Genomic DNA, 72,089 nt, shown 5'->3' on the forward strand with positions numbered 1-72,089 from the left:
TATATTAGACTGGATTCCTAACGATTTAATAATTAAAGATTTGTGTGGCCTTGCTATTGAACAGTGTATTTATAGAATATGTTCAGCGTTGCTTATTTATGTAGTGGTGTACACATTTGTCTTGTGATGGTTTGGTATGTGCCTCAAACATACCCCTATTAAATAAACTTTTTTTTTTACAACATTTTCCCGTGATAATAAATAGTTTCTTTTAAATAAGGTTTTAGAGTTTTGAATTTTCTATTACTTTCTTAAAGGGATTCTCCGGTGCCAGGAAAACATATTGGTTTTCCTGGCACTGCATTACCCTGTAGTTCCCCTCTCTCTCCCACCCCCATCCCAACTTGCTGAAGGGGTTAAAACCCCTTCAGTGACTTACCGCAGTCAAGCGCCGATGCCCGCGTCGTTATAACACACTTTTTGTGTTCTATGAACACGGAAGTCTCTCTAGTAGCTGTCTAATAGACAGCCACTAAAGGAGGACTTAACCCTGCAAGGTAAATATTGCAGTTTATGAAAACTGCAATAATTACACTTGCAGGATTAGGGTAGTGGGGGATGGCACCCAGACTACTCCATTGGGAAGAAAAGGGTATGGGTGCCTGGAGTATCCCTTTAAGTGTATCATCTATGACCTTACTGGCAACATGTTCTCAAGTATCTAAATGAAAAATGTCTGTTCTCTCAGTTTCTTGTGATTCATAACCATGATTTGAGCTCAGGTGTGTACTGCAGGTTGTCAGGGGAGGATTTAAAAAATAAATAAAATACTGGGCATGCTAATTTGCCCAATTAATTATATATGCTTTGCATCATAGGGCATGACATCATCTAATGTTACTGCGCAGGTAGTGAGATATGAGAGAAAAAAATTGGATTGGAAAATTCCCTAATTGTATATAGCAGTGTGTATACTGTGTGTATACTATGTCTGAATACATGTCATTATGTGTATTCTGTGTATAGCAGAGTGTGCCTTTGAGTGTATATTGTCTGAAGATGTGTATTTCAGTTTCTGTGTACTGTGTTGGAGTGTGTGTGTGCAGTGTCACATTGTGTATACCTTTCCTAGATTTGTTTTGCAGTTTGTACCATTGTGTATCCTGTGTGTGTCATTCTGTATACACTGTGTTTGACTGGCTGTATGTGTGTCATTGTGTGTACAGCAAAGTACGTATCGGCTGTCTATAATAGAGGTAGATATTACGGGTCTCTATTTCTCTCACCCCTCTCCTACGTCTAGTCAGATAATCAGAGAAAAATACCAGTCTCTTCATTTCAATACCAGTCAAGTGGCATTCCTAAGGGAGGAAATATTAAAAAAACTTCTGCTGTGCATATGTTGAAAACGGATAATAAAAATAAAATACATGTATCTGTTTTTTTCTCTATTCTCCTGTGCATGACAATAGGAATCTTATTTTATTGACGCTCTAGTCATTCATGTAACGGGGTATATCCCCTGCCCCATCTCAGGTGAAGTGCATTATGTTTTCTGTTTGTGGTGAACCAAATTGCAAACTTCAGGCTAAAACAAATATCTATTTCTGAGTCCCTGATATTTGTAAGTCCCTGACTTCACTCATACTTTGCTTATCACACTCCCACTTTCCTACTCCACCCCCTTCAATAAACACCCACAAAATATGAATTTGCACACATAGAGAACGAAAGAAACAAAAAAAAATCCTCCTTCCCTAATAATGCTACAAAAGACTCCTCAAATCCTGAAATAGAACTACAAGGAACAAAAGCTGCAAGTAAAGCGAACATACAAAATTCAAGGGCAATTTGGGTATATAACATGAACAAAAGGGAACTAAGATGCACCGTCAAAAGAAAAAGAGAATAAATGAATGTCCCCACCCTCCCATGTGGATTCTCCAGGAGCAAGATGTCTTCTAAATAAGTAACCCATAGAGCAGAAGTAAGAAAAATAGCCACAATAGTGTAATACTGTAAAAAGCATACATTAAAAACAACACTCACAATAATATGAGCTAAAAAGGCATAACAGACCAAATACTAGAAGATATGGCTCTCAGCCCCCTGCCCCTCCATAACTGCAAACAGCCGGAGTTCAGGTCCCTGAAAGCCAACTTTTTCTCCCCATCGTGTCGAAATGCCTATATAAAACACAATTACAAACAATACAATTATGTCCTGAAGGGTCTATGTGTTTTGTTTGCCTTAGTAGACTTCCATTGTTGTCACACCTGTTGCACAACATTTTCCCGTTAGTCTTCTTACTATTTCTCTCATCAATTGCATTTTTAGACGCACTCTACATTTGGTGATTTTTACTATTAGTGTTTATTAAAACGTTTGAGGGAATTCCAGAGAACATTTTATTCTATAGACCCGGAGCACACACAGTTACAGCACTCTTAGGGCAAGATTGGTCAAAGCGTCATGTTCTGAATAGTGGCGCAAAGTTCTGACACTATGGTAATCCAGCGGCATTAATGGTCAATTTATTGGTGATTTTTTCTTTTTTTACAAATTTTGAAAACCTTTTTAGAAGATAACACTCTTCTTTGTACTTTATCGGTATAGTTAACAGTTATGTTAATTAAACCTTTCAGCCACTAGGTGCCGCTATTGTATAGGGTAAAAAAATATTAGAGAAATTAAAAACAAAAATAAAATACAAAAATGGAAATATTACTTCACTTTAAGAGAACTTTAGATTAATCAACAGACTATAAAAGACCACAACAGTTAAAGGAATACTCAACTGACTTTTTTTTTTATTTTTTTTTTATATATGTTAGTAAATATATATATTGCATTTTTTTTTCTTTTCAAATGTTTATTGCATTATTTCCCTGGGATTACAGGAAAAACAGCTTGGAAAAGATGCAGATATGAAGTCTGTCACATGTGCTATCCTTCCCCTCTTTCCCCGAATGTCCATTTGTAAATACATCAGTGAGAGGCTTCTCATTGTGAGTGTCCAGAATCCCTCCTGCTTTCTTAACTTCGATGGAGCTGATGGGGCTGTAGGTGGTTTGATTGGCAGACAGGGAGGTCTCTGCCCCCAGTTATAACAGTATAGAATTCTATTAAAATATGAACTTTTATAAGCTGCTAAATATAAAAAAAATTACAAACTCTAGGTACATAAAGTGCTTTCTAAATCTGGAGCGTTTTAATTAATAATTTTAGTCTGGTTCTGAAAAGTAGTGTAATTAATGGAACTAATATTTTATGTTGTGTTCAAAAATGTACTGTGTACTTGAATTTATTTGCATACTATAATTCACTGGGAGAATGTCAAATTAAAAAATTGTAAACCTCATCCACTCACTTCAGTTACGGAAGTTGGTGAATTTTCGAGGACCACCTTTCGGGCATTGAAGGATGCATAAAAACTAAAAAGCAGTAAAAATTGTTATATCATTATTACAATATTAGAGAAATGATCTAAGTCTTAAAAGTCTTCTATAGATTATAAGGAGCAGTCTTTGCGCCTTAACTACTACAGAGTACAGTGATGCTTGGGTTTCATTAGATATAATAATAGATCTAAATGTCAATTTGATGGCTTGGGATGCTTGCTGCGAAAATTAAAGTACTGGAAGAAAATGACCTTTAAAAAAAAATTGAAGTTCCATATTACCGGCTTTCCAATCTCAGAACATCTCAGCAAACACGTATAAATCAACTAATAAAACAGATTGGAGGCCCTAACCAAAACCGAAAATGTTTTTTTGGCTTTTATATCTGAGTTATGGAATAATAAACAGCAGAAGATGCATTATGGGCTTTCAATTCCCAGGCAGACTGGATTACAAGATTCTTGAGGGCTGTGCTACAGAACATTTAGTTCTGGAAACCTTTCTAGATATAAATCTTCTCCTCTCGTTTTATGACCCATTGCTGAAGATATTCTTCGGGATGATCATAACCCCATTTGAAAACTTTACATTATTTCTTACATGATGAGAGAGAAGCATGAACCAAGATTCACTACATTTTTAACATAGCAGAGAGTCTTACTTTAGGTCAGATGTTAAAAGGTAGTAGTGGTATTGATGACTCATTTTTAGTCAACTCACCGTTGGTTTCCAACACGCACAGAACTAGCAATACATTATTTGTGATTCTATCTTTACAATATCTTCTGAGTTTTGATCAAGCAATGCATATAGAACCTTTTTTTTTTTATAAACATTTTAAATATATTAGAGAAGCAAGTTTTGGTAGTTGGTAAAAGTCCATTAGTGTTATATATTGATGAAGGGAATTCAATGTAATAGAATGGTTGAATCCCTTCTGGTTTCTACACTAGAGATGCTATATCTTTATCAGCTAATCAACGGTAACAGGTTTAGAAACAATAAATACAATAACGATAGAGTTAATATACACAATATAAAGGATTTGTCCATATCTATAGAGATGAATCTTCTATCCTAAATCAATCCCTTTAGGCCAAGTGTAGAGGTATAAACATACCAAGGCGTGAGCGCACAGTGTAAGACAACAAAAATATAAATACATACACACACAAAGTAGGAAACATGATTCAGAGCCACCACTAGGCTTTATATTTACAGCATAAGGGTTCCCTTATAGGGTAGAGTGAAGATGTAGATCCAGAGGAATAATGTGAATAAAAGCTTAAATTAATTGATAACAAAATATATTAAATTAAAATAGGTCACATAAAGCATTGATTAGGAACTCCCAGAACTCAAAAGCAACCAGGCACTGCAGAAACGCCTAAGCAGAGGTATCATCTCTGGAAGGCTGCCCACTCTCCCCTCCCCACACCACCGACCCCATGGTCATTACCACACTAATAGATAGTACAGATCAGCTGTTTTTTTAAAACACACCAATCGAGTCACTAAACCTCTCCTCACCCGAAATCCCTCTGTTAACAAACTGCATCCTTAACCATGGTTTAAACACTCATAGGTATATATGTATGTATGTATGTATGTGTGTGTGGGTATATATATATTTGATTATATATGTGTATATATGTATAATTTTCATATCTATACAACAAAACACATTTTATCTAAATGATGTTCTCCCTTCTATTTTTCACTTTCACACTAACTTCTCTCATTACTAAAATATCCCTATCCTTCTGCTCACCTGTCCCTGGTAACCATCTTCATTGCTCCCACTTTACTCCCCTCCCCTCTCTATTCATCCGATGCACTCTACGTATATCTTTCCCACCTATTTCCACCAACTCCTCCCAAATCCTCTATATACATACCCTCCTACAAAACTTTAAAGTCCTACTCCCACCTTCACTTCCTTTCTATTCTTCTGCTCCTAGCAGCTGGTGATGTCTCTCCAAACCCTGGTCCCACCTCAGCAAACCCACCATGTACTAACTCAAGGAACCACACCAATCTCATACCATTCTTATGTTACTCTTCCGCTAAATCCTTCTTCAATACTGCCCTCTGAAATGCATGCTCTGTTTGCAATATTACAAAATCCACTGCTGTCCACGACCTCTTCATCTCTCGTTCCCTAGACTTCCTAGCCTTAACAGAAACATGGCTCTCCCCATCTGATACTGCTACCCCTGCTTCTTCATCTTTTGGTGGCCTTCAACTTACCTACAACCCAAGACACTATGAATGCAAAGGAGTGGGTTTCTATTCTCATCTCACTGCTCCTTCAAACCTCTACCCATCCCCCCTCTTTCTCATCATTTGAAATCCATACGATTCACATTTTCAAACTTCTTCTCTGCTAACATTGACATTATTTATCACCCCCCTGGTTCCCCTCTCCTCTTCCTTGACCACTTTGCTGCCTACCCTACTTCCTCCCCTCTCATCCCTAATTCTCGGGGACTTCAATATTCCAATTGACCCACCCCTGACCTCAGCAGCCTCTAAACTAATTAAGTGTTCTTGCATAGCAAGACCACTTAATGTTATCTCACATATATATTATTATAGCCAAATTTGCTACCCTAACTCCTCCCACAGTTTTTACACTACATAGACAAAAATATACCAAAACGTGCAGTTTGTTCCCGATCGGATTGCTATTACTTTGTGGAACGTTTCGCCGAATGGTTCTCGGAATATCGTCGTTCTTGTGGCAAAATTTGTCCCATAGGAATGAATGGCAAAGCTAGAGTGGGAGCTGGCAAAAGCTGAAAAATCAGGACAAGATTTCTAAACTGCCACCACTCCCTCATTTTCAGGCCCACCTACTCAAATCTTATATCAAAACGTTCAGCTATCCCTGCTGCCACTAAAAATGTCCACAGCTAAGCCATAGTCCTTATAGTTTTCACAATATGATCATTTGTTTGCAACTCACGCAGTCCATTGACATTCATTGAAACTCCACTCTGCAAAGCTCACATTTGAAGGGCAATGTCTAAACTGCGACTGTGCCTTCATTGTTAATATCTCAGAGACATACTATACATCAAAATGTATGTCTGGGTCTTGTGATTCTCACAATATAAAGCTCTTCACTGTAGGATTTATAGTTTTTAAAATACGACCGTTTGAAGATGGCAACCGCAAAAATACTCTGACCTGTGCCAGGCTGCAGCAGCAAGTGATGTCATAGACAGGGCCTTTTGCACCTGCTAATGTTTTTATAACTGTATGTTTTAATGTAACTGTGAAGCACTTTGGGCAACAATGTTGCAATTAAATGTGCTATATAAATAAATAATAACAGTTACTCCGCCCACTCCAGTTGTAGACTACTGGTGGAGGCAAGAACACTTCACACAATTTCCCCAGAAATTGAAGCTTTTCTTATTCTTATTATAGCCAAATTTGCCACCCTAACTCCTCCCACAGTTTTTACACTACATAGACAAAAATATACCAAAACGTGCAGATTGTTCCCGATCGGATTGCTATTACTTTGTGGAACGTTTGGCCGAATGGTTCTCGGAATATCGTCGTTCTTGTGGCGAGATTTGTCCCATAGGAATGAATGGCAAAGCTAGAGTGGGAGCTGGCAAAAGCTGAAAAATCAGGACATGATTTCTAAACTGCCACCAGTCCCTCATTTTCAGGCCCACCTACACAAATCTTATATCAAAACGTTCAGCTATCCCTGCTGCCATTAAAAATGTCCACAGCTAAGCCATAGTCCTGATAGTTTTCACAATATGACCATTTGTTTGCAACGCACGTCGTCCATTGACATTCATTGAAACTCCACTCTGCAAAGCTCACATTTGAAGGGCAATTTCTAAACTGCGACTGTGCCTTCATTGTTAATATTGCAGACACATACTATGCATCGAAATGTAGGTCTGGGTCTTGTGATTCTCACAATATAAACCTCTTCACTGTAGGATTTATAGTTTTTAAAATACGACCGTTTGAAGATGGCAACCGCCAAAATACTCTGACCTGTGCCAGGCTGCAGCAGCAAGTGATGTCATAGACAAAGCCTTTTGTACACCTGCTAGTGTTTTTATAAATGTATGGTTTAATGTAACTGTGCAACAACATTGCAATTAAATGTGCTATATAAATGATAACAGTTACTCCGCCCACTCCAGTTGTAGACTACTGGTGGAGGCAAGTACACTTCACACAATTTCCCCAGAAATTGTAGCTTTTCTAGTTTCAATTACTTCTTCGCTTGGGCTATCACAGTGGGCCAATTCTCCCATCCATATAGCTGGTAATACCCTCAACCTCATTTTCTCTTATGCATGTACAGTGTCTAAAATCTCCAACACTCCATTTCCCCTCTCTTACCACCACCTCTTATCATTTGCTCTTGAATACCCCCTCACCCAACAACCTCAGCCTAAACCCCCTCAACTCAGGAGGAACCCTAATTCTATTGACCTCTATCAGCTTTCATCTGATATTGATTTACAACTTCTATCCATCCCTTTCCTCTCCTGTCCCTCACTGGCCATCTCCACATATATAACACTCACCTCTGCCTTGAATACAACAGCCCAGCTCCAAACATGCACCTCTAGGAGGACACGCCCCTAACCGTGGCAAACTAAATCAACACGCTACCTTAAAAGACTCTCACCCAGTCAAATGGCAATAATAATATTAATAATAAATAATAATGGAGAAGTAACCAAATATTTATAAGTCCTTTCCTTGCTGGCTTGATCCTTCATACAACATCTTTCAACAATCTCGTCTTCCTCAGGTGTGATATCTTGTTGAAGTACTTCAACGTTATACAGGTATTCTTACTTCACTTCAGGTGTGCCATTCAGGATGTTATATTCCTCAAGCATCATCATATCTCAACATTCCCATCATGTCCACAACCAGATGTAGATGTGTCGTCATCTTAGTGCACATCAAAGTCTCTATATCCAGGAAACACTGGAACATAGAAAATTGCCAATATGAAAAATCTGGGTAATCATAATTGCAGAATGCAATGGAAACCCACTGTAGAGATGATTTCCAGCATGAATATCTAACTAATTTCTGACTTACTGAGATGTCCATGGAGGTCATCCCCACTCCAATGTTTCTTAATGTGCTCGATACCCACAAAGTGCAAATATTTTGAAAAGTTTCCCATCATGTTTATATGAATCATGATTCTCTACGGGTACAATGGCAGGTCCTACTGGCAACAGCCGGAGGTTCCGAATTCTGTGCTCTGTTTACAAATGCAGCGGGGTCTGTGGGGTTTGGTGCCATACTAGGTACACATTGGTGTACGGAGTCCAGGCCGGAATTGGGGCATTCGTCAGGCCTGACTAGGAACCTAGCATTCCTGGAGCTCTTCCAAATTGTAGTGGCAGTTCATCTGTAGGGGTTCTTCCTTTGGAATCAGTGGTGTTACAAAACTGTTACAAACATGGATTATGTTGACTCTTTTGTGATACTATGGCTTCGGTACTAAAATTCTGCACCCTCTCCCGAATGGATTATATATACACCGGTTCGTTAAACGAACAACCGACCACCCGGCTCCTGGCGTGTGCCGCCACTTAACCCCGATAGCCTCTCAAACTACCGAATGGTCGACCACCCGGCGGAGAGCGTGTGCCACCAATTGATCACCCAGGGAGTTGCGGTTTGCGGTTAACCGCAGGCTAATTGAAAGCCCCAGTATATATCCGTTCGTGCCTTTATCTACCGATGGTTAAACTACCGAAAGGGTCACGAAGGGAGACCACCTTCAATCTGGCGTGTGGCCTCAATTAGAATGTAGAATGTTGCGGTTAACCGTAGGTAAAGTGCCCCTTCACGGTGGGCTAACTTCGTATCACGAACAGCGATAACATCCAGCCAGAGAGCGGGGATTCGGGCACAACTCTGGCCGTTATTAGTTCCACAAGTTGCCGCCGATGTCCCGCTGCCTATTGTTGCACCTAAAAACATGGCCGCCATTTCCAGCCTGCGACCAAAGACACGAACAGACTTTATCAAGACGAAATACAGCAGAGGGTTCGTGAGTTTGAGTCGCTATTCGGTGAACTAGTACACACAGACCAGAGCTACAAAAAGAATGGTGAAAGTACCGAAGTATATATTAAAATGCTAGAGTTATGTATTTTTTATCTGTTTTCTGTGTTTAAAATAAACGTGGGTTTTGGGCGCTTGGAGATAATTGTATTACTCTAACCATTGGATGTATTATCTCCAAGCTGGGTGGTAGCAAATTCAAATGATACAATGTATTCTTATTGGCTGATTCCTTGTGTTATCCATGTATCCCATCAGGTCCAGAGGGGGCTGTCCCTGGACCTGAGATTTTGCATAAATACCGATCCCTGTGTGCCATTAAAACCAGTTCTTGTTTGACCTTCAAATCGCAGCCTCGACTCGTTTTGTGGGGAAAGAGTATCCTAGCTGTAAAATAGCTAGTGGGATTGTTCTACACTTACAGGATCCTTCTGGATATCGAGCTAAAGCGGCTTCTCTCTCTCTCTAAACTGGGATCCAGACTATCCAAGCGGTCCAGCTTCCAGCTAGCCTGGGAGTAACCGTGACAGGTGGGTCATATTCTACTGCTACATCCTGGGTGTGGTCTTGGCCATTAACAGCTTGATGACTTCCTCCCCTCCGGTGGTACGGCTGTTGAGGCATCTGGTGTTGCGCTGCTTGTCCTTAAATGTTACTTGTCGAGCTGTGCACATTCCAGGTGGGAAGAATATAACAGCGGATGCTCTTTCTCGTTCACACTGGCAGGCTTTGTGGACTGCTGCGCCAGGAGTGGACGCGGAGGGTTCCCCCTGCCCAGCGGAACTATGGTCCCTTGGCCTGAGCGTGTGAATTTGGTCTTCAGTATCGGAAGCCACGTGGACCTGGTATTGTAAGGCAGTAGCTCTTCAGTGTGATCAGATCAGGTAGGCTAACCTTTGCTCCCCACGTGCATCAAAGAGCCATGGGCCCCCTTGACCTTGGCTTGGGTTAACCAATTGACCTTCCTTGCACCACTTTTGCTAGGTACTAACTACTGCATGCTGGAACACCCCACAGGACGCCACAATTTTGCAGCAGCCTACAGTTTTGGAGATGCTCTGACCCAGTCGTCTAGCCAAAACTATTTGGCCTTTGTCAATGTCACAGATCTTATAGCTTGCCCATTTATCCTACTTCCAACATAAAACTGACAGTTCACTTGTTGCCTAATATATACCACCCCTTGACAGGTGCCATTATAATGATATAATCAATGTTATTCACTTCACCTGATCAGTGTATATGAGTATTGGTTTATATTTTTTACCTCAAATTTGAAATTCACTTTTAATTCTTATTTTAGTAAATAAGCCTGTTTATATTTAATAAAATCCCAAGCAAGGGAAGCAGTAAAAAAAGAAATCTAATAAAAAGAGAAAAAAATAATTCACCCTATGAATGGAATTGACTTAGAATGGGACCTTATTTCTAAATTTTAACACAACTGGATTTCCATAATTTAAATCCAGGAGCAATATTCTCTTTTTCTCTATATCTTGCAATATAGTTTCCTTGCTCAATGATCATGAAGCATTGCTCTTGTAATTATAAAATATATAATTGCTGCCATTTTTTTTGCAGTGTTGTAGCTATTACATTTAGAATTATGGCAGCATCACACAACATTTCTAAAATAAAAAGACAGTTATGATTCAACTAAATGAAAGCTTCATAATTTTTTTTTTTAGTTTGCACTAGTCTTTGTCCAATTGTAACAGTATAATTATATCACATTAAGTTTCGTAGCTTAGATGTCTAAATACTCATTAGTTTTTCTGCTTTGTCAGATAACTATTGTACAGTTGTGCTCAAAAGTTTGCATACCCTTGGAGAATTGGTAATAAATGTAAAATTTTTAAAGAAAATATAGGTGAGCAGGCAAAACACATTTCTTTTATTTCTTATGGGATTCATATTCAACTGTAGGTTATAACCGAATGACACAATCATAAAACAAAACATGGCAAAAAAGCAAAAAATGAAATGACCCCTGTTCAAAAGTCTGCATACCCTTAGATCTTAATATTGTGTATTGCCCCCTTTAGCATCATTGACAGCGTGCAGTCTTTTGTAATAGTTGTCTATGAGGCCCCTAATACTTGTAGGTGGTATAGCTGCCCATTCGTCTTGGAAAAATGCCTCCAGGTTATGCAAAGTCTTTGGAAGTCTTGCATGAACCGCACATTTGAGATCTCCCCGAGTGGCTCAATGATATTAAGGTCAGGAGACTGTGATGGCCACTCCAGAACCTTTGCCTTTTTCTGCTGTAACCACTGGAGGGTCAACTTGGCCTTGTTCTTAGGGTCATTGTCATGCTGGAAAGTCCAAGAGCGTCCTTCGTGCAGAAGAATGCAAATTGTCTGCCAGTATTTTCTGATAACATGCATTCATCACGCCATCAATTTTTACAAGATTCCCCGTACCTTTAGAGCCTCCTCAGTGCATCCACGTGAGAGCTAACAAACTCATTGACTGTTTGTCCATGTAGTCCTCAGCATCCAGGAAGTGGGGGATAGGTCCAGCTTCTCTGGCCACTGACCAATTCTTCTGCTTTTTGGCGGTGCACCGCTACTGTAAGGCATGTTGCACTTGCTTCTGGTCCACAGTGAAGGAAGGTGAGCCATGTCTGCCCTCCAGCTTGCCCCCCTCCGGTGGACTTCTTTTGCTTTGTGCCTGCTATGTTCCCGACACTGCCCTTTGGCTCCCTTGGGGTGGTGAAACCCTGGGGAATCTATGGTGGCTTGTTCAGGGGCAATGTGGGAGCAACCAGTGAACACCTGCCTGTACTGGAGGGGTCTCCTGATTATATTGACCCAAAGACCACTCCTTGTGGGTAGGTCTCCACTCCCTCTCCCCAATTAAGCACCATACCCCCTGGGTTCTGTGCTCAGTTGTTTTGTGGACTCCCTAAGAATCCCAAGCCTGGATTTACCTTTGTTACCTCCTTGAAGCCTGAATTTTGTTAACCCTTACAAACCTGTACCTTACCTATGTTAACCCTTACCAGCTTGGATTTTCCTTTGTTAACCCTTTCCAGCTTGGATTTGCCTTTGTTAACCCTTACTAGCTTGGACTTACCTTTGCTAATCACAGTTATCCTGGACTTGCTTTGGCAAACCCGACCATCCTAGATCAGTGCTGAATGTTATGATAAACTTGTTTATCTACCTAGGACGTAATACTTTAGTTTGCTTATCCTGTTTAGAAGACTTTTCTGAACTTTACTTGTTTGATGGACCTGGTCCTATACCATTTGTTATTCCTCTGATTTTATAATTTATGCCATTATTTTTCTCAATAAAGACTTTAAGTTTAAGTAACTGTGTTTTTGCATACTGAGCTCATTCACCACAAACCTGTGACAAAGTAAGTAGAAGTATAGATCAGTTGATATGATTTACTTGAATCTTCAGATACAGTTCCCCACAATAGGTTTGTGTTCATTCTGTAAGAAATTGATCTAGATGAAAATTCTTGTTCTTAGATAGAACATTGGCTTAAAATATATATTTCATAGAGAGTTGTCATTAATGGTTCATTTTCAAGCTAGACAACAGTGGTACGTGGTTGCAGGCCTTGTGGGTTCTGTTCTTAGACTGCTTCTATTTAACATATGTATAAATGGTCTTGAAATAGGCATTAAAAGCCACATTTCAATGGTTGCAGATGCACAAAACTCTGTAAAGAAATACAATGTGAACAGGATATTGCTTTGCTGCAAAACGATTCAGATAGATTGGGGGACTGGGCACTCACATTGCAGATTAAATTTAATGTACATAAATGAAAAGTTATGCACTTTAGTGTAAAGAATGCACAAGCAGCTTACACCCTAAATTGTAGCGAAATAGGGTTAACCATACACTAAAAGGATGTTCTAAAGAAGAATATTAGGTAAGCTACAAAATTAATAAAAGGAATCTAGCATTTCTCTTTTTGGAAAAATTGTGCCTCAGAGGGGATATGATAGCAATATACAACTATTTTCGGGGCCAATACAAATCATTTTCTGGATATCTATTCATAGACACATCTATACATAGGACACAAGGTCATGCATTTAGACTGGAAGAAAGGAGATTTTGTTTAAGCCAAAGGAAAGGTTTTTTTTTATAGCAAGAACAATAAGAATGTGGAATTCTCTGCCCAAAGAGATGATTTTATCAGAGTTATACAGATGTTTAAAGAGAAATTGGATAAATACTTGCAAAATCCTAATATTCAGGGATTCATTTTTAATTAGTGGGGTAATACCTGCTTGAAACAAGGAGATATATGACTGCTATTTTGGGGTTAAGAAGGAATTTTATCCTAGTTTGTTGCAAAATTGGAGGCGCTTCAGACTGGGTTTTTGCCTTCTTTTGGATCAACCGCAAAGACAAATGTGAAAAAAGCTGAACTTAATGAATGCATGTCTCTTTTCAGCTATGTAAAACTATCTAATTATAAACGACAATATATACCTTGTTAAGCCTTCTTCACATGAAAGTATTGGGGATTTTTTTTTAATACTAGGCATATAGGAAAAAGTGCTAAGGTAAAGGCCTGCAAACAACTGTGATACCACTGGGAGGGTCTTTCATTTTCCTAAATGGCAGTCGGAGGCAGTGTCTGCAATGGGAGCCTAATTATAGGGTGGCAGCAGGGGTAGCACCTACCATGAACAACCTTGACCAACACAGAGGACTTTGATGGGAAATGTGAGATTACCATAGTCAGGGGAGGGCTGGCAGCCTTAGGCCTGGGGGGCAAAACCAGTCAAGTGGCCCATTGCGCCACCAAATCAGTTCACCATCCATGCCCACCTTTTCCTGGTTTTATAACGGATATTGATGTTATGCTAATCAGTAGCTCTTTGCCAAACCCGCTCCTTCACGGCTCTGACTTTCAATGTTGTCAGAGCACAGGCTGAGAATCTCTGAGCCTGTGCTCTGACTCACTAACTGAGCGCTGGAACCACGAGGGAGAGGATATGATCTGACTGCACCTACTGCTGGTGCGCACCAGTGGACCACCAGCGAATCGTTTAAATTAAATATGCTGGTGTACCCAACTTGTGAGCTGTGTTGGCCGCCGGGCGCCTCTGTTGTCATGGCACCCTGCGTGACCGCACAGCTTGCCCACCCCAACGGCTGGCCCTGCTGACACACACTGATGTTACTACTTAGACATCCCTCAATATTAATACAGAGATGAGAGTAAACACCAATAAACTGTGGAAACAGAGCTGATCCCTCCAAATTTATAAAGGTTTGCTTAGAGGATTTATTCAAGATTAAATCTTGCCTCCTCCTCTCTCCCCCATGCGCTGCTCTGTAGGCTGGGAGGAAGTGAAGAGTAATCACAGTCTCCCAGCACAACGCCACCTGTGGCTGCATGGGGAACAGCTGTTTAATGTAATGCTTGCAGGACGGCCAGCTGCCGCAGAACCTCTTTGTTTCGGTCTCTGCAAAGGGCTCCAGGCACTGCTTGTTGTGAGTGTGAGCCACTGTAAATTAGGGGCAGAGGGCACTTGCACTGCGGTCAAGACGGGTCTGGGCAGGAGGAGAGTGCAGTGCAATCAGTGCACTCCCCTCCTGTGGGTCACCAGTAGACTGGTGCACCTGCCCAGGATCAGAGCCGGTGCAAGGATTTTTGCCGCCCTAGACAAAATATAAATTTGCCGCCCCCCCCATGTGACATCACAATGCCCCACCCATATGATCTGCCATATGAACTAACGCCAGTGCTGCACACAGTGTGTGTTTACATTAAAAAGCCTGCAGGGACCAGCTATAGACACCAGAACCACTTCATTAAGCTATAGTGTCCCTTTAATGTGAGGTAAATGATAGATTAGTGTCACTAATAATATACTAGATTGCCTACTTACAATTAGATGAGGATGATGATGGGCTGCAGTTTGGCTCCACTGGTCTGGTGTAGAACAGGACCTCTGGAGGCTGTTTGCAACTGTGGTCACAAAATTCAACGTTCTGGGAGAATTGGAAGCAGCTCCATTTTTTGGGGGCCTCTTACACAGCTCAAGGTCTGGGCCCCAGTGCCTGCCGGTGAGTATGCCCATAAGGTCCACTCATAAGTCCACTTATATGTTCCACCCACCCATGAGCTCGCTCACAGGGAGTGGAGTGTGTAGGGGATGTGTTATGTGTTATCTAATATGTGTGCTTATGGTATGTAGTGTATAGGGATACCAGTTTGTGCATGTGATGCAGTGTGTTTGTGTGTAGTGGAAGCAGTGTGTATTTGTGTATAAGGGATGTATTATGTGTTTCTGGTTGTGTGTGAGGGATGCATTGTGTGAATCTGTGTTTGTGTGCATAAGGGATGCAAGGTGTGTGTCTGTATGTGTGTGCATTGAGTGTAAGAGATGCATTGTGTTTCTGTGTGTATGTAAGAAAACAGTGTGTGTGTTTGCATGTGTGTGTAAGGGTTTGCATTGTATGTTTCTGTGTATGTGTGCAAATTATGCATTGTCTTTGTGTGTAAGGGTTGCATTGTGTGTGTGTGTAATGGATGCATTGTGTGTTTCTCTGTGTGTAAGGGAAGCATGTTCTGTTTCTGTGTATGTATAGGGATGCATTGTGTGTTTCTGTGTATGTATAGGGATGCATTGTGTGTTTCTGTGTATGTATAGGGGTGCATTGTGTGTTTCTGTGTATGTATAGGGATGCATTGTGTGTGTGTGTGTGTGTGTGTGTGCGCGTAGTGTTAAAGAGCTCCCTGTCTTGCCCCCTGTCCTATAGAGCTGTCCCTTCTGTCCCTTAGAGCTCTCCCCTGCCCCTTAGTGGTCTCTCCTCTCCCCCACCCTCCCCTAGCAGTCTCTTCTCACACTCACCCACCCTCCCTGTGCTCTTCTCATCCCCCCTCCACCCTCCCTGTGTTCTTCTCACTCCTCCCTCTGTGTGTTCTCACCCCCCCTGTGTTCTTCTTACCCCCCCTCCTCCCTGTGTTCTTCTTACTCCCCCCCCTTGTTTTTCTTACCCCCTTCTTCTTATTACTCCCCCCTTCTTCTTACCCCCTTCTTCTTCTTAACCCTCCTACTTCTTCTTACCCCCTCCTTTTTCTTATTACCCCATTCTTCTTCTTACCCCCTTCTTCTTCTTACCCCCTTCTTCTTACTCCCCTTCTTCTTCTTACTCCCCCCTCTTCTTCTTACTCCCCCCTCTTCTTCTTACTCCCCCTTCTTCTTCTTACCCCCCTCTTCTTCTTACCCCCCTCTTCTTCTTACCCCCTTCTTCTAATTACTCCCCACTCTTGTTCTTACTCCCCCCTTCTTCTTCTTACCCCCCTCTTTTTCTTATCTCCCCTCCTTCTTACTTCCCCCTTCTTCTTACTCCCCCCTCTTATTATCCCCCCTCCCCTCTTCTTACTCCCTCTCTTCCCTCTTCTTACTCTCTCTTCCCTCTTCTTACTCCCCCTCCCCTCCTACTCCCCCCTCTTCTTACTCCCCCCTCCCCTCTTCTTACTCCCCCCTTCTTCTTTCTCTCCCCCTCCCCTCTTCTTACTCTCCCCCCTTCCCTCTTCTTACTCTCCCCCCCTCCCTCTTCTTTCTCTCCCCCCTTCCCTCTTCTTACTCTCCCCCCTTCCCTCTTCTTACTCTCCCCCCCTCCCCTCTTCTTACTTTCCCCCCTTCCCTCTTCTTACTCTCCCCCTCCCCTCTTCTTACTCTCCCCCTCCCCTCTTCTTACTCTCCCCCCCTCCCCTCTTCTTACTCCCCCCTCCCCTCTTCTTACTCTCCCCCTCCCCTCTTCTTACTCTCCCCCCTCCCCGCTTCTTACTCTCCCCCCTCCCCTCTTCTTACTCTCCCCCCTCCCCTCTTCTTACTCTCCTCCTCCCCTCTTCTTACTCTCCCCCCTAGCCTCTTCTTACTCTCCCCCTCCCCTCTTCTTACTCTCCCCCCCTTCTTACTCTCCCCCCTCCCCTCTTCTTACTCTCCCCCTAACCTCTTCTTACTCTCCCCCCTCCCCTCTTCTTACTCTCCCCCCTCCCCTCTTCTTACTCCCCCCTCCCCTCTTCTTACTCTCCCACCCTCTTCTTACTCTCCCCCCTAACCTCTTCTTACTCTCCCCCCTCCCCTCTTCTTACTCTCCCCCCTCTTCTTACTCTCCCCCTCTTCTTACTCTCCCCCCTTTTTACTCTCCCCCCTCTTTTTACTCTCCGCCCTCCCCTCTTCTTACTCCCCCCCCCTCCCCTCTTCTTACTCTCCCCCTCCCCTCTTTTTACTCTCCCCCCTCCCCTCTTTTTACTCTCCCCCCTCCCCTCTTTTTACTCTTCCCCCCCCTCTTCTTACTCTCCCCCCTCCCCTCTTCTTACTCTCCCCCCTCCCCTCTTCTTACTCTCCCCCCTCCCCTCTTTTTACTCTCCCCCCCCCTCTTCTTACTCCCCCCCCTCCCCTCTTCTTACTCCCCCCTCCCCTCTTCTTACTCTCCCCCTCCCCTCTTCTTACTCTCCCCCCCTTCTTCTTACCCCCTCCCCTGTAGGTGGCCGAGCTGCACTCCGGTCCGCAGTCCCGGCCGGAGTGATGGGAAGGTGCACACTGAGTGTGCACCTTCCTGTCAGTCCGGCCGGGTACAGGAAACAGAAACTCCTGTTCCGCGCGGAACAGGAGTTTCTGTTTCCTGTACCCGGCCGGACTGACAGGAAGTGCACACTCAGTGTGCACCTTCCCATCACTCCGGCCGGGACTGCGGACCGGAGTGCAGCTCGGCCACCTACAGGGGAGGGAGGGAGGGAAAAGAAACTGCAGCCGTCTGAGCGCTCTTTACAGAGCGCTCGGCGGCTGCAGCATTTAAAGGGCCGGCCCGCTGCGGCCGGTCTTAAAATAATTTCGGGCAGCCTGGGGGGCAATTGCCTCCCTGCCCCCCGGCCCAGCCCGCCCCTGACCATAGTGTTGGCCACAGCTTTTGCAGTATTCATTCCAAAGCTTTAACTACTGATGTAAATAGTTGTTGGCCCTCATGAAAGTATTCTAACTTTTTGATACAAGTGGATGATACCCAAGTCTCCTGCTGAGTGAGTGCAAAAAGTTATTTATGTAGAGTTGAAAATCGAAGTAAATCCTTCAATTGTTTTCGCCTTGCTTGATGTGAAGACATAATTTAACTTGGAGAACATTTAAATAATTGAGATTTAAATAAATGTGCTTAAAACATAAAAGGAAATCACTATAACATGCAAGTATCTTATTAAAAGTTAATCTTAGTAATTATGCTGTAAACATTGGTTTCCCTCTGCGTACCAATTCAATGCACAAAAAGCCCTGAATGGGATTAGAAACTCCCACCATGGACCATTGACTAACACAGAATAAGAGCCAAATGCTATGTATGAAACTAAATGCAGCAGGCCACTGCATTATGGGCCATGCAAGGTTCAGCCTACCAAGCTGCATGACTAGGCCTCCTTCCCTTCCACTGTGCCCATATGTTTGAGATACCCCCATGTACATGTAGCTGTTCTCTACATTTTCTGTTTGGCCTTCTTTCTGCTTCTCTGGTGTATCTGCTCAGTCCAGAGGACAGTCATGTTAGCATTTACATAGCTGTTTCCAGAGATGTTCCCTCAGTAGCCAAACTCTATCCTTGAGATTTCCACCTTGATTGTTGCTCTTATCTTTGCTTCCAGTCTTAATTTCTATGGTTGACAAAGTTGTGTTGCACTAACAGTTTTATGGTGAACTTTGGTAGTCGTGTTCGATGGTGAAAGTGTCAGGATCCAAAATCTAATTTCGGAACTTTAATTATTTCATTCAACTTTGTATCCGCAGTAACTATGTTTGGCCACTTTTTTCACTCATCCTCACCTCCTGGATTAATTACGTGTCCTACAAAAGGCTACACCCTGCTCAATACAGGGCCTTTAAATTTAAGTTGATGGTCAACCTGAAAAGACTTCTGTTCCTGGCTCCTGCTTTATTATCTAAACTACTATTCCAAGCTGATCTACACAACAACCTTCTTTGCTAACAAGCTTCTTTATATTAACTTGAACTACTCTAAAAACCAACCTTTTTTTTTTTACCAACCTGAACTACACTATCAATCTGCTTTATTCTAACCTTAACTACTCAACCAACCTGCATTTTACCAACCTGAACTACAATACTAACTCATATTGCAAAGAGTAATTTACCTACCTGCTACATGTCACAGTTTTCCCTGTGCCATCCAGACAGCTAGGTGTGGGCACCCCACAGGCGCCTTACAGGGGAATTGATCCTGGGTCTTTCTGTATTCTAAGCCTGCTCTCCTGTCTCTGAGTCACTTATGAACTTACGGTTCTTGCCCTGTTTACCTGGCCTTGTCTGCAGCACTAAGGGGCTGGACTTCTCCTTTGATTACTTCCTGTCTCTTTAAGTCCACATGTGGCATCTTGCAAATTGGCTGCTTGTTAACCCCTTAAGGACCAAACTTCTGGAATAAAAGGGAATCACGACGTGTCAGACATGTCATGTGTCCTTAAGGGGTTATCCAGCTATATAACACTGCCTCTCCCCGAGGGCAGTGTCAGTTCATTGTTTTCCTGTTCCTGTTACATAAGACTGACTTGGCTTGTGGCCCCTACTTCTGGATCTTAATTATTGTTGTTTGCTGCCTGCCCTGACCTTGGCTGACTACTCTCCTAGATTTGCCCTTGTCTGTTTCCTCGTACCTGGTTATTCTTCCTGCCAAGCCCCCGTGCACAGGTTCACAGCCCAGCTAGCTTCTTACCTGGTTACCCTGGGTTGTGTTTATCTGCAAGGGTGAGCAAACCTCTCTGAATTTCAGACTCCAACCAAGGTAAGACCGTTACACTATATCAGTGCTCCTTCCAACAGGGAGCTGATTCACTAAACTTCTATTTTATTTGAAATTCTGATACCTTTCCGTTCTGTTCGGATTTGCTTGTTTTTCTATATATCCTATACTTTCAACTATAGGTATTTGCTATTATGTAATTATATCTTGGTAACAACCTGTCTGGGGCATATTGCCTAAACCTCTAATTCTATTTCACCTTCTTCAACCTTACCTATAATTCCACTTATAGGTTCTCCTTCAACCTTACCTATAACTCCGCTTATAGGTTCTTCTTCACCCTTACCAATAATTCCTCTTATAGGTTCTTCTTCAACCTTACCAATAATTCCTCTTATAGGTTCTTCTTCAACCTTACCAATAATTCCTCTTATAGGTTCTTCTTCAACCTTACCAATAATTCCTCTTATAGGTTCTTCTTCAACCTTACCAATAATTCCACTTATAGGTTCTCCTTCAACCTTACCTATAATTCGTCATATAGGTTCTCCTTCAACCTTACCTATAATTCGGCATATAGGTTCTCCTTCAACCTTACCTATAATTTGGCATATAGGTTCTCATTTAACCTTACATATAATTCAACTTATAGGTTCTCCTTCAACCTAATCTATAATTCCGCTTATAAGTTTTTCCTGCTACCATTTGCCTAACTTTTTTTCTATTATCACTCCTTATATTTACCTCCCTCTTTGGCTTGCTACGTATACTAATTGTGTGTAACTACGTCTAAAGTCACCAATAAACAACCAAACGTTAACCCTGGCAATCGTCTCTCACCTGACCTCCTCGAGATCATGACAGACTGCAAACTTTGCTATGATCGGTCTCACATCTGCTGTTATGCAATCTTGTGGCACAGATGCAGGTTGGTAACCCATTGTAGGTATGGGTGTGGATATGGAAATGTATTACACTTCATGGCTAATGTATGATGTTTTGTGTAGTCCATCTAATTCCAGTTGTGATAATGATCAAACATTGTGTAACTAACTTTTGAAGTTAATATTGATGATGGTATTTTATTTATCCATAGTTTCCACATGTGTTTCATGCAGCCACTATCATTGGGTCTGCTGTTATAGTAACAGTCAATCAGGTCTTTCCGTGGATTTTACTTCATGTCCAGGAATGGTTTGTTCAAGTAGTCCACTTGTCGTCAGATTGCCCTGGTTCCTAGCAACTGACGCAGACATTGTTAATCTGAGGCGGCATGAGTCTCTTTATTTTTACTCTCATATTATTATGGTATGTGTTTGTTATCCTCGATTAGATATTCTCTGTCTCCTATTTGATCCTCTGGTACTTCAGACCATTGAACTAATTATTAAAAATAATAATAGGACAGATGCCTAATCTTATGGCCTACAATGTACAAATAGGGCCAGGGGATGCCCAGTCTCCTGACCTTAAAGGGACACTCCAGGCACCCAGACATTGGAGTGGTCTGGGTGCCAACTCCCACCACTCTTTACCCTGCCAGTGTAATTATTGCAGTTTTATAAACAGCAATAATTACCTTGCAGGGTTACGTCCTCCTCTAGTGGTGCCTTCCATGTAATTTGACTCATAACACTCTGATTGGTGGATTAAGTAACCAATCAGAGAGTTTTGAGTCAAATTACACAGCGTGGGAAAATTCCAAAGAACTTTCCCACGCTGTGTAAAATGACACAGAGCACTCTGATTGGTGGATTTCAAACCAACCCATCAGAGTGCTGTGACAGGTAAATGTAGAGACTTACCTGTCAGTCTCTTAATTTACCTGTTAGAGCATTCTGATTGGATGGCTTAAACCCACCAATCAGAGTGCTCTGAGCCTAATTGCAGGGCGGGGCAAGGCTTTATAAGCCTTCCCCCGCCCTGCAGAGCTCAGTCTGCGCGGAGCCCTTTTTTTTTATTGCGTCGGTTATTATGGATATTTATTTGGCCTTTTTGCGGCTGAAAAAAGAAGATTTTAGAAGAAAGAAAACATCGAATGGTAAGGTATTTTTTTTTTACAGGTTCTTAGTTAAATGTCCCCCCCTCATTATTTTTTGGGCGAGGGGGGTAGGTAGGGGGATCATATTTTTTGGGGGGAGGGGGTGACTAGGGGTTTGGGGACCCCTAGTCACCTGGGGGGACACATTTTTTTTAGGGCCCCCACCCACCGCTCAGGGGTGGGGGCCGGGGGGGAGGACAATAGGTCCCCCCCATTGGTATTTAGGGTCCCCATCCGCCGCTCAGGGGTGGGGGCCGGGAGGGAGGACAATAGGTCCCCCCTATTGGTATTTAGGGCCCCTACCTGCCGCTCAGGGGTGGGGGCCGGGGGGGAGGACATTAGGTCCCACCCCTATTGGTATTTAGGGCCCCCACCCGCCGCTCAGGGGTGGGGGCCTGGGGAGAGGACAATAGATCCCCCCTATTGGTATTTAGGACCCCCACCCGCCGTTCAGGGGTGGGGGCCGGGGGGAGGACAATAGGTCCCCCCATTGGTATTTAGGGCCCCCACCCGCCACTCAGAGGTGGGGGCCGGGGGGGAGGACATTATGTCCCCCCCATTGGTATTTAGGGCCCCCACCCGCCGCTCAGGGGTGGGGGCCGGGGGGAGGACAATAGGTCTCCATCCTATTGGTATTTAGGGCCCCCACCCGCCACTCAGGGGTGGGGGCCGGGGGGAGGACAATAGGTCCCCCCAATATTGGTATTTAAGGCCCCCACCCACCGCTCAGAGGTGGGGGCCGGGGGGGAGGACAATAGGTCTCCCCCCTATTGGTATTTAGGGCCCCCACCCACCGCTCAGGGGTGGGGGCCAGGGGGGAGGACATTAGATGTCCCTCCCTTATTCTTGTTTAGGGCCCCCACTATTAAAAACTAAAGATTTCCGGTCATTAACATGCAGGATGTCTATTAATGACAACTAGTTTATTCGTTTCCCAGTTTTATGAATGCGATTTATGAAATTGTAAAATGTGTTTCCTGATCAAAGATCTTTTATTGATGTTTGCTTACACCTCATAGTGTCTGTCCAATAAGAAAAACCTCCCTGGAATGCAACATCATACTGTTTACTAAAACCATTATAACTATTTATAGTTTTTGGGAAGTCTAGCCGCCATACTTAGTACTCTAGAACAGTGGTTCTCAAACCAGTCCTCATGGCCCACCAACAATGCAAGAGTTATGTACAGGGCCTTACTAGCCCCATATATTAACTGTGCTTATATACAAAAGATGTGGAATACTATGACTGGCTGAAGTCCAAGAAAGGTTGTATACTGTATTCCAACTCTACGCCACATTACCTAACGTACATTTTATTCTGACCCATGTCTATATTTAATAATGCCAGTAGTCTTTCTTAACTTAGAATGCACATGAAGTCACTTTTAGAAAAATGTTTACGTTAAGGTTTACCCTTCAATATATTATTATGGGACCTTCATATTGCTGTTGAGAGCAATGGTAACACTTTAGAATGGGGAAATATAATATTATGTTATGGGCTTTGAACTCTACCCTAACTCTACCCTTATAATATAAAACCGTGCAGAACATTTTGATAGATGTCACACTCCCACATCCACATTCAGAGACCCGAGTCTGCTATTTTTGGATAGGAGAGATGACACAGGCTCACATCTAACACTGATGCACCAATGTCTAGTGAATTGCCTTTTTCTTTTTAATGGGACACAAGCGGGCTGAAGAATTTAGCTTCTCCAGGTGATTTTTTAATTTTTTGGGCGCTACAGCCAGGGGCGGACTGAGCACTCGGGCAAATCGGTCATGGACCGAGGGCCCGAGGCTCTGGGGGGCCCGCCCGCTCTGCAGTGAAGTAACAGCTGGGCTGGGGAGTTAAACATCTCCCCAGCCAGCCTGTACACAGCAAGGGGCCGCACGGCACTCCGCGGGCCCCTGTTACAAAATACAATCTCCCCTTTGCCGGTCCTAGCAGGGCACACCGAGAGAAGCTAATGGGGTCTTTCCAAAGACCCCACTAGGCTGCCTCTCAGTGTGCCTGAAAGATAAACAGCACGAGAGCTGTCTGTAACAGATCAGGCAGCTCCGTGCTGCTCATTAAGCAGGAAATGACATCATGTGTCATAAGTTCACTGAGCTGTGCGGAGCTGCATGAGCACTGTTACAGACAGCAAGCAGTATGGGATACAGCATGCCACAGGTAAGGGAAAGATAAACAGATTCATATAATCACCCCCCTTCCCCTACAGCCCCTCTACCCCCTGCAGCCCACCTACCCCCTGGACCCATTCTCACCACTGCAGCCCCTATTATCCCTCTATCCCCTGTAGCCCACCTACCCCCTGGACCCATTCTAATCCCTGCAGCCCCTATAATCCCTCTATCCCCTGTAGCCCACCTAGCCCCTGGACCCATTCTAACCCCTGCAGCCCCTATTATCCCTCTATCACCTGTAGCCCACCTACCCCCCTGGACCCATTCTAATCCCTGCAGCCCCTATAACCCCTCTATCCCCTGTAGCCCACCTACCCCCTGTACTCATTCTAACCCCTGCAGCCCCTATAACCCCTGTATCCCCTGTAGCCCACCTACCCCCTGGACCCATTCTAACACCTGTAGCCCACCTACCCCCTGGACCCATTCTTACCCCTGCAGCCCCTATAAACCCTATATCCCCTGTAGCCCACCTACCCCTTGGACCCATTCTAACCCCTGCAGCCCCTATAACCCCTGTAGCCCACCTACCCCCTGGACCCATTCTAACACCTGTAGCCCACCTACCCCCTGGACCCATTCTAACCCCTGCAGCCCCTATAACCCCTCTATCCCCTGTATCCCACCTACCCCTTGGACCCATTCTAACCCCTGCAGCCCCTATAACCCCTCTATTCCCTGTAGCCCCCCTGAACCTATTCTAAGCACTGCAGCCCCTATAACCCCTCTACCCCCTACAGCCCTTCTACCGCCTGCAGCTCCTCGACACCCTGCAGCCCCTATAACTCCTCAACCCCCTGCACCCTCTTACCCCCTTCAGCCCTTCTATCCCCTGCAGTCATACTAAACCCGGCAGCCCTTCTAACCACTGCAGCCCCCCTACAGTCTATAAACCTCCTACAGCCTCTCTACTCTCTAGAGCCCTTAAAATACCTCCACCTCTTACAGCCGTTAAAATATCTGCATCCCCTACAGACCCTTACCTCATACAGACCGTCTACCCCCCGCAGCCCCTCTATCCCCTACAGCCCTTCTGCCCCTTCAGCATCCCTACATGCTACAGCCCCTAAAATCCCCGCACACCCTACAACTGTTATATTCCCTACAGCCCCTATATTCCCTGCATGAACTAAAGCCCAATGAACCCCATGCACAAACTACAGACCATTTCCCCTACACCCACTACTGCATCTATTGATCTCTGCACTTACCACAGCCCCTATCCCTCCCCTACATCCACAATAGCCCCTATTACCCCTACCCCCACTATAGGCTCTATCACTCCCTGTCCCCACTAAAGTCCCTATAAACACTACAGCTTCTATGCCCCTGGCATCCACTGCAGCGTTTATCCCCCATGTCCCCTGCACACGCCACAGCCCCATTTTTGATTGTGGGGTCTTTTTATCCATTTAAATATATTTAAATGAACACTATAGACATCCAGACCATTTCAGCTCATTGAAGTGGTCTGAGTGCAGTTTCCCAGGTTCCTTAAACCTGCAATGGCAATTTTTGCAGTTTTTGAGAAACTACAATAATTACCTTTCAGGGTTAACTCCATCTCTAGTGGCTGTCTACCAGACAGCCACTAGAGACTTTTGCTTCGCTAGGCAACTTTTGGTCACCTAAGTGACACTGGACGTCCTTACGCTATGCATGAGGACATCTAGCTTCATACAAAACCCCATAGGAAAGCTTTATACAATGCTTTACTATGTGGGAAGTCCTAATGCGAGTGCAGCGCCTGAACCAGCACCGAGAGACATCAGCGCTGGATTCAGGTAAGTGACAGAAGGGTTTTTTTTATCTGTGGGTAACTATAGTGCCAGGAAAACAACTTGTTTTCCTAGCACTATAGTTTCCCTTTAAATAAACTCTAATTCCACATATCCTGACACGACACACAAAGACATACATATATAATTACACCAGGGTTCCCAGTGCATGTACACACAGAAGCATACATTCACGTTACATGCACATACAATCAAATAAACGGTACATCTACACCAGCACATACATTGATCTGCAGGGGGCCCGGATCCTAATTTTGCCCGGGGGCCCAAACCACTGTCAGTCCGTCCCTGGCTACAGCTATGTCTCAGAGTCTAAGAACGTTACGCAGAACACGATGAGGTGAATGACCTTGACTGGTAGTGAACCATGCACACATCCTGTGTTGGCAGAGGGGGCGGCAAATAACCCCCTTGATGTGGACGCTAATCAGTCTTTAGGTGGTGGATTTTTTTTTGCCATAATGAAAATAAAGTTTTGATCCAAAAAGTAAGTTACTATTATTAATAAACACTGCTTGAACTAACCCGCCTCTAGTGCTTTGTGAGAAAGCAATGGATGTGCGCCTCGACTGAAAGGGAAGAGAAGCACTTTAAATGTTCAAATAAAATTAGTAATAATGGTTTGTACAAACATGAAGCATCATCAAAATAACCTAATAGAGCTTTTTCATAAAGATGACACTGAATGCAGTTATTCTGTAAATAAATAGAATTGCTTTCAAAATGTTACTAAGCAACACTTTTACTTTAGAGAAACACAATTTGACTCTGGTGTCCTTTTATCAGGAGTGAATGTAAAATAAAACGTTGCACAGGACCTAAGTAATCCACGTAGGATACTGCCGGGAGAGTATTTTCTTAATCCTTAATAAATTCTTAATAAACAAAAAAAGCCAAGTTGGCCGCAGAAATTATCGAAAGGGATGCAATTTAAGGAAAAAAAAAACCTCCACAAATGTAATAATATATTATTCAGTGAAATCGATTTTAAATGGCAAATTTTAAGTAGCCTTTAAAAAGAGAGGCTTTGCTGTAATAGATGAACTGCAGTGCCATAATTAATGCTGTTGCTGCCCACACATTACTGCGTGCACAACACTCCTGGTAGATAGCATATTTCACCATAGAAATGATAGAAAAATCCATCAGTCGTTTAATCTCGTGCTTAGATCTTCCACTTACTGTCAAAGCACATTTAATAAGTCCTGAGCCCCGTTAAGTATAATTGAGGATCACTCTGGGCACCAATGAAACGTTAATGCATTTGATAGATTTTAGTCTCATTAATCTTTTTTTCATTTTTGCATCCTCAAATCTCACATCTTTTGCAGAATGTCTCCAATGCCACGGCCTCTCATTCCAGAAAAATACTTTTTTTTTTATCAATGTGAAATCAAGGCCATAGTAAGTAAAATAGTAACTCTCCTTTTTGCTGCTTTTCAGACTTGCCTGCAGATTCGATGTGGATTAAATGAAGCAGATTCTTGTATGATACAAGTATATCACCTTGTATTGACTAAACTACTGCGTATTGAAAAAGTGTACTAAACAGACAAAACTCATTGGGTGAAAAGACTTGGTCATGATTTCACATAATACAGAGTTTAGCGAATAACTGTGAAAATTCAAGTTTAACTAAATAACACCGTTTATTTAATTCCTAAAAATTTATCATTAAAAATTGATGATGGAATTTCGTGTCTTTGCCGTTGACAAAAACAAGAAAAGTTATGGTACATGTCAGTTGCGTAAAACTTTTCCCCTTGTGATTGGATTTTTACGGTTAAAGGCCAAGTGGTGCTTTCTTTTATGGAGGATAAACAGGTTTTCAAATATAGCTGCAAAGTCTGACATACATCTAAAGTATTGCATTTGCAGACTTTTATAATATGTTGTAGAAGTTGGTTAGCTCCCAGGAGACCTTGCAGTATTTCTCTATATGTATTAACACATCTAGTAATAGCTCAGGGATGCAATTAATTGCATGCTTACTGATTTATCACGCTAAATTAAAAATTACAAAATGTGTATTCAGTGATCACATATGCACACGACTATAAAAGGGGAACTGAATTAGTTTCATATTGCTCATAAGATCATTCCTACAAACTAAATCCAATACCCCTGGGGCATTTCTGAAAATCACTTATTTCTGTGTTGGTTAGGATGGCCATAACTATTGGTCGTAGGTAAGAAAATAAGTAGGTTATAGAATTTATCCTGCAGGCTGTATAGGGCATAGCCTTTATGTAGAAGTTAAACATCTGGGGCCAGAGAACTTGCACAACTTAAATAAATTGAAATGTGACATAATAAAGACAGGTGAAAGTGAACTTTAATGTGCATCTTTAAACAAAGTTGAGCATTTAAAGAGAGGATGTTTAAAGGGTAGCAGGAGAATATGGAAAATGTGTATTCTTTTAATAATTCTCTGTTCTGATCAGTACCTGTGACAAGATTAATTAATAGATAGCTGAATGCACCCACAGAAATATAGGACCAGATTTAGGACTGACCAAGATCAGTCTGCATTATTGCTTTGTAGCCGTGATAGAACATGGACAAGAACATAGGGTTGGTCTAATCATTGATTTGGAAATTCAAGTTACAGTAAGTAATCCCTAAGGGGTCGAAACGTTGCTGTGTAGTTCCTGGTTCTAATAAAATTGCCTTTATTTTGGAATTCGTTGGAGTGCCTGGATTATTTTCTACATTTAATCATTTTACATTTGGTCCGTTCTGGTACTGGGACTTGTCCATTGGAGCACCATGGATTCCGTGACGAAGGGTTGAGTGCACTTCCATTATCTATATATATCTACAGTAAGTAATCAAGTCATGAGCAAGTTGTGGCAAACTTAACATATGGATAATATCCAGACTAAACAAGTAATGGTTAGGTGAGATAATACCAATAACTCAGATTCAGATATCAGTTAAATGTACAAAAACTACAAATGAACTGCGGAAATATAAGACAGCCTTCCCAAACAGGATACTAAAGACCATTTTTTCAAATTGAAAGGTGGGGGCAGAAAGCCAATTGATCAGTTGGACATCTTCATTGTGTATGCCCAGACCAAAAAATGACCGGGTGAATAATCCCATCTTATTCAATCATCTTGAGAAACCCTCAATTATCATCATCATCAATACAATGTAGCACTGGGGAGAAAGGAGTTCAGGATAACCAGACCATTAAAAGTAGCATATCTGAGAGACCTACCCTTTGTCTAAGCCAAAGCCAATATTCTGGAAATAGGGAAGCATCACCTTCCGACAATCCCCCCCAACCCCCCCGAAACTGTAAATAGCTCACATTAAAAGATCTTCAGGATTAGAAGGGAACATAGCATAAAAAATATATAAAAATTTCCAAAGTAATTTTGGAGTATAACTGCAGACACATTTTCTAAGTCAGCAAAATGGACTAGAATTTTTTTTTAAGTAGACTTGTAGATTAGCCCATTCATAAACCAGCAGTTGGTAAAAATAAAAAATAAAAAAACCAAACACCAGAAGTTGATACAAATCCCCAAATTTCAGTTAGACAGAAAAAAATTGTAAATAAATAATAAAAAATAAAATAAAAAAAAAATAATAAAAAAATACAATTTATCCAATAATGAAATCACAAATAAGAAAATAATGTTGTAAATAGCATGTATGAATGTATAACATACATTTTCCCCCACATAGAATATACAGATTAAGGAACAGTTAAAATCACCTATCTCGGCAAACAAATATGGCGATTCCGTTCCACCATATGGCCGTAATGTGTTAAGCCCACCACTACTTCACAGTACCCCAATATCGGTGGGTCCTACGCTAATTCCAACATTGGAGACACATTAAAGATTAATAGTGCTAAATAAGCTAAAGTGTATTTAAAAATGATGTTGTAAGAGAATTGTCAATATATATGATGCAAAATTAAAGTGAAGAAAATGCAGAGTCAAAACAAAATAATGAAAGTGATAATTCTTTGATGTATATATCATCATATATCTGCTCTCTACCGAATAAAATATTTATTAGATGCAAAGTATCATCAGCATGTACAGATATTTAAAAGGATGTGACAGATCATGGAAAAAACATGTAGCTATATATAAAAAGATGCACACCCTGGTTAATTGACCCTTGAGAAAGGAACTAGTAATTGTGTCGAAACATTGGGGATTGTTTGGTACACGTGTCCAGCCTTTCAAGGTAATAAGCTAGTGAGCTTTTATGCCTTTGTTATTTAAGTGTATGCTCTAACTGAATTTTTGTATGATTGCAATATTGTTACTGATTTTTGTTTTGTTTATTTTGTATATTTTGTGTATATAATAAAGCGATTTGGCTTTATAACTAAGGTGTTCATCTTTTTGTCTATAGCTAGATGTCGTTTGACATTAAGGGATGCCTCTAAGATAGTACCCGTATCTGCCCTGTAAATCACAGCCCTTTACTAATTTATTTGTTATAGTTACGATCATGGAAATAATTCAACGTGCAGTGTAAAGTTCCAGAAGAGAGAGCATGTAAAACCGTACTGCACCAAAGTTCTAGTGAGCATGTATGTAGCACGCTGGTACTTGGTATAGAAACCCTGGGTATAGTAGTTCAGTCTGGTATAACCAATCCAAACAACTAAGCAATCTGGACAAGCCGTGCGTAAAGGGACAATGTAGGCACCCAGACCACTTCAGTCCATTCAGCAACGAGTTGCTATTTCAGAATTCTTATCCTGCTTGAAAATCGTTAAACGGTGCTCTCTAAATCTCAATTTGAATTTCAAAGACCTGGAAGTTTGTCCCACATACTGTATTCCACAGGTAGAAATCGAAAGGTAAATCACAAAAGGGCTATTGCAGTGAATTCTGTGGGCCAGAGAATATTGGGGCTCACCCACAGGTGAGAGAAAATAAAATCAGTTATACAGTTATACAGTTATCAGTTAAAGTCAGTAATACTCCGTCTGTGTTTTAATTTGGATGGGGATACTCTATTTTTCAAATTGGTTCCCCTTCTAAAGGTAACACATGGACAATTAGGCAAAAAATAAATCCCAAGCAAGGATCCTGTTTGAGTACAAGCCAATATTTAGAACTAATATCAATCATCTCATCAAAACAACAGTTAAAACCAGTCACACAAATTGTCCCTTCATCTCCATTGGAGTCTCTGTTGTCACTGTAACATTTTTGACCATAGCCTCGGGTCTCATGGGGCCGGTGTGCTAGAAGTTCTAAAATTGATTCATGGGTCTCAGGTTGATAAATTGTGATCGGTTGAGTGGTTGTAGCCTGCTTTCCTTCTTTTGCCCTTAAAGAGATTCGCCCTGTTATGTTCTCCTGCTTTTAAGTAAGCCCTACCTATAACCTCATTAGGTTATCCATTCTCTGTGATATGTAGTACCAGAAATAAAGCTTATTTTTCACAATCGCATCTGTAGGGCAATTGTGAGGAATCTGAGCAAACTGGACCAACGAGATTTTACTTACATGTGTGATGATACTGAGATCCAGCTGGCTTCAGGGCTGACCTTAATGTACGCTACATAGCAAAGGCTCTGCTTGTATGATGGTTCTTGATGGATTGAAATCCTGATGTGGCTGCTCCACCAACACCACATTGGCTCTAAAATGTTACGAGCCACTGCTCCCTGCTATGATTTGCTGCTACAAACTCTCCACAAGAAAGGCTTTTGGGGAACACAAGCCGCTTAAAGAACTCCAGTTAGTGCTGTTTATATCCTTCTGTTGTCATGGCCATAAATTGTAAAATTTGCACAAATTCTGTGTTTTTGGCATAAAACACAATTATGCTAGGTAATGAAGCTTTAGGACCCATCATTATGTTTCAGGACAATACTACCCAATCTTGAAAATTGTAATTTGAATAAGCGTTGGTAAATATTTAAATTTGAATGAAATTCAGGGATTAACCCCAAAATGTTACATTTTGGTGGTACATCTTAATTTGGTAATTAACTGTCCCCATTTACAGAAAAATAATTTTTAAAACAGGGATAAACAATGTTTTTTCTCTTATATGTTTGCACATTATTATTGATGATTTTATTTCTTTTCCTTACCAAGAATATCCTCGCAACTCAGATTTATTACATCCTTTCAGAGTTACATCCGTTATAAGCCTTTAACATCGAGGTTACTCTTTCAATGTTCTGGTATTGAAGACAATATCTATGAGAACTTTTGTATCTCATATTATACAATACGATGCAAACTTTTTATGTTCACTTTCAAAATCATTTTAAAAGCAGGTACATTCACCCTGAATCTCTTCCCCGCTAGTTAATAACAATACGGCATTCTGCGTTTTGCTCACCCACCAGCGATCTGATGTTCTTTCCAATATAAATTTTTCTTTAACAACACTAAAAGGTCACTTCTAGAATTTTTACATCTCAGCAGCATTATATAGACAAGAAGGCAGAGGAGGGAAATATCAGCAAATATATACATTTAACATTGTAAATGCAATACATTTATTTTTGCTTCTTTACCACTTATCTATGTACTTGCTCTCCACCACCTTAACCTCTTTTTTGGTCTCCTTTCTATCTTGTGCCTTATTTTCTCCATTCTCCTCTTTGTGTCTTTTCTCAACGTCCCTGTAATGGGCTTATTTTAACACATTTCTATCTTTATTCATTCCATCCATGTCACTGTTGTGTTCTTCTCCAGCTAAAGACACATGGCAGTCTCAAAGTACCAAGTCCTTTAAAAGCAAGATAAATGTTATCAGAACGTAGACAAGAAAAATGGGAACCTTTCATGAGTAAACTAACATACCACCATTTTCAATTGTGGATAAACATTTAAACTCTCCTGGCTGGTGTTTTATAACCCCTGGTGTATTTTTATGTTCTATAACAGAGGTCAGACACCTTCGGTACTCCAGATGTTTAGGACTACATCTCCCAAAATGCTCTTACAGCTGTAATGCTGGCAAAGAATCAGGTGAGATGTAGTCCACAACATCTGGAGTGTCGAAGGTTGCCTATCCATGTTCTATAACGATTAATGGTAGGCTTCATTTTTTATACTTGTTATAACAGTTTGATGGATAAGGAAAATAAGCATAAAATCCATGAACAACAATCATTGTAATTACAGGGGGGTGGGGGAACCACTGAACTCATCAATAATCAAATTACTTTCTGAAGGTACCCCTTATTTGTGAAGGCACAGTCTGCACTGTTACTGCAAAAGTACAAAGCTTGAATGTCACCTGGTCTACCAGTAGCTGCACACCAGAAGATGGTGACTCGAGGAAGGAGAATGGATTTCTCCACAAATTGGTCATAAAATGTGATCTGATCATCATCTAAGTCACAACAATAGACAATCACAGTCTGCTTAAACTAATAACACACAAAGAATGAAATGTTGCCAACTTGCCATGTTTTTATTGAACACACCATGTAAGCATTCACAGTGCAGGTGGAAAAAGTATGTGAACCTTTGGATTTAATAACTCGTTGAACCTCCTTTGGCAGCAATAACTTCAACCAAACGTTTCCTGTCGTTGCAGATCAGACGTGCACAACGGTCAGGAGTAATTCTTGACCATTCCTCTTTACAGAACTGTTTCAGTTCAGCAATATTCTTGGGATGTCTGGTGTGAATCGCTTTCTTGAGGTCATGCCACAGCATCTCAATCGGGTTGAGGTCAGGACTCTGACTGTGCCACTTCAGAAGGCGTATTTTCTTCTGTTTAAGCCATTCTGTTGTTGATTTACTTCTATGCTTTGGGTCATTGTCCTGTTGCAACACCCATCTTCTGTTGAGCTTCAGCTGGTAGACAGATGGCCTTAAGTTCTCCTGCAAAATGTCTTGATAAACTTGGGAATTCATTTTTCCTTCGATGATAGCAATCCGTCCAGGCCCTGACGCAGCAAAGCAGCCCCAAACCATGATGCCCCCACCACCATACTTCACAGTTGGAATGAGGTTTTGATGTTGGTGTGCTGTGCCTCTTTTTCGCCACACCTAGTGTTGTGTGTTTCTTCCAAACAACTCAACTTTGGTTTCGTCTATCCACAGAATATTTTGCCAGTACTGCTGTGGAACATCCAGGTGCTCTTGTGCAAACTGTAAATGTGCAGCAATGTTTTGTTTGGACAGCAGTGGCTTCCTCTATGGTATCTGTGGCGAAACCAACCTCGCCACTATGAGCTGGAGAAGCCTGGTTGCTCGCCTGCTTCCTTTGGACTAAGGACCAGACTTTAAAAAGCTTATTTTCCCTGCAGAAAGGCTTATTCTTGCCTTTTCTGACGGGGTGTTCGGTAGATTATCTACCGAACAAACTAACGAATGCTGGACCACCTGGGAGCTGGAGTGTGCCGCCAATTGACCACCCTGAAGCTGCGGTTAACCGCAGCTTAATTGACGAAGGCAGGGTGGTCTTTGTTCGTCGACCGAACACGTGGCGGCGGCCATTTTACAAGTACCGTACGGCCAGCGGTGTTCAACACCTAACCTATGGAACTATAAACGGACACTTATTTGCACGAACACCGCTGAGCCGTCCGTCTCCTGGTTCCTATTCGTGGGGATGTAGCCGAACAGCCGTTCATACGGTAGTTTGTTTCATGTGAATTGCAGTAACCCAGATAGCTATGTCATGGAGCCTATTTGTGCGATTAAAGACTTTGGCTCCATGGCGATTAAACTGTATTCGTGTGGTCTGGGTGCCATTCACCTAATAATGTGCACCCAGACCTGGGCTATCTGGGGATATGTAACATGTCTGTGTTTGGTGTAATAAAAGTGACTTTATATATTTTAAAACATAATACTGCATTTAGGTCCCCACATGTGTAATGGAGTTTTGTCTCTGGCCTGGGAGATAATTGGATTACTTCTCCAATTATCTCCAGGGCAGAAGCGAGGAAGCCAGGATGCATTGTGGGAATGTTTACTGCTGTGTGTCTGTAATTGGTTTATGTCTGTCCTTTGTTACAGTCTTCCATTTGGTCCCCTAGGGGAGTGTCCACCATGTGGGAGACCTGCATAAATACTGGGCAGGTAGCCCTGAGTAAATGAGTTCCTGCTTAACCCTGAAGCTGAAGTGTTGTCTCATTATTGGGGGAATTGGATTGTATGCTGACTGCCAGGAGTGTAAGCTGATTGTATGCTTTTCCTGTTCGGCTGCTTCCAGGGTTCGTGTATCTGCTGTTCGAGAGTTGGTGAATACGTGCAGTTTGGAGTTCGGGAAATTGGTGTTTACAGTAGCTGCTGTTCTATGGAAAAGGGGATTATCGCCTAAACTGGGTTTTATCCCGTTGTGTGCAAAACGGTCCGCAACAATTGGTGGCAAGCGGCGGGATCGTTCCTACAACCAAAGGGACAGCTACAGACAACACCATTCCTGGATTACAAAGTGAGGGCAACGCCAGTACCCGTACAGCGCCCCTATCTACAAGGAACCAACTGCAGCAGAGCAAGCATGGCACCCAGCTACACTCAGGAGGAGTTTGACAGAGAGGTTGCCATGCGGCTGGCGTACTTTGGACCCAACCCAGAGGAGAAATACGTACAGTTCGTAAGGAGCCAGGTAGAGGAGTACCTGCGGTTCATGGCAGATCCATCCAAGGGTATCGGTCGCCCTATCCGCGGCAGAGTGCGTTTCGGGGACTCAAAGGTGTACCCCAGGGAGCTGATGGTGTAGTCCTTCCACCCCAGTGACAGTGTGTACCCCAGGGAGCTGATGGTGTCGTCCGTCCTCCCCAGCGGCAGTGTGTGTCCCAGGGAGCAGAAGGTGCCGTCCTTCCTCCCCAGCGGCAGTGTGTACCCCAGGGAGCTGATGGTGTCGTCCGTCCTCCCCAGCGGCAGTGTGTAACCCAGGGAGCAGAAGGTGCTGTCCTTCCTCCCCAGCGGCAGTGTGTACCCCAGGGAGCAGAAGGTGCCGTCCTTCCTCCCCAGCGGCAGTGTGTACCCCAGGGAGCAGAAGGTGCCGTCCTTCCTCCCCAGCGGCGGTGTGTACCCCAGGGAGCAGAAGGTGCCGTCCTTCCTCCCCAGCAGCAGTGTGTGCCCCAGGGAGCAGAAGGTGCTGTCCTTCCTCCCCAGCGGCAGTGTGAACCCCAGGGAGCAGAAGGTGCCGTCCTTCCTCCCCAGCGGCAGTGTGCACCCCAGGGAGCTGAAGGTGCCGTCCTTCCTCCCCAGCGACTGAGTGTCCTGGAGAGAACAGAGACCGTCAGTCTCGCACCCCAGCAGCAGGACAAGAGAATGAAAGGGGAAACAGCTGGTCCCCCTTTCCACCAGCAGAGAGAGTGGCAGGGAGAGGAGCCTGCTAACCCCTCTCCCCAGCGGCAGTTTACCGTCCAGAGAGAGGAGCTTGTTACACCCTCTCTCCAGTGGCAGCCTAACCCACCAAGGGCAGATGTTCAGCCCCACAACTGTGCAGATGGGACCGTAGTCTCTGCACTTACAGCACAAGGGGTAGGGACGGTCAGTCCTGTACCCCAGCCACAGAGCGGTGTGTCCAAAGGGGAGACAGTCGGTCTCCCCTGCCGGCAGCCGAGCTATGCACCTAAAGGGGAGACAGTCAGTCTCCAGCAACCAGGCTCCAACCAGACTACTCCCGTGGTAGTGCTGGCACCAGGACAGAGTACCGCTGGTCTCTGCCCCCTCAGCAACCCACCAAGGCAGCCTACCAGTCCCCCACACAGCCGTGGTAAGGCACCTGGACATGGACAAGATTCTCCCTTACCCAGGTGTAGTAACCGTTTAATGTGGGTGGGCTGTACTGCTGTTTCTGTTTTGTGGGTGGGTTGCTGGACTAACCAGGGCACTGACCGGCAGGAGGTCAGGTAACCTGTTAGTCTAATTGGTAAAGGGGAGAAGTGTGGCGAAACCAACCTCGCCACTATGAGCTGGAGAAGCCTGGTTGCTCGCCTGCTTCCTTTGGACTATGGACCAGACTTTAAAAAGCTTATTTTCCCTGCAGAAAGGCTTATTCTTGCCTTTTCTGACGGGGTGTTCGGTAGATTTTATCTACCGAACAAACTAACGAATGCGGGACCACCTGGGAGCTGGAGTGTGCCGCCAATTGACCACCCTGAAGCTGCGGTTAACCGCAGCTTAATTGACGAAGGCAGGGTGGTCTTTGTTCGTCGATCGAACACGTGGCGGCGGCCATTTTACAAGTACCGTACGGCCAGCGGTGTTCGGCACCTAACTTATGGAACTATAAACGGACACTTATTTGCACGAACACCGCTGAGCCGTCCGTCTCCTGGTTCCTATTCGTGGGGATGTAGCCGAACAGCCGTTCATACGGTAGTTTGTTTCATGTGAATTGTAGTAACCCAGATAGCTATGTCATGGAGCCTATTTGTGTGATTAAAGACTTTGGCTCCATGGTGATTAAACTGTATTCGTGTGGTCTGGGTGCCATTCACCTAATAATGTGCACCCAGACCTGAGCTATCTGGGGATATGTAACATGTCTGTGTTTGGTGTAATAAAAGTGACTTTATATATTTTAAAACATAATACTGCATTTAGGTCCCCATATGTGTAATGGAGTTTTGTCTCTGGCCTGGGAGACAATTGGATTACTTCTCCAATTATCTCCAGGGCAGAAGGGAGGAAGCCAGGATGCATTGTGGGAATGTTTACTGCTGTGTGTCTGTAATTGGTTTATGTCTGTCCTTTGTTACAGTCTTCCATTTGGTCCCCTAGGGGAGTGTCCACCAGGTGGGAGACCTGCATAAATACTGGGCAGGTAGCCCTGAGTAAATGAGTTCCTGCTTAACCCTGAAGCTGAAGTGTTGTCTCATTATTGGGGGAATTGGATTGTATGCTGACTGCCAGGAGTGTAAGCGGATTGTATGCTTTTCCTGTTCGGCTGCTTCCAGGGTTCGTGTATCTGCTGTTCGAGAGTTGGTGAATACGTGCAGTTTGGAGTTCGGGAAATTGGTGTTTACAGTAGCTGCTGGTCTATGGAAAAGGGGCTTATCGCCTAAACTGGGTTTTATCCCCTTGCGTGCAAAACGGTCCGTAACAGTATCCTCCCATGAAATCCATTCTTGTTTAGTGTTTTACGTATTGTAGATTTGCTAACAGGGATGTTAGCATTTGCCAGTGACTTTTGTAAGTCTTTAGCTGACACTCTAGGATTCTTCTTCACCTCATTGAGCAGTCTGCGCTGTGCTCTTGCAGTCATCTTTACAGGACGGCCACTCCTAGGGAGAGTAGCAGCAGTGCTGAACTTTCTCCATTTATAGACAATTTGGCTTACCATGGACTGATGAACAGCAAGGCTTTTGGAGATACTTTTATAACCCTTTCCAGCTTCATGCAAGTCAACAATTCTTAATCGTAGGTCTTCTGAGAGCTCTTTTGTGCGAGGCATCATTCACATCAGGCAATGCTTCTTGTGAAAAGCAAACCCAGAACTGGTGTGTGTTTTTTATAGGGCAGGCCAGCTGTAACCAACACCTCCAATCTCATCTCATTGATTGGACTCCAGTTGGCTGACATCTCACTCCAATTAGCTCTTGGAGATGTCATTAGTCTAGGGGTTCACATACTTTTTCCAACTGCACTGTGAATGTTTACATGGAATGTTCAATAAAAAAAAACACATCAACATTTCATTCTTTGTGTGTTATTAGTTTAAGCAGACTGTGATTGTCTATTTTAGATGATGGTCAGATCACATTTTATGACCAATTTGTGCAGAAATCCATATAATTCCAAAGGGTTCACATAATTTTTCTTGCAACTGTACAGGCAGTGCATAATTATTAGGCAAATGAGTATTTTGACCACATCATCCTCTTTATGCATGTTGTCTTACTCCAAGCTGTATAGGTGTTATGGCTACTAGGTGGCTTGCTGATTCTGTTACGCTTGCTGGGGGAGATTTGGGTTGGAACTCAACTGCAGCTTGTAAACTCCCTAATTACAATAGTAAAGAAATGGAGAATCCTTAAGTATCAATACTGTAGCTTTAAGAAAAGAGAGAATCACTGGTAACTTGATTCAACCGAAGTTTTAATAAGAGTTAAACTTAAATGAATTGCATTTAGGCAATAATCCAATAATAAGAATTGCATGTAATTCAACAACACAAAGTTCGGTATTAAGTATTTCTTCAGAGATGCATTAAATAACTTTAGTTCATAGAGATGCATTAAGTAACATTAGTTCATGAGAATAATCTTCAATAGGAAAATAATCAATTAGCTGAGAATAGTTGCAAAGCAGGAACAGTTCATAGTGAATCAGCTTGAAGGGAGTTGTCCTTCATGAGATTAGTAACTTGTAGCAATGAATATATTTGCAGAGCAAGAAACAGTTCATAGTGAATAAGCATGATGGGAGTTGTCCTTCATGAGATTAGTAACTTGTAGCAATGAATATATTTGCCATGCAAGAAACAGTTCATAGAACAAATGATTTTGTAATCAAGTAGCTGAAAGATATACTTAAGGTTTATATGGGTAGTCCTCCAATAGTCCAGACATATTGTCCACTTGTAAAGTAGCAAAGTTTCCTTTCTCCAGTAATCCTTTATGGCTTGCAGCAATCCTTGCATTTGCTCAAAGGCTGGAAGGGTTTGTCTGGTCCAAGTTTCCCAGTAGCTGAACCTATGGAGCTCCAGGAGGGAGCTCACATGTTAGCTCAAACAAGCAATCACCAAGCATCCTCCCTCTGGCCCAGTCTCCCTAAATACTGTCAGAGCTGTGTCAGAGAGGGGTGGAGTCAGGCTCTCACTACTGAGTGTTTAACCCCGAAGTCTTACTCCATGACAATAGGCTGGAAAGCCTACTACCAATTAAGCATATTAGGTGATGTGCATATCTGTAATGAGAAGGGGTGTGGTCTAATGACATCAACACCCTATATCAGGTGTGCATAATTATTAGGCAACTTCCTTTCCTTTGGCAAAATGGGTCAAAAGAAGGACTTGACAGGCTCAGAAAAGTCAAAAATAGTGAGATATCTTGCAGAGGGATGCAGCACTCTTAAAATTGCAAAGCTTCTGAAGCGTGATCATCGAACAATCAAGCGTTTCATTCAAAATAGTCAACAGGGTCGCAAGAAGCGTGTGGAGAAACCAAGGCGCAAAATAACTGCCCATGAACTGAGAAAAGTCAAGCGTGCAGCTGCCAAGATGCCACTTGCCACCAGTTTGGCCATATTTCAGAGCCGTAACATCACTGGAGTGCCCAAAAGCACAAGGTGTGCAATACTCAGAGACATGGCCAAGGTAAAAAAGGCTGAAAGACGACCACCACTGAACAAGACACACAAGCTGAAACGTCAAGACTGGGCCAAGAAATATCTCAAGACTGATTTTTCTAAGGTTTTATGAACTGATGAAATGAGAGTGAGTCTTGATCAGCCAGATGGATGCATTGGTAAAGGGCAGATAGCTCCAGTCCGACTCAGACGCCAGCAAGGTGGAGGTGGAGTACTGGTTTGGGCTGGAATCATCAAAGATGATCTTGTGGGGCCTTTTCGGGTTGAGGATGGAGTCAAGCTCAACTCCCAGTCCTACTGCCAGTTTCTGGAAGACACCTTCTTCAAGCAGTGTCATGCCTTAACTATGGTATCCTCTTACTTCCTGGTTCCACGGAGCCTAGCCACACCCCTTTATGACACGGTCTGCCTATTTAATCTGACTGCACCAGCTGATCAGGGCTGGATTATTGAACTACGTTCCTTACTCACAACCCGGCTACAACTTCGTTGTGAAAGCCTCTGCTACCAGACCGGACTGAAAGACTCTGCAAAGTTCCCTTCACCTTTCCTCATCCACGGCTAAAGCTGAACTCTATCCATGCAGGATAATCCGCCTCTGAGGAAATCTCGGGAACCAGTGTTCTATGTGCCGGAAGCTAAGTAAAACTTCTCTGATAAGCATTGCATCTAAAGCTGTTATTTCCTGTCTCCAAAGTCCTTCGTTAAAGCCAACCGTTACAGCTAACTTCAACTCATACTTGTCTCAGTTAGCTGCATCTATCTTTCTTCATTTAAAGTCTATGGAACAGCTATTGTAACTTTTTATCATCTAATTAATTAATACTACTAAAGGACTCTTGCTGCTTCAGTTACCTTTTACTCCTTAAAGCTACAGTGCTTATAATTGTGGACTTCAGTTATCGTTTACTCCTTAAAGCTACAGTGCATATAATTGTGGACTTCAGTTATCGTTTATTACTTAATGCTACAGTACCTGTAAAGTGGAATTAAAGTCTTTACCTTTTACTTTCTTTAATAAATATTCAAACTATACGAAATCTGCAGTTGTGTTCCTTCATAACAAATGTTTAAACGTGACAGAATAATCCAGCCATTGTAATGGATCCAGCAGATTTCGATTCTACTATAGCTACGCTGAATCAAAGAGTTAATGCACTAGCCCAAAGTGTGCAAGACCTGCAAGTTACTAATGAAAGACTTCTCACTTATATCAGAGATTTACAAACTCATACTCCTCATACTACTCTGCACTCGGCTAGTGATCCTGCTGTGTGTAACCCTGAAAAGTTCTATGGAGATCGTTCCAGATACAGGGAGTTCCTCAACTCTTGCAAACTTTTAATTGCTTTGAAACCTAGATCCTATCCTACAGAAAGAACTAAAGTTTGTTCGGTTATTTCCTTTCTAAGAGGTGAACCTATGTCATGGGCTCATTCCTTTCTGGAAAACGATGACCCCATTTTAGATTCACTGGATGAATTTTTTGAAGCCATGTCTCTTCTCTATGAAGATCCTAACAAACAAGCTACAGCTGATTTAACAATCAGAACACTACAGCAAAGAAATAGACCCGTTGAAGATTACATTGCTGAATTCAAAAGATGGGCTATAGAAACGCAATGGAATGACATCACATTGCGCAACCAGTTTCGAATTGGTTTATCGGAAGCTGTAAAAGATGAATTATCTAGAACAGAACTCCCTACTAATTTGAACGCTCTAATTCGCCTATCAATCAGCATTGACAGAAGATTAAGAGAAAGAAAGGCCGAAAAGTCTCTTTTTCTTTCAAAAGACCGCAAACCTTTCACTCCCTCAAAAGCTCCAGAAAATACTTCCTTAACAAGTGAACCTATGGAACTAGGGGCTCCAAAGCCTCCTGACAACCCATCTGAACCAATCGAACCTATGGAAATAGGGATAATAAGAAGTCCCCTCACTCCTGAAGAGAAAAATCGAAGACGTATGTTAAACCTCTGCATGTATTGTGCCTCTCAAGTTCATTCAGTCTCTGATTGTCCTTCATTGAAACGGACAAAAGGCAGAAGGCCGTCTCATGCCTCTTCCATCCTAAGTGTACTTCCCTCTACAGCAAATACTCAAATGGCCCCTATCTTTCTTGTATTACAGTGGGACAATAAAAGAATCATAACCAAGGCTGTTATCGATTCCGGTGCAAATGGAGTATTCATCGACTCAGCCTTTGTAACAAAGAATAAAATTCCTTGTGTTCGTAAAAGAACTTCTGTACCTGTTAAAGTGATTGACGGGTCCCTCATCTCATCGGGACCAATACTTCATGAATCCATCCCTCTAAAAGTAACCATCAATCATACTCATACGGAAAGTCTTATATTTGATGTCATCTCATCACCATTTTTTCCTATTATATTGGGGATCAACTGGTTAAGGAACCACAACCCTCAAATCTCATGGTTTCCCTTCTCTCTTGCATTTGATTCTGATTATTGCAAGAAAACATGCTTGCAACGTATTCCAATTCTTCAGTCTACGAAAGAACTAGCTAAAACCTCATGTTGTTCTGACACCGAACTGGAGTCTCCTCCTCCTACAATCATTGGTGAATTAAAGAGAAAGTTTACAACAGCTCCTATCCTTCAACTTCCAAATCCTTCATATCCTTATGTCCTTGAAACGGATGCTTCGGAATTTGCAATTGGAGCTGTCCTTTCTCAACACAAAACTCCTCAAGTACCTCCTTCGCCTAAAGTCATTGGAATCTTATCTTCTCTTATTGACGACATTAAAGGTCTCAGTGAAGATGCTCTTGAACTTCCTAAATCAATGAAATTATCTAAGAAAAACGGTCTCTACTATTTCAAAGACCGGATTTACGTGCCTCCCTCCTTCAGGATTAAAATACTTGAATTAATTCATGATTCTCCTCTGGCAGGTCATCCAGATATGAAAAGGACCCTTGAATTGTCTAAAAGATACTGTTGGTGGCCTCGTCAAGACCAAACTATCGAATCTTATGTCAAATCTTGTTCTGTATGCCAAAGATCCAATCAATTGTCCTTGTTGAAGCCTCATCATCCTGACCCTTTCCAAAGAAATCTCACTACTTCTCCTGATCCCATATTGGTCCAGGGTGAAGAAGATTACGAGATTCAAAGTATACTGGATTCAAGGATCCATCGTGGCTCCTTACAATACCTCATCAGATGGAAAGGATATGGAGTTGATGAAGATACATGGGAAAACTCCTCGGACGTTCATGCCGACAAATTGGTTTCCAAATTTCACAAGCGTTACCCTTCTAAACCAAGTCAATAGCACCCAGAGGTTGCTCATTAAAGAGGGGGTACTGTCATGCCTTAACTATGGTATCCTCTTACTTCCTGGTTCCACGGAGCCTAGCCACACCCCTTTATGACACGGTCTGCCTATTTAATCTGACTGCACCAGCTGATCAGGGCTGGATTATTGAACTACGTTCCTTACTCACAACCCGGCTACAACTTCGTTGTGAAAGCCTCTGCTACCAGACCGGACTGAAAGACTCTGCAAAGTTCCCTTCACCTTTCCTCATCCACGGCTAAAGCTGAACTCTATCCATGCAGGATAATCCGCCTCTGAGGAAATCTCGGGAACCAGTGTTCTATGTGCCGGAAGCTAAGTAAAACTTCTCTGATAAGCATTGCATCTAAAGCTGTTATTTCCTGTCTCCAAAGTCCTTCGTTAAAGCCAACCGTTACAGCTAACTTCAACTCATACTTGTCTCAGTTAGCTGCATCTATCTTTCTTCATTTAAAGTCTATGGAACAGCTATTGTAACTTTTTATCATCTAATTAATTAATACTACTAAAGGACTCTTGCTGCTTCAGTTACCTTTTACTCCTTAAAGCTACAGTGCTTATAATTGTGGACTTCAGTTATCGTTTACTCCTTAAAGCTACAGTGCATATAATTGTGGACTTCAGTTATCGTTTATTACTTAATGCTACAGTACCTGTAAAGTGGAATTAAAGTCTTTACCTTTTACTTTCTTTAATAAATATTCAAACTATACGAAATCTGCAGTTGTGTTCCTTCATAACAAATGTTTAAACGTGACAAGCAGTGGTACAGGAAGAAGTCTGCATCCTTCAAGAAAAACATGATTTTCATGCAGGACAATGCTCCATCACACGCGTCCAAGTACTCCACAGCGTGGCTGGCAAGAAACGGTATAAAAGAAGAAAATCTAATGACATGGCCTCCTTGTTCACCTGATCTGAACCCCATTGAGAACCTGTGGTCCATCATCAAATGTGAGATTTACAAGGAGGGAAAACAGTACACCTCTCTGAACAGTGTCTGGGAGGCTGTGGTTGCTGCTGCACGCAATGTTGATGGTGAACAGATCAAAACACTGACAGAATCCATGGATGGCAGGCTTTTGAGTGTCCTTGCAAAGAAAGGTGGCTATATTGGTCACTGATTTGTTTTTGTTTTGTTTTTGAATGTCAGAAATGTATATTTGTGAATGTTGAGATGTTATATTGGTTTCACTGGTAAAAATAAATAATTGAAATGGGTATATATTTGTTTTTTGTTAAGTTGCCTAATAATTATGCACAGTAATAGTCACCTGCACACACAGATATCCCCCTAAAATAGCTATAACTAAAAACAAACTAAAAACTACTTCCAAAAATATTCAGCTTTGATATTAAAGAGTTTTTTGGGTTCATTGAGAACATGGTTGTTGTTCAATAATAAAATTAATCCTCAAAAATACAACTTGCCTAATAATTCTGCACTCCCTGTATATCCCCATTCTTTTTCTCTTCACAGGAACCTCCATGCAAGCAGACATCCTACATTGAGAGGGGTCTTTACAAACCTTGAGTAAGACCCCAAAATTAACAATCCGGTTTTTATTGTTTATTCAAAACCAGTGAACTTCTAACATGTTATCTTAGTAACAAAAATAAAGGACAAAAAGTATCGAAAGTGTATCAGCTATAATTTTTGTATGTCAATTACTTGCTTTCAAATATCCATATTTCATAGCTGTAGAGCGCTGAGGGATATCAGTATATTCTGCAGCGCTTTACAACTATGGAATAGGGATATTTATATATATTTATTATAGCGTTATATAAATGCTAAATACTACTAATAATAATATCATTAAACATTACGTTACATTCTCCTTACTGGTCTGACTATATAATGGGTTTATCATGTGATATCGGTAGGAGATACAGCCTGCAACACAACTTTCCCACATCTGTCAACTTATATAGACATGAATTGCAATATGACGAGACTTCTCCCCAGTTTGTCCACTTTACCAATGCTTATTATGAGCGATGTATAGGAGCAACACAATGCCACTCTATTCCTTCATGTCTGTTTTGCTTTTCAGGCGATCACGAACAAGACTTCTTGACAGCAAGACTTTGTAGCCCTGATATCACTGGAATTAAGTCGCACATTTGTTATTTCATCCACCAGCTGCATTTTTTTTAACTTTTTTCAAAAAATAGATGACACTTACCAAGTGGGCAGGGATAGGCATCAAGTGGTGCACAGGACTAGGATGGCAATCCAGAGACTTATAAATAAAAGCAAAAAGCAGATCCGGCACACACTAATTCCCAAAACAGTAACTTTATTCTAAACCATCCAGCAACATTTCAGCACCAATAAGATAATTAATTTTCCAATGATAAAAGCCATTATTATGACTGAAATGTTGCTGGAGGGTTCCAAATAAAGTCACAATTTTGAGAATTTTGAGTATGTATCAGATCTTGTTTTTAGTTTTGTACCACAGATAAATATATATATATATATACATATATATATATGTGCGAACGAGGACCACCCCTGTACCCCATTAGAACGTTCACATCAGCAACTTAAGTGCGAATCTGCATGGGAAGTAATGAATGAATGCTTCCCCTGGGTGGCCACCATTTCGTATAACCAAATGCACGTAGTCGACAAAAGAATGGAGGCCATTTTGTTTCCCAAATGTGGGCTGTGGCACTTGGTCGTAGAGTGCCTGGAAGTCTTTTCGGCTAGGCACTTGCACGAACCTCGGTAAAGATTAGACCTCTGCCCATTCTACTTCCCAACCAACTATGCGAACGACGTTTGGGAGATGTGAACTACCAAACAGGGGGAGCATTCATATCCTGAAATTAAGAGAATCCCTTGCCTGGTGTTCGCACAGGAACCCCCAAACAAACTGTTTTTGGGCTAGCACTTTGTGTCTGACCAGTCTACCTTGATGGCATTCCCGTTTCACCAAACCAAGCTGAGTGATATTTGGATATGTTATACACTCAGATTGGTGCTATCTGGGGATATAACTTTTGTCGGGTTCCTGGTTATGTTGGGGGTACTTTTGGGGTACTGTCTATTTTGTCCCAATAAAAAAATGCCTTCTTTACCCTTCACTAAGTCTCGACTAGTGTTTGGGTACAACAGCCGTATTTGATATCTGCAATGGGCTATAATTAGACAGGGGAAAGGGGAACTTGGTGGGGAGATTCTGTCACAGCTTATTACCATAACAATCAACATCTGTAATAGCCATACCTGCTTTCAGAACAAAAGAAGGTGTACTAGCATGTAAGCAGATTCAGTCTACCACTCAACCATAGTATTGAATTTAGCCGTGTCCTCTTCTAATTTAGATTATTTTATCCCATTGTGTATATGTAACATGTCAGTTAAAATATGCGTGCTCATGATACAGTTTTACTGTCTTATTTTGTGCACCATTGCATAAGGCACCGTAACTTACAAGAAGGCAAACATTAAAGGAACACTCCAAATCTAATACCCACTACACCCTGCTGTAGTGGTTATTGTGCCAGTAGTGCCTTTCCTACAGTAAGATGTCTAACTATTTTAGTAAGATTTGGCAACATAGTAGATTTCCACTGAATGTGCGTCACATCTGATCTCCTGCAGGATTCTCTATAGAGCAAAGAAGGACCATACTGGACCTTGCTCATTGGATGAGAGCATGAACTGCACTCTAAGCCAATGAGCATGGTCCAACATCGTCTCTGTATACTCAACAGAGACATCAAGCTTATCCTGCTGGTCACAGACTGGATTCCACTTGGGCTTACTCGGCATCCAGGTATGTTGTCAAACCACTCAAAACCACACACTGTGGTGGCAGTAAATAGGTCACCAACTAATGCAATTCAAAGAAACAACTGCAAGAATTGCTATAACAGGTTGCTTTGTGTCTAATAGGTTTGGAGCCCCAAAATAATATACCTCCGACCTCCTTATCTTCTTAATTTCAAGTGGAAAGTATACTTGGCCTAGAGACAATCAGCAAAAGTTTAACCTACATGGACATGTTTGTTATATTAAATATGACTTTTACACTAAACAACCAATTTTTCAAGAGTACTGTGTCCAGATTTCTATAAAAAAATATAATTCAGCTATCTTTTGTTCTGCTATACACTTTTTGATTTAATTTATTGTCTCAATCCATCCAACAGCTTATCCTTGTTTTACTGAAAAGTTATGTCCTGTTTCCTGTGAGATCCCACCGTTTTTTAATCAGTTAACCATAAGAATGATAAGAATGATATATTGTTCCTTTATGCTATTTTAACTTTATCATTATGCTGATTTTTTTGGCACATTTTCTCAGACAAATCTACAACAATTGTCAACTTTACAATGAAACTGAGGTAGCATCCCACACTTATTTCTCATTTCTGAAATCTGGCATTGAATAACCAAACAATAGCAGAACACATGCGGTGAGGTATGGATTGATAACACATGGGGAGGGTGAGGTATGGATTGATAACACGTGGGGTGAGGTATGTATTGATAACACATGGGGAGGGTGAGGTATGGATTGATAACACGTGGGGTGTGGTATGGATTGATAACACATTGGGTGAGGTATGGATTGATAACACATGGGGAGGGTGAGGTATGGATTGATAACACGTGGGGTGAGGTATGTATTGATAACACATGGGGAGAGTGAGGTATGGATTGATAACACGTGGGTCGAGGTGTGGGTTGATAACACACGGGGAGGGTGTGGCATGGATTGGTAACACATGGGGCAAGGTATGGATTGATAACATATGGGGAGGGTGAGGTATGGATTGATAACACATGCGGCGAGGTATGGATTGATAATACGTGGGGTGAGGTATGGATTGATAACACGTGGGGTGTGGTATGGATTGATAACACATTGGGTGAGGTATGGATTGATAACACATGGGGAGGGTGAGGTATGGATTGATAACACGTGGGGTGAGGTATGTATTGATAACACATGGGGAGAGTGAGGTATGGATTGATAACACGTGGGTCGAGGTGTGGGTTGATAACACACGGGGAGGGTGAGGCATGGATTGGTAACACATGGGGCAAGGTATGGATTGATAACACATGGGGAGGGTGAGGTATGGATTGATAACACATGCGGCGAGGTATGGATTGATAACACGTGGGGTGAGGTATGGATTGATAACACGTGGGGTGAGGTATGTATTGATAACACATGGGGAGAGTGAGGTATGGATTGATAACACGTGGGTCGAGGTGTGGGTTGATAACACACGGGGAGGGTGAGGCATGGATTGGTAACACATGGGGCAAGGTATGGATTGATAACACATGGGGAGGGTGAGGTATGGATTGATAACACATGCGGCGAGGTATGGATTGATAACACGTGGGGTGAGGTATGGATTGATAACACGTGGGGTGTGGTATGGATTGATAACACATTGGGTGAGGTATGGATTGATAACACATGGGGAGGGTGAGGTATGGATTGATAACACGTGGGGTGAGGTATGTATTGATAACACATGGGGAGAGTGAGGTATGGATTGATAACACGTGGGTTGAGGTGTGGGTTGATAACACACGGGGAGGGTGAGGCATGGATTGGTAACACATGGGGCAAGGTATGGATTGATAACACATGGGGAGGGTGAGGTATGGATTGATAACACATGCGGCGAGGTATGGATTGATAACACGTGGGGTGAGGTATGGATTGATAACACGTGGGGTGAGGTATGTATTGATAACACATGGGGAGAGTGAGGTATGGATTGATAACACGTGGGTCGAGGTGTGGATTGATAACACACGGGGAGGGTGAGGCATGGATTGGTAACACACGGGGCAAGGTATGGATTGATAACACATGGGGAGGGTGAGGTATGGATTGATAACACATGCGGCGAGGTATGGATTGATAACACGTGGGGTGAGGTATGGATTGATAACACGTGGGGTGTGGTATGGATTGATACTACATTGGGTGAGGTATGGATTGATAACACATGGGGAGGGTGAGGTATGTATTGATAACACGTGGGGTGAGGTATGTATTGATAACACATGGGGAGAGTGAGGTATGGATTGATAACACGTGGGTCGAGGTGTGGGTTGATAACACACGGGGAGGGTGAGGCATGGATTGGTAACACATGGGGCAAGGTATGGATTGATAACACATGGGGAGGGTGAGGTATGGATTGATAACACATGCGGCGAGGTATGGATTGATAACACGTGGGGTGAGGTATGGATTGATAACACGTGGGGTGAGGTATGTATTGATAACACATGGGGAGAGTGAGGTATGGATTGATAACACATGGGGCAAGGTATGGATTGATAACACATGGGGAGGGTGAGGTATGGATTGATAACACATGCGGCGAGGTATGGATTGATAACACGTGGGGTGAGGTGTGGGTTGATAACACACAGGGAGGGTGAGGCATGGATTGGTAACACATGGGGCAAGGTATGGATTGATAACACATGGGGAGGGTGAGGTATGGATTGATAACACATGCGGAGAGGTATGGATTGATAACACGTGGGGTGAGGTATGGATTGATAACACGTGGGGTGTGGTATGGATTGATAACACATTGGGTGAGGTATGGATTGATAACACATGGGGAGGGTGAGGTATGGATTGATAACACGTGGGGGGAGGTATGTATTGATAACACATGGGGAGAGTGAGGTATGGATTGATAACACGTGGGTCGAGGTGTGGGTTGATAACACATGGGGTGAGGTATGGATTGATAACACATGCGGCGAGGTATGGATTGATAACACATGGGGTGAGGTATGGATTGATAACACAAGGAGTAAATTATGGATTGATAACACATGGGGTGAGGTATGGATTGATAACACATGAGGAGTGTGAAGTATGGATTGATGGGGGTGATGTATAGATTTATAACAACACACAGGGAGGGTGAGGCATGGGTTAATAACAATGGTGAGATATGGATTTATAACACATGGGATGAGGTATGGATTGATTAAAAATGGGGAGGGTGAGGTATGTATTGATAACACACGGGGTGAGGTATGTATTGATAACACATGGCGTGAGGTATGGATTGATAACACATGGGGAGAGTGAGGTATGGGTTGATAACACAATGAGTGAGGTAGGGATTGATAACACATGGGGAGGGTGAGGTATGGATTAATAACACACAGGGTGAGCAGTGGTGTATCCTGGTTTTGTGCTTCCAGGCCCCCTGGAAAATGCCGCCCAAGGAAAATGCCTTGTTAGCCTTGCGGCTAAAACGTCCCTGAGGGTGAGGTATGGTTTATTAATAACACATGGGGAGGGAGGGGTATGGATTTATAACACATGGGGAGGGTGAGGTATGGATTAATAAAAACACATGAGAAGATGAGATATGGATTATGATAACTCATGCTGGGTGAGGTATGAATTAATAAAAACGCATGGGAAGATGAGATATGGATGAAGAATAACACAGGGATGAGGTATTAACGATAATAACATACAGGGTGGGTGGAGTATAGATTAATACTAATGCATGCTGGGTGAGGTATGGATTGATAATAACACTCGGGGACTGTGAGATATAGATTAATAATAAACAAAGAGGGTGCGGTATGGATTAATATTAACACTCAGGGACTGTGAGATATAGATTAATTATAAACAAGGAGGGTGCGGTATTGATTATTAATAACACTCGGGGACGGTGAGATATAGATTAATAATAAACAAGGAGGGTGCGGTATGGATTAATAATAACACTCGGGGACTGTGAGATATAGATTAATAATAAACAAGGAGGGTGCGGTATTGATTATTAATAACACTCGGGGACGGTGAGATATAGATTAATAATAAACAAGGAGGGTGCGGTATGGATTAATAATAACACTCGGGGACGGTGAGATATAGATTAATAATAAACAAGGAGGGTGCGGTATGGATTAATAATAACACTCGGGGACGGTGAGATATAGATTAATAATAAACAAGGAGGGTGCGGTATTGATTAATAATAACACTCGGGGACGGTGAGATATAGATTAATAATAAACAAGGAGGGTGCGGTATGGATTAATAATAACACTCGGGGACGGTGAGATATAGATTAATAATAAACAAGGAGGGTGCGGTATGGATTAATAATAACACTCGGGGACGGTGAGATATAGATTAATAATAAACAAGGAGGGTGCGGTATGGATTAATAATAACACTCGGGGACTGTGAGATATAGATTAATAATAAACAAGGAGGGTGCGGTATTGATTAATAATAACACTCGGGGACGGTGAAATATAGATTAATAATAAACAAGGAGGGTGCGGTATGGATTAATAATAACACTCGGGGACGGTGAGATATAGATTAATAATAAACAAGGAGGGTGCGGTATGGATTAATAATAACACTCGGGGACGGTGAGATATAGATTAATAATAAACAAGGAGGGTGCGGTATGGATTAATAATAACACTCGGGGACGGTGAGATATAGATTAATAATAAACAAGGAGGGTGCGGTATGGATTAATAATAACACTCGGGGACGGTGAGATATAGATTAATAATAAACAAGGAGGGTGCGGTATGGATTAATAATAACACTCGGGGACGGTGAGATATAGATTAATAATAAACAAGGAGGGTGCGGTATGGATTAATAATAACACTCGGGGACGGTGAGATATAGATTAATAATAAACAAGGAGGGTGCGGTATGGATTAATAATAACACTCGGGGACGGTGAGATATAGATTAATAATAAACAAGGAGGGTGCAGTATGGATTAATAATAACACTCGGGGACGGTGAGATATAGATTAATAATAAACAAGGAGGGTGCGGTATGGATTAATAATAACACTCGGGGACGGTGAGATATAGATTAATAATAAACAAGGAGGGTGCGGTATGGATTAATAATAACACTCGGGGACGGTGAGATATAGATTAATAATAAACAAGGAGGGTGCGGTATTGATTAATAATAACACTCGGGGACGGTGAGATATAGATTAATAATAAACAAGGAGGGTGCGGTATGGATTAATAATAACACTCGGGGACGGTGAGATATAGATTAATAATAAACAAGGAGGGTGCGGTATGGATTAATAATAACACTCGGGGACTGTGAGATATAGATTAATAATAAACAAGGAGGGTGCAGTATGGATTAATAATAACACTCGGGGACGGTGAGATATAGATTAATAATAAACAAGGAGGGTGCGGTATTGATTAATAATAACACTCGGGGACGGTGAGATATAGATTAATAATAAACAAGGAGGGTGCGGTATGGATTAATATTAACACTCAGGGACTGTGAGATATAGATTAATAATAAACAAGGAGGGTGCGGTATGGATTAATAATAACACTCGGGGACGGTGAGATATAGATTAATAATAAACAAGGAGGGTGCGGTATGGATTAATAATAACACTCGGGGACGGTGAGATATAGATTAATAATAAACAAGGAGGGTGCGGTATGGATTAATAATAACACTCGGGGACGGTGAGATATAGATTAATAATAAACAAGGAGGGTGCGGTATGGATTAATAATAACACTCGGGGACGGTGAGATATAGATTAATAATAAACAAGGAGGGTGCGGTATTGATTAATAATAACACTCGGGGACGGTGAAATATAGATTAATAATAAACACGGAGGGTGCGGTATGGATTAATAATAACACTTGGGGACTGTGGCTGTATTTTTGCAGTTACATTCTCTTATAGTGGGGGTTGTGAGTAACAATACTCATTTAAAGAATATAACGGCTAACAATTTGCCATTTGAGAGCACAATGCTGTCAGCAGGTCTTTTAAAGCAGTTTGTTTTAAGCTGTCAATTTGTCAGTACGGCTATTCTGTTGACTTGTTTTCTGCCTTTTTTCATGAATACTTTACCTACTTTCTACCCGTGCTTTCACCGAAAAGCTTGTTTATACTTTTTTTTACTGTGTTATTTTGTGCAACCAAAATTCGAGAGCGTGTCTGAATGATAAGTGTTTATTAAACCAAAAACGCACCTAGTTTATTTTAATTGTAAAAATGAAATGATAGCAGGTTGGGTACTTGACATTCTAGGTACCAATTTGTCTCTTTCTGTCAATTTGATTTTGCAAAAAGCCTGAGCAAATTAAACACTGTGTAAATAACCACCTCTATGTAAATAAATAATTAAGATAAAAATTAAACAGACTAATTACAACAGTCTAATTATAATTTATTTATTCTCTTTGAAGTGAAATATATGCATAATGTGTAGCTCTAACTGCTCACTGTGTGATCTGTTTAACCAATACTTAACTTAATAGAACGTCAGAGTTACAATATAGCTCTCAGGCATTCTTTATTATATTCTCTGAATAGTGTGAAAGATTTTTTTATTTTTACGGCTGAGAGGGTGCCACTGAATGGATCGTTCATTTGTTTCACAGAATCGTTGGCCAGTAATAATGCCTGGAGCAATGTATTTATATGCCTATCCTTGATACTTACAAAAGGTTATAATCTTGTACTCCATCACAAGAATAGCTTCTGAGTGTTTGCAAAATTAGATGCTAACACAATGATGTGTTCTGCAAACTTTATAGCACATTTCACCTTTTTTCAATGACATGCTTAATGTGGAATTCTGAGATAAACACATACACATGGTAAAATATATTCCTTCGAGTGTTATTTTATTTTACTTAATTGCTGACACATTTTATTAATGTAAGGTAATTTTATATGTATTTATCATACACTGATCAGTCTCAATGTTAAAACCACCTACCTTCTATCATGGATCCCCCTCATGCTCTGAAAACAGGTCTGATGTGTTGAGGCATGGACCCCACAAGACCTCTGAACATGCCCTGTGGTATTTGTGCTTTCGGCGGTGGACAAGGGTCATCGTGGGAACTGTGACTGGTCTGTGGCTACGCACATTTTTATCATGACGAGGATTTTCTTTTATCAATTTGAGTTACAGTAGCTTTTCAGTGTGATCAGACCAGATGGACTAGCCTTCACTCCCCAGTTGCATCAATGAGCCTTGGATACCCATGACCCTGAGGCTCTGACCAAGTCGTTTAACCATCACTAAAAGTGCTTTAAAGGAATTTTATAGTGCAAGAAAAACACAGTCGTTTTCCTGGCACTATAGGTCCCTACCAGTGGCGGCTCTAGACTTGGCGAGGCCTTAGGCGAGACTCATACAAGAGGCCCCCACTAACACCATTATTTGAAAAATAGCAGTTGATTTGTGTGTATACAGGGCCCTCTTTAATTTTAATTGGACCCTGGGCAAGCATTTACTTGGGCCCCCCTGACTACATATAGATACGCACAAATACACTACCTGACACACATACGCAGATAGACACACACAAGAACATACAGATACACACAGACTACATATAGATACACTAACACACACATAGACACACACAGATACAAACACTGGCATACATGCAGATACAAAGGTACACACACTGATTTCATATAGATACATCAACACAGATACAGACACACAGATACACAACCTGACACACATGCAGATATACAGATACAAACACTGACACATACAGATACACACACACAAACACAAATGGACAACATACAGATACACATTCTGACAGACGTACTGACACAGACAGCCATACTGAAACACACATACACAAAGACATACTGAACCACACAGACACTGACGGACTCACGCACACAGACATACAGATACACTGACAGACATACTGGCACATATACACACAGACAGATGGACATACTGAAACACACATACACTGACAGACATTGACAAACACAGACATACAGACCCACACGGACACTGACAGACTCACACAGACATACAGACATTCTGGCACACATACAGACAGACATACTGAAACACACATACAGACATACAGACACACTAACAGTCTCTCTCACACACACACACACACAGACATACTGACATACTGACAGACATACACACATACATATATACTGAAGCACACAGACACTGACAGACTCACACACACAGACATACAGATACACTGACAGACATACTGGCACACCAACACATACACACACTCAGACACTCGTGCAAAATTTCATAACCACAGTGTGACGGGGCTGACAGTGTGAGGTGGGTTGACATAGTGTTAAGGGCTGACAGTGTGAGGTGGGGTGACAGTGTTGGGGCTGACAATGTGACTTGGGGTGACAGGGTGAGAGGGGGTGACATAATGTGAGGTGGGGTGACATGGTGAGAGGGGGTGACAGTGTTAGGGGCTTACAATGTGAGGTGGAGTGACAGGGTGAGATGGGATGACAGTGTTAGGGGCTGACAATGTGAGGTGGGGTGACAAGCTGAGAGGGGGAGTGGCAGGGTGAGGTGACAGAGTAAGGGGGTTGACATAGTGTGGGGGGTCACAGGGTGGGTGACAGAGTAAGAGGTGGGGTGACAGTGTGAGGGGGTGACAGGTGGGGTGAGAAAGGGGTGACAGGTGAGGTGGCAGGGTGAGAGGGAGGTAAAAGGGTGATGGGGTGACAGGTGGGGTGACAAGGTGAGAGGGGGTGAGAGGGAGGTGGCAGGGTGAGAGGGGGTGACAGATGGGTTTGCTGGGTGACAGGTGGGGTGGCAGGGTGTGAGAGGGGTGACAGGTGGGGTGACCGGGTGAGAGAAGGGTGACAGGTGGGAGAAGGGTTGACAGGTGGGGTGGTTGCAGGGTGAGGGGTGTGACAGGGTGAGGTGACAGAGTAAGGGGGTGACAGTGGGGGGGTCACAGGGTGGGTGACAGAGTAAGAGGGGGTGACATGGTGAAAGGAGGTGACAGGGGGTGGCATGGTGAGAGGGGGGTGACAGGTGGGGTGATAGGTGGGGTGACAGATGGGGTGGCAGGGTGAGAGGGGGTGAGAGGGAGGTGGCAGAGTGAGAGGGGGTGACAGATGGGTTTGCTGGGTGACAGGTGGGGTGGCAGGGTGAGAGAGGGGTGACAGGTGGGGTGACCGGGTGAGAGAAGGGTGACAGGTGGGAGAAGGGTTGACAGGTGGGGTGGTTGCAGGGTGAGGGGTGTGACAGGGTGAGGTGACAGAGTAAGGGGGTGACAGTGGGGGGGGGGTCACAGGGTGGGTGACAGAGTAAGAGGGGGTGACATGGTGAAAGGAGGTGACAGGGGGGTGGCATGGTGAGAGGGGGGTGACAGGTGGGGTGATAGGTGGGGTGACAGATGGGGTGGCAGGGTGAGGGAGGTGACAGTGTGATAGGTGGGGTGGCAGGTGGTGTGACTGGGTTAGGGGGTGACAGGTGGGGTGGCTGAGTGAGGGGGGGTGACAGGTGGGGTGGCTGGGTGACAGATGGGGTGACTGGGTGAGGGGGTGGCAGGGTGGCAGATAGGGCGACAGGGTGAGGGGGGTGGCAGATGGGGTGACAGGTGGGATGGCAGGGTGACAGATTGGGTGACTGGGTTAGGAGGGTGGCAGATGGGGTGACAGGGTGAGGGGGTGGCAGATGGGGTGACAGGGTGAGGGGGTGGCAGATGGGGTGACAAGTGTGGTGGCAGGGTGACAGATGTGGTGACTGGGTGAGGGGGGTGGCAGATGGGGTGACAGGGTGACAGATGGGGTGACTGGGTGAGTGGGGTGACAGAGTGGCAGATGGGTTGACAGGGTGAGGGGGTGACAGGTGGGGTGGCAGATGGGGTGACAGGTGGGGTGGCAGATGGGGTGAGGGGGATGGCAGGGTGGCAGATGGGGTGACTGGGTGAGGGGGTGACAGGGTGAGGGGGTGGCAGATGGGGTGACAGGGTGAGGGGGGTGGCAGATGGGGTGACAGGTACCTTTTTCCCTGGTGGTCCAGTGGTGGCAGACTCCCTGGTGGTCCAGTGGTGGCAGACTCCCTGGTGGTCCAGTGGTGGCAGACTCCCTGGTGGTCCAGTGGTGGCAGACTCCCTGGTGGCAGACTCCCTGGTGGTCCAGTGGGCTCTCCGATCTGCAGCTCTGCCGGATGCAGAGCTGCAGACCACATGGTGAAGGTCTCGCGATCTTCAGTCAGAGCGTTGCCGTGGTAACCCGCGGCAACGCTCTGATTGGCTAGAAATCACGAGACACTTCAGTCTGCAGCTCACACCCAGCGGAGCTGCATACTAAAGGTTGGCTCTCCCGGGCAGACTGACAGGAGGGGCCTCGCACCCGGCAGCACACAGGGGAAGCCGCCGGGCCCCCTCCTGTGTCGGGTCCTCAAGGACCCGACATGTCAGTCTGCCCTATGGCGGTTTAGGCAGCCGCGAGGCCCCACACAGCGCGAGGCCTTAGGCGGCCGCCTAAACCGCCTAATTAGAGAGCCGCCTCTGGTCCCTACAGTGCACTATAGGTCCCTACAGTGCCCCCTCTCTTGTGCTTTTTAATCAATGCTTTCCTATGGAGAAAAATCTGATGCTGGAGGTCCTCATGCAGAGCGTGAGGACGTCCAGCGACAGATACCGGACCAAAGGTCCGTTTCGATTCAGGAAGCCCTCTAGTGGCTGTCTAGTAGACAGCCACTGTGGGCAGATTAAGTGCTGCAATGTAAACATTGCAGTTTCTCTGGAACACAGCACCCAGACAAAAGGAACACAGCACCCAGACAACTTCAATGAGCTGAAGTGGTCTGAGTGTCTACAGTGTCCCTTTAACAGCACGAAACACGTAGACTGGCATTGGAAATATGGTTCGAGCATTAATTACACTGTATGTGATGGACATTTTAACATAGATTGATAATAAAGATTGAAATTGTTTTACTACACAACAGTGGAGGAATTTGTCTGTAGTGGCAGGAATTTAATTTACATTTTGACTCATTTGCCCATTTCCTTCTTTCAACATAAGAAATTCAAGAACTGACTGTTCACTTGCTGCCCAATATACCCCACTCCTTGACAGGTGCCATTGCAATGATATAATCAATGTTATTCACTTCACTTGTCAGTGGTTTTAGCGAACAGTGTATGAGCTATATGTTGAAAATTATTTGGCTTGGGAACTCAGATATCCAATGGTGTACTTCCACAGCAATTAACCTTAAAGGTTCTCTGTAAGGACTATATTTGTAATGGTGATGGTTGCATAGGCACTATGAAGCCTAGTAAAGCAATAACAATAATAATAATAAGTGCCCTCCACTAATATTTGCACCCTTAGTAAATATGAGCAAAAAGGCGGTAAAAAATTGTCTTCATTGTTTATATAAAAAAAATACACAAAAATACTCTGCTCTCGTGGATATCACACAATTGCAGACACAACACAGGTTTAGCCAAAATAAATAAATAGATAAAATAATTATTATTTAAGTATATGTGGGGCACAATTATTGGCACCCTTTTAGTCAATAAGTAAGAGGTTCCGCTTAACTGAGAAAGTTATGAACTAACCTGGAAGAGGATATGTGTTTATATTATGTCAATGCACTGTGAAGAAGATGGTTCAAGTTGCCACACAATCTCCAAGGATGACAGCTGTAGAATTGCAGAAGTTAGTTGCACCTGGGGGTCAGAAGGTCTCCAAAACTACAATCAGATGTCACCTAAATTACCACAAGTTATTTTGAAGGTTTTCAAGAAAACAGTTTTTCTCCAGTTTGCCAGACACGACTGGAACTTTAAATGGGATCGGGTTCTGTGGTCAGATGAAACTTAAATAAATCCCATTGGCCATAAACAGCAGACGTTGGTTCGGCTCACTCTTAGAGATAGTCATATGGAAAAGTACGCATGCCCACGGTTAAATATGGTGGTAGCTCTTTAGTGTTATGGGGCTGTTTTTCTGCCAGAGGACCTGGACATTTAGTTAGAATACATGGACTCTATCAAACATCAACAGATATGAAATGAGAAGCACACCTTACTGCCTCTCTAAGAAAACTTAAAATGGGCTGTGGTTCGATCTTCCAGGGGGACAATGATCCAAACATCATTACAATCAACACAACAATGGTTTAATGAACACAAAAAAATGGCCATCCTAGTCCCCTGACTTGAACCCCATAGAAAACTTGTTGGGTGAACTGAAGAGGAGATTCCACCAGCGTTGACCTGGGCAATTGAAGTATTTTGGGAGATTCTGTATGGAGAAATGGTCTCAGATCCCTTGACCTGTAATCTCCAACCTCATCAGGCATTATAGATGAAGGAGGTAGTACAAAATATTGACTAAGAGGGTGCCAATATTTGTGCCACATAACATATTTTATTTTTAAATATTATTTTGGATAAACCTGTGTTGTGTTTGCAATTGTGTGATGTTCATGACAGCAGAATAATGTATTGTATTCCCCCCCAGTCCCCACCCATAAAATAATATACAAGATGTTCATTTTTTTTGCCTGCCTCATACAAGTTTGATGCTCTTAAAATAAAAGAGAACATCCATCCCTCCATGGTGACCAGTGGTCCCCAAGCCCTTAGCAACCCCACCTCCAATACAAAATACCCGCCTATTCCCCTTACCCTACTAATATCGAGTTCCTGATTGTTACACTAAAATTGACATAATCAACCCTAAGTAGATACATTACATAAGTATGCATGATATATATGAAATCATTTCAAAGAATGTCTATTTACATCTACAGATATGTGATTCTTTAAACATGCAATAACATCCCGGTCTAGACAGCCTAGAGGTAGCAATGTTTGCATATTCTGGTTTCAGCTGGAGATTTTATCCATCTCTAGTCACAAGCATGACGCTGTGAATTGTCAGATAATTTTTGATGTAAAGTACAAATAACTTAGATTGATAGTGACGTGCTTTGAAGACCAGTCCTGGCACACTCTATTAAACTTTATAACGAGTAAGAATGGACAGGGAGAAATGATAGATAAGACGAGTCACGAGTCTAATGTCTAGCTGTCAGGAGTTTGACAGTTATTTAGTTGTCACTGAAGGATCTAACAGAATTGTATTTCATTTTGAAAACATGCCAAGTTCCCTGTAATGCCATCTGACTATGTACTTTAATCAGTTCTGGCCTCTTCAACTATCTTGAGTTGCTAAGGACAATATTGCATTTAATCAAAGGGCATCTTTAAGTGTATCTTTTTAGGTTTTTTTTTTTTACTGGCAACAGCAAGTTCTACAATCTATAGACACATCTGAAGCTTTGTAACTAATTTGTTAGCTTTCTTTGTGTTGTCGGAGACATGGAGTAGAAATTACTAAACATCTTTACATTGTACATATATATTAAATTGGAAATTATAGGGCAAGGTTCTAAATATGGAGCCATCAACGTGTCACCATGAAAACCAAGGCACCAGTGCAATGCCCTGCTGATGAATCCACTTTTAGAATCTGTCTCCAGAATTTTTATATATGTAAGAGAAAAAAAAACTACAGGGTACCATAAATCAGAAATATAAATATATATATATATAATATAAATAGAAATGAAATGTTGTTTTGTGTTACAAAAAATACAGTACATGAAAATATTTTGCTCAGGCAGGAGATCCATCTACCCCAGGAAATAAAGTGCAAACATTTCTATAAATTCTTCATGAAAAGAAGTGAAATTGCATAGACCTTTATGGTAACATACTGAAAGGAAGCAGATAAATAAGGTACCATATTTCTAAGGGATATAGAGAAAGAACATTATTTAATAAGGATAAATTGTGAAAGTGATCTCTGTGGACAAAAAAACAAACAATAAACGGAAAGGCTATAGAACAATTTTGTCTAACTGCTCGTTTAAATCTAATTTTATAAACCAAGTGATTCTTTCTCTATAAATGCCAGGATACATTATGCTTAATGGGCTTTTTATTAGGACAATTTTGTGTGCTAGAAAACTACTTTTAGTCGCAACCAAAGCGCTTAAAGGGACATTTTAGGCATATCCCAAACTCCCAAACACTACATGGACGAATCACGAAACTAACAAAAAAAGAAAATGGACAAACTGTTTCATTCGTTTCACAATTGAGAGTTCCATCTGTTGCACCAAAAAAAAAAAAAGATCATTGATGATCTAAAATATAAAATATACAATAAATAGGTATAAATGTTACTGTTCCTAATTTTCCCCCCTCTATTGCTTAGTTCTTCCCACTTGTTCTGTGGATCAAATGGCGTGAAAAGGCTGTAAAGCTCACTGATTAGCCCATTTTTGCTCCCTTTTCATTCATCCAATTAGTTTTCCCAAAATGGTTCCATGGCCAATATTCGTCTGAAACAAAATGCCAAATGCACAAATCCTGAATAACCCCAAAAGACCAAAAGACTTTTTTTTTTTTTGATGTGCACAAGTGTATTAATTCTATCCATATTTATATTTGGAATGTACATACCTTCTTTTAACAAATACAATAGCTTGAACCTTTTTACAATATTTGTATGACAGCAGACGGCTATTGACAAATTAGAATTTCTCTTGTGTATATTTCAAAAACATTTTAGTTTTACTATACAGTTTTTGGTTGCAATATGTTCTGCAGAAAAAACTATTAACTGAACTAGATTAATATATGGCAATGCTTAAACTCGAGCACACGCTAAGAGCAGGCTTAGTTTTCAATCAAGCATGAATGGAAACGTCATCAATATCACTTAAAAGAGCATTATCTTCAGTAAGAAGGACAAAACAGACACTATTTTAGCAACTAAGAAAAAATTACATAATGCATTTGCATAATTCTTTAAATTACATTTTCAGTATCTCCGAAAATTGAAACGTCTGCTGCTTCTTATATTCAATTCTTAGAGGGGAGCTGTCACTTCACTAAACATTGACATGGTTTATTTACTGAAGCGAATTTCACATTCACTTTACTGAAAGTAGAGATAATTTATCACTATTTTGAACTTAAATTTGAAATTGACTTTTTATTTTCATTTTAGTATATGACCATGTCAAAGTCATTTAAAAGTTGTATTAACTTAAATTAAAAGATTAATAAATCTATTGCATCTATTGCAAAGAACAAAAGAAGCAATGGACAATAAAACTCAGATTTTAAGGAACACTCCAGACACCATAGCCACTACAGCTCATTGTAGTGGTTTTGGTGCCAGGAGTGCCTTGGTGTCCCCCCTCCCAGTATAAGTAGTCAAACTATTTTAGAGCAATTTGGCTTCTTGGGGTTCCCATTGTTAGTAGTGCTGACAAGGAGTGGCATCCGGTGGACTCCAGGTAGGAGATCTAAAACGGTTTGCCAGTTGAAACACTTAGAATGAGGCAGTGCCACGGCACTAGCTGTAGTGGTTGTGGTGCTTGGAGTGTACTTTTAATAAATTGCACCAACCCCCCCACTTCCCCATAGGACAAATCTTTCTCATTGTGTACTTGGACCAGTCATGGCAATAACTGCACATAGCCGTGTAAACTGATAGTTGCTGTAGTATGACTCCTCCTGATGTACTAAACAGGGCATGAAGACAAGCCTTACAGTTATATATCTTTTTATTTTACAGGTATTTTAATTAGTTATTTTTTTCTCTGTCATTTTCTTGCATTTTAAAAATAAGTAATGTTTATCCCACAGATTTCCTTTGCTGAAATTTGCTGTGCAAACTTAAGCTCTCAACCATGATCCTTAGCCGCAGTGTAAGTGCTAAGTGCTGATGTGTTAATAGAATGTTAATGGCATTAGATGTACTCTGTATTGAACTATTATTTTTATGAAGACCCAAACACATTTTGAATCAACATAAATCACATTCTTCACTTTCTGGAACAAATTGAATAACTTGCATGATTTATGGCCTTTGGTTCTCCTCTCGCACTGTGTTCTGAAATTTAACGAGTCTCCATTCAGTAAAGGTGCCTGGAGGAGTCATTTGGCCTTTTTTTGATGCCATAGATACAATATCTCATCTGAAAATAACATCTGGCATACAGGCATTTATAACCTTTTAAAATAAAAAATACAGGTATTGGCTGGATCTATATCAGGTTAATTATAATCTCTGCGAGAAAATGTCATGCTCTTGAATGCGTCTAAATCAGATTTTTATTAACGATTATCAGCATAAAAATGAACAGATATAAAGTAGAAAATGTACATGGATTCTGATACTGAGCATGTAGTACTGCTACATTGATACCATATTAACTAAAGATATACATTCTCGTTATAGGGATACTATAGATACCAAAACAATGTTATATTAAACTCATGATAATCCTTCTCCCTGTATAGCATGTGGGGTAGCATGAGTATTTGGAAAAGCTGTAAGAAACAGTTCCATTCAAGGAGCATTTATTATTACAAGTTTTTTCTTGCTTGGTTGTTTATTTTATAAAAATACTTTCTCTTGATCATAACTCAGCTGTAAAGGCCAGCTGAACTGGGCGAAATGCGTCGAACAGCCATAGGTGAAGTTGTGTTCACATCTAACACAGTGGCTCTAATTGAGAATATCCTGAGTGTCTTGCCCCCAAGTGAACTATCTTCCCAGGGTAGATAACATGAACTGCATTGGTCTACCACCATTAGAGGAAGATTGCAATATATACAAAAGACAAAGTGCACTTGATGACCTGAAGCCTTGTTTACCACCCAAGGTTCTATTCTGCATTCTGATGATCTTTTGCTAGAAATTGCTAAGCCTGTTATTTAGTACCGACATCACGCTCCCTCCCTTCCTCCTCCCCCCCCCCGATCCCCACCTCTCATTAAAGAGATGTATTTGTGCAATATTTACAAAAGGATTTTTCTGCTTGCAAAGACATTTATATTTTACCATTTTAAACATACATCATCTTCTTCATAGCTCTGTTCTTGCTTTTCTCGGCTCTCATTTTGGGTTGCGGTATTATCATAGCGTGAAGATATGTCTAATGTCTGACCACACATGGCTGAAGCAGTAAATGTCTAATGATGTACATATTCCTTCTTTATAGAAGTGTCCGGATTACAAGTTGATACAGCACGCAGAACTGTGTCACACCTAGGACTAAGGATAACGTATAACCGGACCTTAGAATGGCCGGACTTAACGTATCCAGAATCAGATACAAAGATGAGGGAAAGCCAAAAGTCAAGGATACCAGAATTCAGGGAAGTCAAAACAAAGCCAAAGTCAAATACCAGAAAATCAAGATCAGGAACGCACTCTCGGATAACCATAGGCATGAAACCACGACAGGGCAATGAGCAAAAGGAGAATTGGGATTAAATACCCCTCCTGTGGATCCGATTGGCCATAACCAGTCTTTGACCCCAAAAGAAATTACCAGGTTTCCAGGTGCATGATTGCTGCTCAGCACAAACCCTCCTGTGGATCCGATTGGCCATAACCGGCCTCTGACCCCAAAAGCAATTACCAGGTGTGCATGATTGCTGCTCAGCTAAACCCTCCTGTGGATCCGATTGGCCGTAACCGGCCTTTGACCCCAAAAGCAATTACCAGGTGTGAATGTTTGCGGCTCAGCACAAACCCTCCTGTGAATCTGATTGGCCGTAACCGGTCTTTGACCCCAAAAGCAATTACCAGGTTTCTATGTGCATGATTGCTGCTCGGCACAACTTTTCCTGTTAGGACAGTAATGTTGCTCGGCACAACTTTTCCTGTCAGGATGGTATTGTTGCTCGGCACAACTTTTCCTGTCAGGACGGTAAATGCCATTAACCACATTTTTATGTGCGGATGAATACGTTTCAAGAAGGTCTAATTATACCTGTCACTGAGGAGAAGTTACCCTTATCACAATCTGTTTAAAATATGCTTCCAGTATATTCCTTTAACCTTTTTTTGCAATCCAAATTGCTGTAAGTAGTTTCAGTGCTGAATTGACAATGGATCCCAAGCTGCTAGAAACCCCAAGTAATAACCACATCTCTTTCCGACGGGATCTCTGTCTTAAAAAAAATAAAAAATAAATGAAGGTTGGAAGTAATTTGTGAAAGTGAAAGAAATTAATTAGCATATTTGGTGTTAATTGATACATTCTTTCCTCACATTGCATAATGTTTACCACTAAAGAGAGTGAGAATGCACTTGAGAACATGGACTTTTTCCGTCATCTGTGACTTCCATACTCTGGGAGGAGGTGTATCCTGAACCATCACCCCCTTATTGTAGAATATGGAAATGGGAACCCCCTCCAAATTATTTTAATAAAAACATGTATAGTGTTGTGGTTGTTTTTAATTTTATTTTGTAAATTGCATTTGTTCTCTTGTTCCCAGACTATACAGAGAAAAATGTGGCAACTTTTTTTTTACAGTATATTTTTGAATCATAGTTATATTGTATCACAGTGTTACCCAGCTGGCAAGTGAAAAACAATGGCTGGGGCTGAAGATTCATCTATTGGTTCAGTAAAATAATCAGCCAGTCCAACATTAGGAGCAAAGAGCAAGAAGATAAGACGGGGGCGGGGCAGGAAGTTGGGAGTGTTGTAGTGACACTGTGACACCTTGCGAAAAAAGTGTAAATACAAATGCAAAAACAAACGCCATGCGTTTGACTATGATGCCCCAAGAAGTGGAACATCACAAACCAACTTGAGCTGTTGGGGTTGGAGTAGGGGCTCAAACTCAGTTCTGTCCTGTGGAACCTTTGACTGTCAATCAGATTTAAACACATAAAATGCAAATTTGTATACATTACCAGGTATTCTAATAAGAGACACAAAAAGAAAAAAAAATATTCTGATTGCTGGATAATACATCTGTTTAAGAGACTTCTTTACTCAACTTATTGCTTTAATAGGGAATCATGTTGACATAACGGCCTTTACGAATGACAGCTGAGAATGTGCTAGATGAAAGGAATAATACGGAGGTATGAAACAATACTCTATAGTTTATCTGTAAATAAAGCAAACCTTCTCCATAAAAAGAACGTAAAAGCAAGGCAGCGATTTTAGCTGGTACACTAGGGATGCAAGAACTATTGTTAAAGGTAAGTGTTTCTAATTAACATAGCAGTTTAAAGAAAGCGAATAAAAGAAGACGTTTCAGAGCTGATGACCAAAGATGACACATAAAGTGCATCGACTATTTTCCAGCTTGAAAAATCTGGTCCTTAAAGAATGAAACGTGATACACAGTTAACAATTCAGAGGGACAGATTTCCTTAAAAGAAAACTGTTGTATTTTTTAAAATTATTATTGAAAATATAAAGGTTACGTGTGTATAGCCTTATTGTTATTATTTAATAAATATACAGATGTGGCCAAAAGGATTGGTAAACTTCCATTTTGACAAATGTACACAGGCGTTTGGTATCCAGCATTGTTTTTATCAAATGTATTAAAATAGAAACTTTACTTTTGATTTATGACTTCATGTGTTGCTTTCAACAATAAAACAAGGTAGTGACTTATGTGTAGCCATTTTGTCTAATTAATCGTTTAGACTTTCAGTTGTAACAATTATGAGATCCAAAGCACATTTTCTTAGGATCTAGAACCGGCGTTTCGAGTAGTGGTGTAGAGTAGAGTGAGTACTAATTCGCCATAATCTCTAGCTATTCTAAAAATCATCAAAGCCCATACATGGGATTTCCCCGTGTTTGAGTTGAAACCACTGTAATTAAAGGTGACATATGCAAACAACCATGAAGGGGAGAACATATTAAAATTACCTGTCAGCCTGATTTTGTAATGTACCTCCCAAAGTGTTCTTGTAGGCTAGGCTACATGGGTATAACTATGCATGTTCTAAGAGATTCCGTATCCCAACATGTCTAAAGTACTAACTCAAAAGCACCAGTAGCATGACACTTCAAAGAAGATGCGCCACAATGTGTCACAATTACAATATCAAATCCTAGAGAGAGTCCCTCCCCTTACTAGAGATGGGAATAGCGAGATGTTGTTGCTACAGTAGATTGTTAAGTGTATAAACCAACTGGATACAGTGTCACCTCTTGGTCTCAACAAGAAGCTTGATTGGTACTGATTCCTGTAGGTGAGTCCATTAGGTGTCCACTGCTTGGTGAGTATTTTATGTTTTATATATTAGTCTCCATTACTATGGCATTTGCAATCTTTTTTCAGTTAGTTCTAGATGAGAGTCCGGTGTATATTTGCATATATCTATTTCTCTTACTCTAGAATTAGACTTTGCATTCATACCTCTTTATTGGTGTTATCTGTTTTTTTATGGTCCTGTTTTTTAACATATGTAGTATTTGTATACAGATTTTATATACCTTTACTAATTCCTTCTACTCTTTAGTTTTGTAATATTAAATGTCTCTAGTAGACCTTTCTGCTTTCCTTTATACCATGAACTAAGTAGTTCAATGAATTCACCGGTCTGTAGTCATTTCCAGGTCCTCCCTGACCGATACCGACACCTTGTTTATTGTTTCAGAGCAACGATTATTATTATTGTTATTATTATTGTTATTATTATGTTATTATTTATATAGCGCCAACAAATTCCACAGCGCTTTACAGTGGGTTTTAACCAGACAAGTTGGACACACAGGAACAGAGTGGTTGAGGGCCCTGCTCAATGAGCTTACATGCTAGAGGGAGTGGGGTAAAGTGACACAAAAGGTGCGGATAGTATTAGACAAATGACAGGTGCAAGAGAGGAATCAATCGGGAGCTATTAACAGTTCAATTGATATGCTTTTATGAAGAAGTGCGTTTTTAATGATTTTTTGAAGGAGTGGAGACTGGGTGAGCATTTAACGGAGGATGGAAGCGAGTTCCACAGGAATGGTGCAGCCCTCGAGAAGTCTTGAAGGCGAGCATCAGAGGTGGGAGTACGGACAGAAGACGTAAGTCTTCATCAGAGCGTAAGGGCCTAGACTGGACATACTTGCCGCCGCATTCATTATGGACTGTAACGGCGCAAGTTGGGAGCACGTAAGACCACTGAGAAGCGGAATACAGTAGTCAAGGCGAGAAGGGACATTGGAATGGACCAGCATCTTAGTCGCATCTGGCGTTAAGTAGGGTTGGATACGCGCAAAGTTTTTGAGATGGAAGCGGCAGGATTTGGCGATAGACTGAACATGAGGCATGAAGGAGAGGTTGGAGGCAGAAACGGGAGTAGCAACACTTGAGGGAGGAAAGAACAAAAGTTCTGTTTTGGACAATTTGAGCTGAAGGAAGTGGGCAGCCATCCAGTTAGAAGTAGCAGAGAGGCAGTCAGAAACCCTAGTCAAGAAGGGCGGGGAGAGATCAGGGGAGGACAGATAGATTTGCGTGTCATCTGCATAGAAGTGATATTGGAAGCCAAAGCACCTGATGAGTTTACCAAAGGAGGCAGTATAGATTGAGAACAGTAGGGGACCAAGGACTGAACCTTGGGGGACACCAACAGAGAGAGGTTGTGAGGAAGAGGCAGAGCCAGAGTAGGAAACCCTAAAAGAGCACTGGGAGAGGTAGGAGGAGCACCAGAAGAGAGCAATATCTCATAGACCGAGATTACGGAGGATGAGAAGAAAGTGTTGATGATCAACAGTATCAAAAACAGTGGAAAGGTCAAGGAGAATTAGGATAGAGTAGTGACCATGAGATTTTGCAGCGAGTAGATTGTTTGATACTTTGGTCAGAGCCGTTTCCACGAGTGCTGAGCTCGGAAACCAGACTGAAGTGGGTCGAGCAGAGAATTGGACTTGAGGAAGTCTGTCAATCTCACATACAGAAGTCTTTCAAGGATCTTGGATGCAAAATTCAGTAGTGAGATAGGGTGGTAGTTGGATGGGGAGTTAGGGTAAGGTTGGGATTTTTTAGAATTGGGGTTACAGTTCCATATTTGAAGGGTGATTGAAATATGCCAGAGGAGAGGGAGAGATTGCGAATTTTAGTGAGAGGCAAAGCAGGAGAAGGAGACAGAGTACGGATGAGATGTGAGGGAATAGGATCAATGGAGCAGGTGGTGGGGCGGGAGTACCGGAGCAGATCAGAAACCTCTTCCGCTGTAGCGGGTACGAATGAGCATAGAACAGCAGAGGGAGTGAGGCTGGGGGAAGTATTGTAAGTGGAAGGAGAGAGATGAGACATCTCTTACCTGATTGTAGAGATCTTGTCAATGAAGTGAGTTGCAAAGTCTGTGGCTGTTAAGTCAGTAGGAGGAGGAGCAACAGGGCGAAGAAGAGAGTTAAAAGTGTGGAATAGTCATTTGGGTTCGCGGGAGAGTGTGGTTATGAGGGTATTGAAGTAATTTACTTTTGCAGAGGAAAGAGCCAAACTGTAAGAGCGCAGCGTAAATTTATAATGGAGAAAGTCAGATGCGGAGTAAGACTTCCTCCAGCAGCGTTCAGCAGTTCTGGAGCATTTTTGGAGGTATCGAGTCAGCTTGGTGTGCCAAGGTTATAGTTTGGCGCGAGTGCTGCGTTTAAGTGTAGGAGGTGCCATGATGTCAAGTTGAGAGGGTGGAATTGTAGAAGGAGGTTGCAGAGCTAGGGCAGGTGAGGTTTGAAATAGGTAAAAAGAGAGTTTGGAGGTTAGTGGAGTAGTTCTCTAGGTCAAGACATTGGAGTTTTCTGTGATAATGATGTGCAGAGGGTGGTCTCAGTTGGGTCCTGGGTGTGCTGAAGTTTTAGGGGTTAAGAAAGTGCAGGGGTGTACTGATAAGAGGCAGTGTGTACACCTGCTGTTTTTGCTTACCTAAAATTTGGGTGTGACAGACTATCTATAAATGTAATAATGAGCTTTGGGTAGGGTAGTGAGGGGAGGGGTGGGTGGGTACCACACTTTCTTGCAGCAGTAATGTGCAGGATACAGTCTTAGTGTGGTCCTCCAGAAGGTTACTTTCGCTTATTGCAGAGGATCAGCTGATGAAGCATTTACTTTCTTGCAGCAGTAATGGGGCTGGAAAGTTTGGAAATCAGGCTTTGTTTATTGCAGATGATCAGCTGATGGAGCACTTTATATATTTTCTGATTTTTATTGTGCCCTGCACAGATTCTAGGCAAAGCAAGTCACTAAACCTCCTCCATATTGCACGGTAGGGATGAGGTTCCTTTCATTCCGTAAACACGGAGCAGTTGTGATTTGCCAAAAAACTCTACTTCATTTTTTTCTGTCCAAAGGACATACTCGCAGGAGGATTTTGGCTTGTCAATGTGCATTCTTGCAAACTCCATTCAGAGTTCTGGGCGAATGATGCATTGCAGTATGTGATTAAAATGCAAGGGTACCAATAAGGATGACACTACTTTTGGCAAACCTGTATATTAATAACTCAGTTTAGTGCATCACCTGGTTTACTTTTCTCTGTGACCATCTAATCATTTGAAGAGGATTTGAAGATCGCCGCCATGCTCTATAGAGCAAAGGAAACCTCGAGATTAACTAAAATGAGTTAAACAAACACACACAGACACACACATATACATATATATATATTTTTTAATTAAAACAAATCCATTAAATTATAAACTTAATAATAATAATAATACTGTTGCTATATACATGAAATCTTTTGCTTTAGAAATGAAAATAAGAAGGTAGGGTACTCATATGGTAGAGAGAAAGTCAAAATGTCTGGGCACACAGGTCATCCAAGGTAGAATTTTATTTGAGCGATGTTATATTCCCTGTGTGGTCATGATTATAACATTCAGTGCTATGTTATTACCTTGTGTCAGTAATTGTCTCCAAATGTCACTGAAACTAGGGGACGTCTCCTGCTGTTCTTCACTGCCGTCATGTCTCATCTCTCTACACACTACCTTTCTGAAGTTAATGTTATGTTACCTAAGAATCAGTTAATTCCCCTTCTTGAACTAACCACTTAACCACAGTTCTGACTAGCTTACATTGTGACATAGAATGCTGACTAACTGTGAGGATATTTATGGGGTGATAAATATTAAAATAATATTTTCATAAAAATTATCAAAATTAATTTAATAAATTTTATTATATCAAAATTTATATAATGGCACTGCCCCTTAATATGATAATAGAAAGCTGAGATTTACCCACTATTTAATTCTCTTAGATCCTAGAGCAAGACATCAGAGGATTTTACCTCACACAGTGATCACAATTTCTTTATACAAATATCATTTATTGTGACAATGATAATACAATTAATAATAATAGGTAACATGCGTGACAATCAGTGAATATTTAGGTATAACATAGGCATATAATATGGCAATGGTTCAGCACATTACAGATGCTAGAAGCAATCAGCTATCAAGAGATTTACAAGACTTATGACAGTTTAACAATCTTCACAGACACAGAAAGTAAAACTTCACAGCTCACAGCACAGCGAGAAGCAATAAAACCTTGGCTAACAGTTAGATCATCTGAGTAACCCTTTCAATGCTGGCTGCAATCCTCCTAGGCATATAATATCCTATTCTGATGCAATTTTTCAATTAAAGCAATGTTCATACCAGATCATTAACCATTCCTG

This window comes from Pelobates fuscus, chromosome 1 (genome assembly GCF_036172605.1).
Source record: "Pelobates fuscus isolate aPelFus1 chromosome 1, aPelFus1.pri, whole genome shotgun sequence".
NCBI lineage: Eukaryota > Metazoa > Chordata > Amphibia > Anura > Pelobatidae > Pelobates > Pelobates fuscus.